At 39.0% G+C, this 65,311-nt stretch overlaps 2 protein-coding genes and 1 pseudogene across 4 annotated transcripts in view; 2 read left to right on the forward strand and 1 right to left on the reverse strand.

Moving 5' to 3' along the window:
* The first annotated feature begins 12,206 nt into the window (after window positions 1-12,206).
* Window positions 12,207-53,723, forward strand: cdk18 (cyclin dependent kinase 18). Of its 2 annotated transcripts, XM_044121406.1 has the most exons (17): window positions 12,207-12,548; window positions 15,239-15,484; window positions 33,217-33,352; window positions 39,303-39,439; window positions 41,060-41,191; window positions 41,463-41,519; window positions 42,571-42,685; window positions 45,692-45,786; window positions 45,869-45,931; window positions 47,353-47,476; window positions 47,850-47,970; window positions 49,428-49,525; window positions 50,532-50,637; window positions 51,607-51,649; window positions 51,740-51,830; window positions 51,933-52,010; window positions 52,808-53,723. In XM_044121406.1, the coding sequence occupies exons 2-17, from the start codon at window positions 15,353-15,355 to the stop codon at window positions 52,840-52,842; spliced, it is 1,563 nt and encodes a 520-aa protein (XP_043977341.1). In that variant the 5' UTR covers window positions 12,207-12,548; window positions 15,239-15,352; the 3' UTR covers window positions 52,843-53,723. The 2 variants fall into 2 exon arrangements, with proteins under 2 accessions (XP_043977341.1, XP_043977342.1); XM_044121407.1 differs by lacking the exon at window positions 15,239-15,484.
* Window positions 17,615-17,769, reverse strand: LOC122834776 (annotated as a pseudogene).
* A 6,312-nt stretch (window positions 53,724-60,035) lies between the features above and the next one.
* mfsd4aa (major facilitator superfamily domain containing 4Aa) overlaps window positions 60,036-65,311 on the forward strand; it is a 12,497-nt gene continuing 7,221 nt past the window's right edge. The window contains exons 1-4 of one of the 2 annotated variants that reach the window (XM_044121408.1): window positions 60,036-60,195; window positions 60,371-60,455; window positions 60,609-60,909; window positions 63,579-63,777. In XM_044121408.1, the coding sequence (XP_043977343.1) occupies window positions 60,677-60,909; window positions 63,579-63,777 (432 nt within the window). In that variant the 5' untranslated portion in view covers window positions 60,036-60,195; window positions 60,371-60,455; window positions 60,609-60,676. The remainder of the gene's footprint in view (window positions 60,196-60,370; window positions 60,456-60,608; window positions 60,910-63,578; window positions 63,778-65,311) is intronic. The other variant, XM_044121409.1, reaches the window with a different exon arrangement.

Genomic DNA, 65,311 nt, shown 5'->3' on the forward strand with positions numbered 1-65,311 from the left:
GGAGAACAGCTGGCTGAAATTAGCCTTCATAAATCAGATTAACCTTGAATTTACACCGTGGATAGTCAATATTCAATATCCAACTTGAAGCTAACTTCACCGTGGTTTCAACGCATGCGCCATCTGAGCTCCAAATTATGCCCCGCCTCCTCCGTGACAACTCTGACACAAATACAAGTCTCATCTTCATTCATTCATTCATTCATTCATTCATTCTTTTTAATGTGAACATCCAGTTTCTTTCAGTAGAAAACTTATAAAACTTTATCAAAAACTCCAGTTGTTTTTCTGGTATTTTTGGTTTTTGTTTGTTTTTCATTCATTGAGTAAAGAATCCAGAAACTTTACTCAAGTAAGAGTAATGATACTTCAAAATAAAATGACTCAAGCACAGCATAGTACAAATACTCCTGAAAGTAAATTTTTTTTTTCAAACAAAAAGTTGCTCAAGTAAATACAACTGAGTAAATGTAACTAGTTACTGGTTCCTAATTATCAGTCTTACTGAAACGTTTTCCTCGTATAGCAAGTTGGGCTTTCCAAGTCCTCTGAGAGACACTAAAGAGATTAATAGGAATGCTGTAGAAAGCAGGATTTTATTTTAATTAGTGCAGTCTCAAGTTAAAAATATTTTAATTAATTTCAGTTTAAAAAGGTGTTATAGCCCCCTGCAGACAACAGCAGTTGTCCTTCAGCCCTCTGTGTGTCCATTCATCTGTTTCCTGCCTGGTGTTTTGATCTCCTGCCCTGAGCTCAGCAGCGACCTGTTCCTGAAAGGCCCAAGCCCTGAGTAACCCACCAGCTGTCAGGACGATCTTTTTCCACCAGTGAATGGTGGTAATTAGCATCAGCTAACCACATTAATGTCAAATCTCCCTGATGAGAAGGAGCCCTGAAGAAACCAGGCAGCCTGTTAGCGTTGTCAGGCAGCACATGGCCACTTCCAGCCTCTTGTGAGAATCTGCTGATGATGATTAGCTTACTTTGGCGTAGCTGAACTCAGCTGAGCCTGTAATTACTGGCCAGAAACTGATTGTGTTTAAGGACTTGCTCACAAGTAGCCAGGTTTTTATAAAAACAAATATCTCCACCACATCGCTTAAAAGAAAAAATCATATTATGCACACTGGATCGGTACAGAAAAGTTTTCTACTAGCTAGAATTTCCTGTCACATCAAACTTGCGTTTCAAAGTATTTTTCCACTAGTTGTGGAAATTGAACAACTTCTTAAATCAATGGTTTGAGTGTGTTGCTATTTCAACAAAATAAAATCTACCTCACAAAAACATCAAGCTTCCGTGCCTCAGATTACAAATGACTTCTTTAGAGTAAGTTTGTTTGTCCTGTTTTGTGTGTGTGTGTGTTTCTTTTTTTTAGACCTCCTACACGGTACCACTCCTGGTCCAAATACACATCCAAACAGATTTCTCTACAGAAGTTGCTGTCAATGCTCCACAAAAGATAATTACTATTCATGTTTTTTTCCTAAGCTTTCTTCCTCTTGTTATGATCTCTCCAACCCTTCCTTCTTTATAGGGTTTGGGTGTTTGTATAAGTATACAAAATTGTTATAAAACAAAGAATAAAAAAACACAACTTACAACTCAAATAGTGCTCAAATTATTCATCATATATGTAAAGATTTGTCAGCTGCCCTGTGCCTTTTATAATGCCATGGACTCATTGCATGCAAAAAGTGAATATTAACTGTTTTTAAGTGCTTCTTTATTTTATTTTTTTTACAATTTTTGAAAGACTCATATAATTTTATCCTCCATTAACCAGATATGTTTTTGTTGTCAGTGTACACTTCCAAGTGATGAAAACACACAGCTGGATGGTCTTGTTAAATAAGTGCAGGCTGTAGTAGCAGGAAGAGCTTTTTGGCTTTTTTGTACAGTCACTTAAGTCTTTAAGCCGTCTTGTAATTCCTCCCAAGGCAGCTTTTAACCGCTAAAACTTTTCTGAGACTCCCAAAATGAAACCGGGCCTGGTCAGACACATGTAGGAGTTTCTGTAATGAGCCTGGCAGTCTGAGGGTTCCTGCTAACACGACTTGTCAAACCCTTCACCAACACACGGAGCCGTTCAGCCTCAGACTGCGGCGTTCTGGTGTCTGATGGGTGTGTTGCAACGATAATTACATGTGCTTCTTGTACTTTCTGACAGCCCCAGGAGAACATTTCTATAATAAACTCAGTTTGGCTGCAGCTCTAATTAAGGAAGGGTTTCTGACTAGGATGTGTTTCTGCTGCCTGATTGGCCTTCCTCACCTCCATGTTAGACCAGAACCTACTAGCTTGACTTGTTGCATGTTGGCTCACCAGCAAGATGTCTCTGGTTTCTTTTCTCTTTTTTTACCCAATGGAGATGACTCACAAGTATTAGTTTGAAGTCCTCAAATGTGTTTTTTATATTTTCACTCCTTCATAGACTCGAGCTTTTTAGCTTCATGCTGTTTTTCTTTTTTCCATTTCTCTTTTTAAAGGGTATGTTTCAAGAACTCATTAGATGGCAATAAAACTGAGTGAGTTCAGGGTACAGAGAGAAACACATTTGATTCCTCCAACTCTCCAGAGCTTGCTTTTATCGATCCATCCGTCTGTTTTTGGCTGATCTGTCTGACTGGAGCTCACCAAGGCCAGCAGCACTGTAAGCTCACAACTGCAAGTGGTTCTAATATATAAAATACAATATATAATACATCACTTCATGTATCAAAACACAAGAGTACAGCAGTAAATATAAGCAATAATAAAAACAATCATACCAAGTCATTTGGGGTATATCTACAGCTTTACATCAACAGGAGTTTTCATGTGTGAAGTCACGTTAACGGGGCTAGACTCACTTTAGATTGACGGATAAACTCTTTTGGTACCAAAACAAGGCAGGATGTCCTCCACAGTACTAACATCTTCTATTGCATCAAGCTAAATGTGCTCCTGTACTTCATCTGAAACGTCAAAATCAGCTCTCATTGAAGTAGTCGCATGATGTACAAAGTTCTTCAGAAAGTACCTACTAAGATTTTCAAATGCCTAAAAACTCCTGAATGGAAATTCCAGAGTGGATGTCCATGGGGGACGGTGTCTGCAGAAGGGTCTGTTACTGTTTACATCAATGCTTAGGGGTGTGATGTATACTCAAGCATCATGATCTCCAGAGGTTCCATAAAATAGAACCAGCCTTCCTTATCAGCTTGTTGAGCCTTTACAAGTCTGGATGTCATCTGAATCTACAACCTCGTTCCGGTTCGGTCTCTCCAGCTGCCTCTTCACCTGAGCTTTAGAGATAAACAGACAGACAGAGAGAGACAAAGAGAAAGAGGGAGACTGTGGGCTCTGTTCTGTTGGGCTGCCATCACTAGAGGGAGATGCTAACCTTATTCATGAACCAAACCTATTAAAGAATGTGTGAAGTTCACTTCTTCATGTCCAGACGTCCATCTATGCTCCACCTTCTGCCTGATCTTCATTTCAGACTTCTCTTACATTGCTCTGCTGCAGTTTTCTCTCCTGCTTCTTTCCGTTCATCTCAGTTTGAATCATCAAATCTGACTTGAATGTCATTTCTTGTTTCTTTCTTGTTCTACTTCACATTTATCCACTGCTTTGTGCTCCACTATCACAACTTATCCCAGTAAAAATACACTGATGTTTGTGGTCGTAATGTGAAAACCCATACCAGTACAATATGATCTGATATGCTGCAGCCAGAATGTCGATACAATAGATACAATGTCGATACAATATTGAGACAATACCAGTAAAACACTAAGAACGCCGATATGATACAGATACAATACCAATACTTGTTACTATTTAAGATTGATATATCATCATCAATCTTCTAACTTTTAGGGGTGTTTGTTGTTTTTAATTTGAATGATTTCATTCAAACCTAGAACAGACTTTGGACAGTTCATAGGTGCCTACAAAATACTTCAAAAAAATTAGCATCATAAACAGAAACAATGGATAAACAAAACAAATTAGTGGGAATATTTTCTCCCCAATAAGATGTAATAAACTGTAATTTGAGAAAAATTGAAATTAAATCTTTTTGAAGCAGAGTAACTACTAAAGAAATAGAATAAAATTGCTGGCAGGAATCTGAAACTAAAGTATCATCCTGGTATTGATAGGATACAGATACTGACTTGGTATTGATATTATTAACATTTTGGACCTACTGATTAAAACATGTAGTGCTAGTTATCACATTACACAAGGAATAAGCACTAGCAGCACAAAGTCCATTCATTCACTCACTCCTGTCTAAAATCTAAAAACTGACCCAAGAAAAGCCTAAACTAAGGATTTTAATTTTTCTTTTAAAAATGCAGATACGTCACTTTACAGAAAGATTACGTTTCTTTGTGCTACGTTCGTCTCTTACCTTTCACCCTTCCAAACACAGGTAAGCAGAGATGCAAAGGAGAGCTACAGAAAGTAATCTGCTGGTGCAGCTGTGGAGAAAGAGCAGAGGTCTCTGCAGGGCTTAGAGACAGGAGGAGGTGTGCTCACCTCCCTACTGAGAGCAGCCCCTCATCTCCCACCGCCCTGCTCAGGCCGCAGGGGAAACTCCCCCATCTGTTTCCCCACTCAGGAAAATCTCATCTGGTTACATAAAACTGTCTCTGCCATCTCTCTAGAATTTTGAGCCATTATGTAATGCTGGGTATTTTCAGAAGAACACAGTATTTAATGTGTTGGAAAGGTTAATATGGGTTTGCTAATGACTGAAAGGTGATTAACAAAGCAAGATGAAATGCAGACATATGGTTATGTGACTGCATGGGTTTATCATAGGCCTGATTTTATTTTTTTTAATGTACAGAGGACACTGACCTACAGGATCGTGACAGGTTTTGATTTTTGGAAAAATAATCATTTGCAGCAGCTTATTTAAACCAGAAAATTCCCAAGGTAAGCCATTTTGGAAGCAGGGCAGATTAACAGAAAACCAATTAATAATTTCATTGGCTTTCCCAGGCCAAACGTGGGATAATATCTCATGTCTTTGCTGCTTTTTGTGTTTATCATTTGTCATGCTTTTCATGTGATCAAAGCAGTATTGCTGCTAACGTAACAAATAAATTATGATACTTTCTGCTGTTGTTTCTGTCTATAACAGTAAAATAATTTTGGTAATTCATCCAGCTGCTCCGAGCGCTGTTTTGGCGCAACAGCACCCTACCGAGTAAAAGAAGAAGGATAGAGAGACAGAGAGAGAGAGAGAGAACGTGAGCCACTTGTGAACCTCAACCATCATCCCCCTGCATCTTCTTTTTCTCTTGCTTCACACATTTTTATTTAAACATGTTGTTATAATTAATAACAATGATTTCTCATAGGCCTGATTTTTTTGGCAGGATTCCTCAGTTTCAAGGACCAGTTCCAGGGTGAAAAATGTAATGTCCTAATAGTCAGGTTTTATTCTTATACTGGACAGTGACATCAATCCTTTACAATATTGTGTTAGTTCCAATTGTTACTTCCTGACCTAATTAGATACATCTATGATAAATTGCATGAAATTCTCAGTATGAAATAATCAATGGGTTTTCTAAGTAGATACTCCATGGATGTGGATCATTGTCAATTCAAATTGCCTGGAAATTGACCTGAATAATATCTAAACCACCGAGTCACAGCAGATCTTTTGTTGCATGTTTTTGTCCTCTTAAACTGCACTAAGAAAAGTTACATCTGGGTCCCTCTTTTCTACCTCCACAGGGTCAAGCATCCAACATCCCGATGTGAGTGAATTATATGTATGGGTTGGTATGGGATAAAGTGATGTTGTTATTGGGTAAATGACACAACGTCTGTGTGAAGGCTTTTGTTGCTTCTTTTGCAGACATGTTCAAACATCCAATAATGTCTTGGTGATCTCAATGTGTGTAGCCTCACAATTTGCTAGTCTCCTAAGAGTTGTTTTCCTATGGCATCGTGGCTACAAGTGAATCTAGGTCTGTACTCAGAATAAGCACTAAAAGAGTAGCTGACTGTATTACACACAAAAACAGCCACAGGTCATTGGCAAAAAGGATTTGTAAGCTACAGGAGAGTCAAACACAATTTTTCTTATTTTCCTTCTCATTTTACAAGTCTGTGTAAATAATTTGTCTTCCTAAGTTTGGTAAGTAAAATTTTTAATTGGTTCAACTTTTTGTTTATGTTCAGAAACAGCTCCGATTGTGTTTTCACCTCCATGTCTGTGTGAATACTTGCTAGAATGAATAGAACAGAATAAAGGAGGGAGACAGCCCCTTGTTTGCTCATCAAATATGAAACAGCTTGTGTGCTGCCAGCAGCTCCCCATGATGGATTTTAATTTTCTGTACTGCTGTGTGCTTGCACTAAACAACCCTGCGTGCATGCGTGGGCGTGTGTGTGCACGTGTGCGTGTCCACAGATAAGAGAGAGGGAAGAAACTTGCTCTGTACTGAAAGTCTGGGGCATTCTAATCACTCTGAGGAATGTTCCACATCCTAATTGTGTGGGGACTTTCTCAGTGTGTCTGTCTTCAGTTTTGGTTTTATTATTACAATTTAATACTATGTGCTATGCCCTGTTTTTTTTTTTTATTATCATCCAAATCACAGATAAAGGTTAGCCTAGCCTGCCTGACAGTACAAATACATTTTATTTTTTTGAACTTAATAAATATATTACAATTAAAGGTCAGAATTTTGTTTTTACCTCAATGTTTCTTAATGTGTTGCTGCAATAAATAAAGAATTATTGAAAGGCTTTTTACACTTCTTCAGTGTTGGTAGTAATCTGTAGATGTCAAAGCTGCTGTATCATTCATTTCTGTTTCAATTTCACTGCAGAAAAGTGAACATTACTTTGTCATGCTGTTCTAAAGCTCAAACAATGAAGGGAAATGGATCTTGCTTTTCATACTTTCAACTTTAAGTCCATCTCAAAAACACAAAAAAGAAAAATCAGACAAAAGAATTACATCTTGAAATTTAATTGTGGGGGTTTCATGACAGAAGTTGTTCTGTGTGTGTGAAAGTGTGTGTATAGCAGCATGTATATGAGCATGATTGACAACACTAATTCCTCCTGGCTCTGTTTGGTTGTTTCTGACCAGGAATGGTGCATTGTGTAGACCGCAGGCAGGACTCGAGAGGCAGAGGAGCTCCATTTTTTTCCATAGATTATTTGTCCTAAATTATACTGCCATTACAGTTTTACCAAATATGTCAAAACATTCTTTATAAAAGTTACATGGAGCAGCCATGAAGGGGAAGAAAAATATTAGTGCTTTTTTTTTTTTTTTTTTTTTTTTTTTTTACAAAGCAGTGTGTTGTCCTGAGTGTGTATGGATACACCTCGGCCCTACTGTCATTCTGTGTGACACAGAGACAGTGAAGTAACCTGGAAACATCACTCAGCATGCTGCTGTGACCCAGTGGCTCATGCTCACAAGCACCCTGTACAAACAAGCTATTTACTTATTGTTTTGTTAAGATTCATCAGGTATTTAATTATTTAACTGGAACTGACCAATAAAGACAATTAGACCCGAAAAATAAAAAAGTTCAAATTAAACATTACATCGACCGATGTGGCATTAACATGGCACTTTGATGAATCAGTTACAGCTCAATGTTTTTCCCACTTGTTCACACCTCAAATTAAAATCTCTTTTCAGTAATAAAATCTCTGGATCATCTGCAGTTCTGCTGGAGCTTCTTTAAAACAATCTTAATGCTTTCAGTCTCTTGAGTTTTGCTATTGATATCTATCTATATTTCTCTTTCTTTACTCCAGAAGCCGATCGGCTCAAACATGCAGCCTAGAAGACAATCTGAGGAAGACAAGCTGAAAAGTTTGATGAAAGAATTGATCTGTCAGTGAAGAGTATGGGAATGGTTTTATATCGCAAATTAGCTGCAACAATCATATGAAGTATTAAAAAATGCGTTACTACAAATAGAAGCCTTTGCATCCATAAAGCTGCCTTTAATTTGCTCATCAGAAATACCTAGAAGCACTCAAATGACTAAATGAATACAAATGAAAGTGATCCAAAACAACTTGGTTTTCAATGATAGACGTTACAGTTAGGACTGAATAAGTCAACAGTAGCTCTGCCTCCATCAAACAAATAGATGCACATTTTGTCACTTTGAAGATAAATTACGAAAAAAACAAAAACGTTCCAATTAATTAATAAAAAGTTTTGGCGCCAGAATGAGGTAGGGATTTTTTTGGTCACATCAAAACTGGTCTGATGGGACCAGTAGAAACATTTTGTTGCACATCAAACGAGTCACAAGATCAACAACTGGTTGAAGTTGACGGGAAGTAGTTGGAGGATCACGGCACTGCTTGTCTTAATGAATTATTGTGTGAACAAATGTAAACACTTGTGATTTTAATGAGGTTTCTTATTTCATGAAATTTAAGGCAATCGCAAAATTATCTTTTTTCAACATTAGCAGAATATTTAAAAGGCTTTGCTTGCATTAGTAATGGAAAGGCAGCTGCGTTTTGTTGGGTAATGAGTTTGGAGGTTTGACTTTAGGTCCTACAATCGCCTTGAACTAGACCTTTTTGTCTCAACATTTCTTCTTTTCGTCCACAAAAAAACAAACCCAAACCACCAGCCTGGCAGCTCTTATCAGGTGTTTATGTTTCTAAACATGCTGTTGTTGTGGATTAAAATCTCTAGCTTGGTTTTGGGCATCAATCCAGAAACGGTCGGGTACAACTTGGAAAGCCTGAGCCTTATTGCTGCTGTTTGTTGTTGTGTTTAACTCACTGTGATACACAAAATAAGATGACAACTTATGACAAAGCTAACATGCAAGTCAAACTTTTGCGCTCTTCAGTTTAATCCTAAATGTTATATAAGAAACTCCTGCTGTTGATTGTGTCTGTCAGAGGCAGGAAATCAAACCTCAAGTGACGTTTTTATTTCCAAACAGATGCACCGATTTAATTGCTGGTGATTTAGACTGTAAAATATTTCCAATTATATATCTATCAGCCAGGCAGTGTCTGACAGTTGATCTAATTAACATTTTAATCGCTGGCTTTATTCACAAAATATTTAGCAACCTTAATTTTCAACTTTAAATGGGAGTTTCAGTCATGACTGAAGAATGAGTCACTGCAGCTCCGTTGGAATCTAGCTGCTAGGATGGTGATGAGGACCAAGTCGAATCACAGCAAGCCTCAGCCTCGGCTGGTGTTATTAAACTGGTTTAAAAACGCTCTTAGTGGTATTTCAAACTGATAACGCTCTTAGCTCAACCAGTTATCCAGATTCTATTATTAGTACTGGTGCTTTTGAACCTCAATAAATGAAACGCTAAGCAAAATTTTGACGTGTAGTGACGACATCTCGCAAAATGTAACGTTTCAATTGTTGATTTTTGTGTTTTTATGATGTAAATCACTTTGAACTGAAGTTCTTGTTGCTGTTGTTTCAGTAGTGCAGTGAGGGTGTCTTCAGTGACTGTGGTATAAAGACGCCTGTGTCTGAAAGCTCCATTTACCGGTTAATCTGTGTTTAACACGTTAAGCAAGAGACAGTGGGATAGCAGCTTCTTCAAACACAAAGTGACAGCAGAGAGAGCCAGTTCTCTTCCAACAGAACTAATGTTCTTTTGTGCTTATCCATCGCCTGTTCTCTCCGCTTCCAGAACTGCCTCAGTAGGAATACTCTCTATGGGGGAACAGAAACAAGTGGGGGTCGGTTCACTCGGTTGATGACAGATTCTGCATCTAAAGTTTCAAAAGAAAGTAAGGTGAACCAACTAGCAGAAAACACAGATTCGGACATTTCCAACCCTGCGTTCTGTCTGTTCCAGGCAATAAGCAGCTGCTTGCTTTTGTAATTATTTCACTGTTGAATTCAATTTGTGCTAATGGGATAACCTACAGCAGCCGCATTATCTAGCCAGGTGTAAACACAACACTGATGGAGTCATGCTCCATGGCTCATTAAGGGAAGGCAAACATACACTCTGCAACCTCGTGCACACTTTGAGTTCCTGTCTTTATTAGGACATTGTATTGACTTTATTTCCCCCGCAGTAACCCTTCAGTTTGAACCCTAAGGTCACGGAGTCCTATAATTGTCAACAATCAATTTTTTCGTTTTTGTCATTATTATTGTCAACTGTTATGTTAGTGCAAGACAAACGATAATTTAAGAAAAACAAGTCGGATCCTTGGGGACTGACACGAGCAAATAGGTCATAAAAAGTACAATCCGTCATCTTTACAGCTTTTACTAGATTATGATGGTTATTGGTGTCAAGCAGGAGCACACAGGTGTTTAATTCAAAAAGTGGATTTCTACTTACTCCCAAAAGAATGAAAAATAAGTAGCAAAACAAACACTTAAACAGCCAACCCAATAAAAGAGGTCAAGTCAAAACTCGTCTCAAAAAAACTAACAAAACCTCAAGCAGACATAAAACAAACTGACCTGTTGGAATGACACAAGGAAACTTAAATACTGGTTTAGCTAAACTTTGTGGACACACAAGGGGAAGACAACATGGTTGCCAAACAACCATAAAACAATGAATGAGACTCCAAATCAGAGACAGCATGAGACACTGGGTTCAAGCTCCGCCCTTAGCCCCGCCTCCTCCCAGCCAGGGAGGAGAAAACAAAACAACCAGGCGACTCAAACAAAGGAAGATATTAATACAACAAAAAACAGAATCTTAACCTTGCAGTGTTGATATGTGTGTTCATATAAACACTCTAAAGTGTGGTGGAAAAATAAATGAATAAAGGAACGATATATTGGTTAGGATTTAGGAACGATATATTGGATCAGAACAGCCCTTCCTGGGCCGTTCTGATCCATTCAGATCTGTCTCACAGCTGAGGCTGGGCTTTCTCCCATTCACTTGGATTCAATCAGACCAATCAGTGAACAGAAGGAGAAATTGTGAACGATGAAGTTGATTTTCTTTGCCGCTTTAGAGTTGTAGTCTGCCAGTAGTTTTAACAACAGCAGCAGAGGAAGTGAACGACGCCGTTCGGTCCGTGTCGGCCACATATTGAGTTAACATCAATGGCCGCTTCGTTCGGACCGGCTCTGCTATCCTCACAATGGAGGATGATTGTTTACAGCTCAGGCAGTTTGCGGTAATCTCTGTAGGCTCAAACTGGCACTACGTCATACAAACAACATAAGTAAACATTACATCTGGCGTATGTAAAATTTTAAACTTCAACAGAGTTCTCTCCTCTGTGATTCTTCAACAATCATTCCTCTATATAGCCAAGAGCCCAGACCCTCTGGACGAAGCAAAGTGTAGAACAAGGAGCTGGCTCATACTTAGTAATATATTTAGAGAAGTGATGACAAAGTAAACTAAAGTGAAACTAATTTGTGGTGTGGATATTACCCTGTGTGCCTTGCCATTAGGGTCTAAGGAAGATCTCTAATCAGAAATCTACTGGCTCCTTTAAATGTGCCAGTACATCTAAAGTCAATAATGACTGGAGTCATTACTGATAGTATTAATACTGGCAACTGCTGTATTAACACCACAGTCCAGCTGGGACAACTGGACAAACTGTCGACCAGCAGGAGGAGCTCTATGAGAATTTTTTTCACCACAGCTAACCTTAACCATTACTAGTCCAGACCTCATCCCAACCTGAACCTTCCTATGCTATGTTCAGCCCTAAACATGTAGCTCCATCACATTCATCTGGGTTTGGTCCCCAAAAGCTCAGCAGTCATGGATGGGGGTGATTATAGCAGAAAAGGTCCTAGAGAGGAAACAAGTGCTGCTCATGCACTCACCCACTCAAACACCCACACACCCCACACCCACGGATATCTGCAGTTATGTGCACCCACAGGCTTCACACACACATGCATGCTCATACACACACACACTGCACCCATTCTAAACCTGACAGAGACGTACACACCGACAGACTCTCATCTGGCTCTGCATTAAGACTTTAACAAACACTCTGTCTCACCCTCAGACATACACACATGCTTTCATAGACGTCTCCTGTTCATGTGACGGCCCTGTCAACACCGGGGGCTGGTGAGGGGGGGGGGGGGGGGGCGGTGGCTTACAGAATTGCTGCGAGCGGATTGGCCGTCACCATACCAACGGGGGCGGGGCGGAGTCGGGAGGCTGGGGAGGAGGAGCCACGGGCTGATTTTAAAGCTCTCCAGAGGAGCAGTTTCTGCTCCACTGAGCTCTCTCCTCTGTGATTCTGCACCTTCATTTAGTCTTTCCTGTTATCTGGCCGGCGAGCTGACACTCTGCGCTCCGAGAGGAGGACAAACGGACGCACGGACGGAGGGAGGGAGGACAGGGTGAACTGTCAGACAGAGTCGTTTGTTTCCCTCCTTCCTACGGCTACCTGCCCATCACTGCTACCAGCCGCCTGCATCTCGAGGATCTATCTCCGCTGTGGGTGACAGCCCGGAAGACGAGGGGAAACCTGTTCTCCTCTGCTCCTTGGGGAGCCCTCAAGTCATCCCTCCATCCTTCCGGCTGGCTGTAGATGACCTCTGCTCTCCTGTAAGTAATCAGCTTCGGCCGCAGTCGCGTCGGGTCACAGTTTGGACCAAAAAAACAGCCTGAAAGCTGAGGGTAACGGGGGTCGCCTAGCAGAGACGGCGCCGCGTGTTGCGTCTCGGCGGGACGGAGGTCGTTCTAATTAGATTCCTCATTAGCAAGGGGAAGTCATCACTGCATCGGTGATTTTAATTTTTTTTTAAAACAATTTTATTTTTACTTCAGCTTTGATCCTTCCTGTCGAGGTTAGAGTCATGTAGGAGCAGGTCTTTTTCAAAACGCATGAGGCTGGGAGTGGGTCTGTTCTTAATACTAAAAACAAGGTCACTGTTGGTTGCACAGTAAGGGCAGCCCTTACATAATGGCCAGTGAGTGCAACAGGTACTGATAAGACGATGGAGGAGGCAGCTTTCAGGAATCCATCTGCACGGAAACTGTTGCTTCTCTCTGTAGTAAATGTCAGTTTCACTCACTTTCACTCAAATCTCCTGAAGAGGTAAACCAGGAGCTCACTCTGATTCACAGAAATCCATTTGCACACACAGCACTGTTTACCCAGGAGGGCCTGTGGGTGTAATTGGGTATCTAATGTTTGTACGTGTGTGTGCACGCACAAGCCCTTGCTTCCCTTTTCCATGCTTCTGTCATGCATTGTTGAATCACGCACAGTTTAGTCTGCTGCCTGGCTGAAGTGCCATCACAAACAGTCTGAGAGCAAGAGAGAGACAGAGAGAGAGAGAGAGAGAGAGATTGAACACCTCTGGTGAGCGTGCTGCATGCTGTAATCCAACAAGAAAGTTTCAGTTATTTGTGTTTTTACCAACCAGATTTAGTTGAAAACAGCAACAACATCGATACGTCGACCCTAAATGTACAGAGAGAAGGAAATACATGTGTTGGGAATAAAACAGAACACCAGTGGTGCCTCGTTTCTCTTACATCACCCAGGTGCAACTCAGAGCTACGAGCCAGGGTTAATAACATCAGAGGCACTGACTGCCATAGGCTGTTATTTACTCTGCAACTTACAGTTCTGATTACCAAAGCAAACACTGAAAAAGGAGTGAATGTAGCAAAGGACTGCTGCAAGTAGCAGCGGAAATTTCAGTGGGTTGAGGGGAGAGGGTTGTTGACTGACAAGAAGGCAATAATAGGACGCTAAACGTGGGGTTTGGCGACTTCTTTTCCCACATTTTGTGCGTGGTTGTGAAGTGTCAGGAAGCTGATAAAACGTTTCAAATTCAGCTTACCTTTTGTAGTCCTGAATAGAATCCAGTGCAACCTATTGTCTTAGGAAGCCACCAACTTAGCAATTCAGTCGAAGCACAAATCCAGCTGGCTGAAAGTCTCAGAGGTTTGTCAGAGATCATGAGCATCATGTGAACGCTGAACACACCAGAGAGGTCAGGTCAGGTCAAGAGGTTGAGAGGTTTAACTACTTGCTCCCAGAATTATGTAATAAAAATTTCTGTGTTTTTACATCGAGGAGGTCTGAAATTGAGTAGCGATAATGTTAATCAAATGTTATGCGAAAACTTGAACATACTTTTAAAATGTCCCAAAACAAAAAGAGGAAAAGCAAGCTGAATATTTTTTTAACCAAATAAATATTCAACTCCAAGCCAAATAATTAGTTAGTAAGCTAACTATTTAGCTTTAACCTGAATATTTACTTAGATAGCTTTATATTTAGCTTCAAATGTAAAGATAGCTAATATTAAGGTACCTAGCTTTATATAGCTTCAAACTAAAAATTTTGTTAGCTAGCTTTATATCTAAATAATTAGTTAGCTACCTTTATATTAAGCTCAAAACTAAATAAAAAGCTAGCTAAATAATTAGCTGCATGCCAAATATTTAACTGATATGCAAATTCAGATGCATTTTTGAGTAGACTACCAAAATAAAAGCTTATTACCACTACAACATCAAAGCTAGTTATAATAATATAGTCCAAATATGACTCTGAATTATGAATCCCCATTTATTTCGTTTATCACAAACTAAATAAATATAATGACCACCCCATAGATACCAGCTTGTGCAGTGATTCTGGGTTCTGTATTTTAAGCTAAGTCGGTTTGACTCACTTTTCTAGTGCGATTTTCCAAACTCACCCTTTGCTGACCGCTGTCTACGATAAAACGATACATCATGTTTGTAACCAAACATTATGTTTGCCGAGCATACACTTTGAGTGCTAATTCTGTTGCTGTTTTTACCTTGCGTTACCAGCGTCTGTGTGGTGCTAAAATGCACACTCTCACAAGTTTAGCAACAAGCAGCTTGACTGAGGGTGTGAAAGCTGAACGGGCAGCACAGGCTGTGTTGACACTATATTTAGAAGTGGAATTATTTTTTTGAGTTTTTGGAGCTATAAGTAAGTTATGAAATTGACTTTGTTTTAGTAATTTTTCCTTTTTAAAATATTAAAATAAATGTCTACAAAAACATTTGTTTGCTGTTGCTTACATGTTACTTTTTAGACATTTAAAACTCGGTCTATTCTCAGGTTACAGAAGTGCAGGATGTGTGTATCTGAAGTACAGCAGAGCAGCACATAACAGGACTCAGATGACGACGTTTTTTTTTACTGTCGTTTAGATCTGGTTTTACCTTTCGTTTGCTGCAGCTGAAGCATGACAATAGTGTTTATATAAGCAGCTTATTATCGTGTGTGAATCATCTCACAGCCCCAGGCCCACTCCATCATGGTAATGTGAAGATCCACCTGATTGAGCTCAACAGTGGCCCCGGCTCTGCTACTGAAGGTGGACAAAACGACAACATTTGGTCAAAGTCCCTACATGGAAGGCTGTTGGTGTTTCACACGTCTCAACGCTGCTGTGAAGAAAGACGCTGAAAGTGGATCTGCAGTGAGATTCCTCAGATCTCCATACCACAGAGGCCAACTTCTGGTCTTCTGCTGTAGTGGCACGGTATGTGCTGACAGTGTCTGCCAAAACACATTAGAACAATAGCTTAACCTCCGTCAGATTAGATCAAACTGATCAGATCATTCTGTGATCATACATTTTCAAGCCGTCCCACAGATTGTCAAGGAAACTTAGGTCCTGACTTTGACTAGACCACTCTAACACATGATTATGAGTTGTGCAGTTGTATCTCTGACTAAAACAACTACATGAATAAGTCCCATAACACTGGGTGATCTGGATGTTTACTAAGTAGAAATACTAAATTCTTGTTTTGTTTTTTTTTAGCATGCTTTATAAAACTTACAAATTTGGTGAAATCTAGTGTATGAAATTAAAAATTGTATTATTCTGTTGAGCTTTTATTAAATTTTTTTAGAATTGTGTAATTACAGAAAAGAATATGCACATATGGTCATTTAATTCCTGAAAGCTGTGTAAACACCACCTGTGGGTTTTGCAATGAGCCAAAAGCTTTGTCTAGACCAGGGGTCTTGTCTGAGAGACTGGGAGCTTCTTCATCGGTTCAGAAAAACACGAAGGGATACTTGTTTGATACAGACAACGGAAATATTATTGGCTCAGCCTTTATAACAATAATTCATATATGTATATATGATTACATGCTGCCTGATCATATTAATGTTAGGGGCTACTGACAATAGTTATCAGTAAGCACAGCTATGGTTAATTGCTATTATGTGATCAGTCGTTCTTAGTTCAAAGTTTTAAGTTGGTGAGGAGGGGCAGGCAAAGCCTAAATCTTATTGGTCAGTTTGTTTTTGTTTATTTCACCGGTTGGCGACACTTAGTTCAGACGTTCATAGGACGAGAAGCTGGAGCAACAAGATTTGCTTAATTTCTACTCTACTTTGGATAGATTAAATTCGACTAGACTAAATGGTTTAACCCGCAGTTTTAGCACAACGCTCAGGAAGAGCGGCAGATGTCAGCAGACAGGTGACCGTCAGCTTTCAGTTCGGGAAACTTCAAAGAAGCTCATAAACTGACGACCCGCCAGAACCGAACACGGTAAAAAGCTCCGCTGGGATCCAAACCGCTCTTACAACTACGGGAGGTTCAAACTCCTGTCATTCATTTTTATCTTGCAGAAAAAGCGCCATGCCGCCAAATAAACAAAAGCAAACTGACCAAAAAGGTTTAGGTTTTGGGTGCCCTTTGACCCCCAGAGACTCACACAGATGTGCCCTACATACAAGATGTTTTGGCACAAAAGATTTTTTTTCTCTACAATTTTGTTAATAGTAAATAGGGTTAAATAATAAAAATAACAGAAATTATTCTTTTCTTTTTTACTTGAAGGAAAATCTCATGGTTCACAGAGTATGTACAGCTGAAGGCGCTGCTGCCCTCCAATAAAATCCTGCAGGCGTCTTCACATTGTTCTGAACTTTAACGTAGGAAAGAGTTTTATACATAAGGAAATTCATTTTAAACGTTTTTTTGTTTTTAATCATTTCCTCTTTTTTAATGAAGACACTAAGTTTGATTGACTTTAATGTCAATTAAACTTAATTGACTCAAGTACTGTTTCAACAAACAATGAATTGGTTTTTTAGCTGCGCAACTCCAAAGAAATTAACCAATTCCGGAGTTCTATAGGCCGTCGACAAAATCAATGAAAAGTAAATTAAGGTATATTTAAAGGACAAATTTAGAACAATCCAAGGGCTTATTTAATATTTTGAGGACATATCTTCAATTCGGCCATAAACTTAACAAAAAGAGAATGATCTTTTAAGCTACAAAATTATTTTTAAGACGCCAATACATAGATTTTAAGTGGGCGTATCACCACCGCATTTCTACTATAAAAAAATATAAATAAATAAAATAAACGACTCACTGTCGAGTGGTTGCCAGAAAACACCCAATGTAATCCTTCGTCTGTATTAGTGAGGCTCGATTCGGCAATATTCTTCATCAATTTTGCAAAACGCCAACACAAGCAGCTAGCCACAGCGACAGCAGCGATCCGAGTTCACCTCTGATCCAGAACTTAAAGTGTGCTGTCAGTTTGACTCGCCAAAATAAAAAACGGGTTGAGTCTTTAATACCATGTAAACATTGGTTTTAGACAGTACCATATAATTTATCATTTGACATTAATACCAGGGGAGAGCGCGAACTCAGTCCCCCACTATCATAAATAGTGCAGTTGAGATTCTCCTGTGTGGAGAATTCAGAGGTCAGATCACTGCAGTGCAATGGCTGATCCTCACCCTGGGGATCCACCTACAGGATGAATTACCATGGCAGATATGGTTAATTGCTATTATGTGATCAGACGTTATTAGTTCACAGAGTTTTAAGTTTGATTCCCTTTGGTAGCTCTTCTGTGTGATTCTAAATTGCCCACAAGTGACAGAATATCGATTGGTGCAGCTGTACAGCTGTACAGCTGTATGCATTCAGTACCTTGAAATTTTTCTTTAAATAAAAAAAGAAAAGAGTAATTACTGTTTTATTATCTAACCCTCTTGTCTATTAGCAAAATTTTAAAACTCAAAATTTTTTAAAACTCTAAATATAAACAAATGTTATTACTTCAATGTAAAAACATTAAATTAAATATTTTTTTGGCAGTGCTCTCTAATGACAATGGCTATTTTTAGAACTTGCTCCCGCGGGCACCGTGTTGGTGACCCCTGGTCTTGACCATACCACTGTCTGGGGGAAAAGCTCCATATTTGGACGAGACACATTGAGTCAGCTGTAGTTCTTATGTCAGAACACTTGACGGCGCTGTGATTTTAAGTTATTATTGAAATGGACAAATTGACCGTTGACCTCCACCTCCACCTCATCCTGCCACATGTGTTCAGGAAAAGTTTAGACTCTTTGTGTTGAACGTTGCTGGTGTCAGAGACTCTAATCTCCGGCGAAGTGTATAGAAGCTGCTGGATCGCAGGAAAAATGTTACGGTTTCACTGAAAACCAGATCTGTGCAGACCTAAGGCCTGCACAGACATACGTAAGACGTACGTATGCCAACAGACACAAAATGGTGAAACGCACAGCACAGACATCAGTGATGCAAAGTCCAAAACGCATAAACACACATACAAAAAAAGCAACAAGCTAGACAACATGCAACTGAAAAATGCTGCAATTCCTGGACATAACAGCAACAACAGCACGTATAAAACTCTGCAAACTTCCTCTACGAAACAAAAGTGCTCCAGACCAATAGAGGGAGTAAACCACTAAATCCTTTTGGACCAGACTTTGAGTAAAGACGATTTAATGGGATGTCCAGAAGGAAATTGGAGAAAGAAAGAAAAAGGTCAAGTTTCATTCGAAGATGTCATTTTTTTATAATATCATGCGTCTGCATAATCATATCAGTAATTTTACCTACGTTCTTTGATTGCAGTATTTTTTGTTTGCATTATTTTATTTTTTTTTTGCTTCTATCTTCTAGGACTACACCATCTTTTTCTGCTGCATTTGTTTGTCATGTTTCCATGTTCAGAGTTTGTATCATTCATGTGCTTGCAGGGCGATTCTCTGTTTGCTTGTTGGCCACCGTGAAGAAATACTCTTAACTACCTCTGTTAAAATCGAATGTTCCTCAGCCCACTGCAAAGTCAATTCTTCCAAAAACTGGCATCAAGAATGCTCAAAAAGCCTCTCCTCATGTTTCTTTCTGTGTATTTTCTTCTCACCATTTTAGTAGAACGTGTTCATAGCAGATTATTTTTACCCTCTTGAATTTATTAAACAAACAAGCTGCCTTTGCCTTTGGTTTGCAGTATTTCTGCAGCCTCCTTCAAGAAGCCATTAAGTATCAGAACAGTGTGGAACCAAACTCTATAAGGTTTTTTATCAGAGACACAGCTTGCTGATTCAAAATATGAAAAACGTGAAAACTGAAGCCCACATGACGACCGTAATGACATGGGCGGCCTCAGCGTCACACTGGGTGCACGGATGCGTGTCGTCAGCATTATACATCCTTGGCTGAATTTCTTCTAAAAATAAAATACATAAAAACAAATGTTGCAGAGGATATCCTTCACTCAGACGCTTCATGCTTCAAAGGATGCCTGCAGGTGGGCGGCAGGCGCGTTCACAACCAAGCAGCCCTGCGAATTTCTCCTCTGCAATTATTCATCATACCTCAGGCAGTAGCTTGTTTCAGAAAAAAAACAGCAAATGCTGCTGGATTTTATTATTATTATTATTATTATTATTATTATTATTATTATTAGCGAACGCTGGACAAAACCAAAACCAACAGGCAACACTAAGCACTGAGGGGCTGTTTGGCGGGCGGCTGGGCGCCCCCTGGTCCAGAACCTGCTTGCGTCCAACATGTTCACTGTGGAGCTCGGCTGTCATTTAGGTGCTTTTCATAAGTGCTTCTAAAAAGTACAAGTCGTTTTTCAAGCTCTCAGTTGTTGCTGCTTGTTGTGATGTGGTGGACGTAACTGAAACACTGAGTTCCTTTAAATCTAGACCAAGACCCACATGTTTAGAGTTGCTTTTGAACAGGGCCGTGCAGAGACCTATGGAGGGGCGGGGGCTCAAATTTAAAAAAGGGGCACATTGAACAAAAGCTCAGTACAACAACATAGCAACAACCCATATTAATCAATAATCTAATTGGATCCTACTATATTATTGCCATCATGCAGGGAAATGCAAAGCAAATCTAGTCTATATTTTCCCCAACAGGTATAAAGTTTCTGTTTCTGCTGCTGACAATAAGGTCTGAGTTGATCTGAGACTGTAGCTGTTAACAGACCAGAGGAGAGAAGGTCAAAGGTTATGAAGTTATGAAATAAGTTAATTTGCTGCCATTTTACTAATTAAGTCCTAATAATATCTATTTAACATCTAGAACAACCTGACTGCAGAATGATTTATAGATCCAAAAGCTCAAAGGGGTTAACTCTATATAATAGTTTGATGTTAGCACCTCTAAGACCTAGAATTATAAGATTGGAATATCAAGATAAAGAAAACTCAGTAGCTGCTGGTAGGGGCCATTCAGGGGCCTCCTGACATTCAGGGGCCTCCAGACACTCAGGGGCCCCTAGAAATTGTAACACAGACCATAGATCTAAACCTGTAGCATCATTTATAGAGAATGACAATGTTATTATATTTTATTTAATGCATTCAGCTGAGAAAAATAAATAGTACATTTAGGATTTAATTAGGACGTTTACTTGGTAGAAGTTTAAAGAATCATCTTGATAGTTTGATTGTTGTTACCATGGCTACAATATGGTGTAATCTTTGTCTTTGAATTAGGTTTGTTCACAAATACATCACAGCAAATAACCAATAATCAGTGATTGATTTTAAACTCTGCCAATAAACCTGGTCTCCCTCTCACAGATTCACCTTATTAATATTTAAACATGTTTGTGATGCTGAGGTTCTTAATAGGACGGGTCTGGGAAAGGGGGGGTTCTGTCTAAGGCCCCATATTACCTGCATGAGCAGCTGCTGCGATGCACATCTCTGGAATCTACCTGGAATCCACCTGGAATCCACCTGGAATCCCCCGGTGGCCCCTGTCAGTCCGCTGATGCTTTGGAGACATTTTGATTCATTTCATTGTGGCATGTTTGGCTTTTTTCTGCGATTCTATTTATAGCTGCAATATTTTTTCTGATGTTTATTTTGTGAATTCGGCCCCGAGATTCGGCCCAGAGCATTTGGGCCGAATCTTCCTTTAACACTTGAGGTTCTGCAATAACTTCTACAGCCGCGAACCTCCAGTCCAGATCCCGTCAGCAGCGGCTTTAAACCACCTGGTAGAAACGTTAAGGAGAAGCAGAGCAAACAGTCAGCCGGTGGTACCGGGGATACCGGGGCTTTGCGCTGCGTTGCGACTTGCGGTGGACCGACTCAGACTGCCTGTAGTGAACCAGGCTTTTAGCAGAATGATGAAGTTAAAGTCAGAAGTTTTCTCTGCAGTGAAGCATTTCTGTGTTTTCTGTGCGAGGCGGGTTTTGTCCCGCTATTGGAAGGAGATTATAAAAATATAAAAATATATATTATATATTATAAAAATATAAATAGAAACAGTTTTTCTAACGTCAACATCAGACCTACGTTTTTATTCACAAACCAGTGTATGAAAAAAAATATTCTTGCCCATAATTTGATAGAGGACACAGATCCGCCCCCCTCCTCCTCACCATGGACCCTGTGTGTGAACAACATGGAGGCTCTGAGAGTCTTTATTAGACTGAAGGCAACCAGACTAGTTTATTTTTAGCTAACTCATATTTAGCTAAATATTATTGCTGAGGGGCACAAACAGGCCTTCTGACATACAGATTGAAAATAAAAATAAAAAATAAAAAATTCACTAGGGGCACCACAGATAAAAAGGGCAGGGGCTCAAGCCCCCTTCGCCCCTCCCCCCCCTTTGCACGTGCCTGCTTTTGAACCACAATAAATAAAATATTGACCAACATATTTGATGCGTTTTGATGATTTTAGTGATGGCATTCATCAAAATATAATATATAATGTAATATACTGATTTTCTCAATTGTTGACTGAATTGATTGCTTAAGAAATTACATTTCTTCCACCTCACAGAGCACCGCTCCCCCGCTCAACTCCTTCAGACTAGCCAGCATCAATTAGCACATCAGCTGAGCTCGTTATAGGGGCTACTTCTGAGTCTAATGCTGCTAAGAATGATGTTAAAGGCCTCATGGAGAAACACTGAAAGAAGCAGACGCTTCTTAAAGAGACAGACACCCAGTTTCTAGGCATCAAATTACCTTGTCAAATTTCTTTTTAGTCATATTTCATATATACAGCCTTTTTATAACAGCTGATGGTAGCATAGTTACTTTATTGAGCTGTAAAATGGCACCATGTGTCCTGAAAACATCATACTGCTGCTTTAAGTGTCGCACAGAAACACAAACGTTCATATGCCACAGAACAGGCCGGTCTTATGTTGACCTGGGTTCTGATGTCATGCACCATGATCTGTGAACAGAGTATGCCCACTGTTCACTTCAGTGATGAGTGGGGAGGGCGAGTGTTTGTGTGAAAACACAATACACAAAAAGATTTATTGTTGTAATTCTGTTTCTACAAGTAAAATAAAAAAAAAAGAAAGAAAGTAGCAGGTCACGGTTTGAGTGTCCAGCAGATGAACAGGACTGCATTGACTAGGCATTCAGCTGAAAAAAACACAGAGCTGGACTTGTTGTCTGGCGAAGCGTGACTCTGAAACCCAGCAAACAAAAGGTCATCTTTATTACCACTCATTACAACAAAAACATGGTGACATGTGACATCAGGCTTCCAGCTACATGCATTGTGTAACATGTCACAGAAATGTTAAGCAAGGGAATGCAGATCCACGTTCCTCTAATCAGTCAGGAGTCGAGTGCAAACCGAGAAATGGTTCCTCTCTGTTCAGCTTTTACTTTTCTCTGCACAGCGACCTGTCTGCTGCGATTGATTGTAGCTAAGAGAAAAATCCTTAGGGTTGGCTTCAATCACTAAGCCAATTCCACTTGTCACTGACAGGCCTCAGGCCAATCCTCGCTGTAGAAATCTGGCTCCTTTTGTTGTTAAACCCCTAAGTAACGGATATTTGCTAACATGGATGGAGGCGCCCTGTACCTTAAAATGGATTAGATTCAACTTTAAACTCCTCTTTCACTGAGAATGATTTGTAGATGCTTCTTTAATAGTGTAATTTGTTTAAGCAGCATTAGCATTAGCATTATTAGCATCCACCACAGCTGGTTTTTTGTTTGTTTTTTTGCCCAAGCATTGAGCTGCCGAGTTTAGTGGAAATGCTAGAGGACAGTGGGAGCTTTAACAACCCAAACAATAGAGTCTCATTCCCTGATTCCAAAGCAGCACACACACACACACACACACACCAGGGATTAATTGAAATTGTTAAAAATCATAAAATAAAACGTAACCATAGAAAACGCTTTTATTTTATTAAAATTTTTTTTTTGATGTTTTTAGAATATGTAATAATTTGTACAGTAGTGTTCAGAAAAAGGATATTAAATTTACACTTACACATACACAAATATATAAATACATATTTCAAGTCTTTATACATATTCAAAGGGTGAGGTGAATATGTACAAAGCTCCTGCTTTTTTCCACAGCCGGCGCTTTGTGGAAAAAACCTCCTGTTGTCCGATGCAGCAGCATTTCTAACTGCTTCGTCGTCTTCTCACAGTTGGCAAACTAAGAAGTTTTCCAACAAAATGGACAAATTCTGTGTATAAAACTTAAAAGTGACTCAAACACAAAGGACTCAATGGAGATGATGACATGCAAAAAGTCCAAATTTGACTTGAACCAAAACAAAAAGCAACAACCATAATGTTGACATTATGAATCTACAGACCGTTTATTAAACTAGCACAACCTGATTTTGACCTTCACACCAAATGGAAATAAGCATTTCGTCAAATCACTATAGATACAAATGGAGATGTGTAAAATATACAAGATTAAGTTACATGTGGAGAAACAGTAAGCATGACCACCAACCCCAGAGGCTGGGGCCAAAAACCACGGCAGTGTTTAACAGCTGCGGCATTTTTATTTTAACTTCATTTATGTGAAGACTTTTCTGTCAGTGTTAGAATGCGACAACCAGACAGCAGAATGAAACACACTGGCAAGAAATCCAACAGGTGCTTTTACAAAGATCAACAGGTCTCCCTTGTAAAAATAGATTCCTGATCTTCGTGATGAAATAAATGTTAAATAAACTAGAACTGATCACTCTACCAGCTGGTATGCAGCTGCAGTAAGCACATATACAGTAATAGTAACAAGAAAACACAGCTCTAGTGTTTGACGCTTCAGCACACAGTTAAATGGACACATCTTTGCGAGGTTCTATATTAATGCTAACCTGACCCCAAGTGCACAAATCCAGATTCCAAACTGTCATTATTTATTAAACACGGCGAAGGCAAAATGAGAAAGCTGTGCATCAAACACCTGGGACCCCCACAGCTGAGATGATTTAACCAGGATGCCTTCTGAATGTCTCCCTGTGGAGGTTTTCCAGGCATTTCTCTCCAGAATGACGACACAGTGGAGACAGAAACACCTTCTGTCCTGGGAACACACTGAGCTCACTGCCACTGGGGAGAAAGATCACCTGCTTTCCTTCCTTGAACAGCAACCTGATCTTTTATGTGCGGCGGATAATTGATGGATGGGAAAATGTGATTCTACTCTCTGTAGAATCACATTAACAACAGCAATTATACTCTCGTACATTGGCTTCTGTTGTTGCTCAGGTGGGAGGGGTTTCTCCTAACCTGGTGAAAACCAATCAATGTTCTACGCTTCACTTCGTCCACAGGGTCTGGACTCTCAGATATTCAGAAACGATCACTTCCTGGAGGCGTGGACTGTGTTGAAGTTTTCAGTTTTACTCAATGTTTGTCTGTGACACATGTAATGCACCAGTTCGACACTTTGGAAGTTACTGGAAATGACCTACGCTGTAGACAACCATCCTCCACTGTGAAGGAAGAAGAGCCGATCTGAACAAGGCGGCCGTTCATGTTCATTTAATATTTGGAAGTGTGACCAACATGTACTGAACAACTTCCTTCACTTCCTCTGCTGCCATTGCTAAAACTACAGACTGACTCCAATTATAAAACACCAGAAAATCAATTTCATCATTCACTAATTCTTCTGTTTGCTGATTGGCTTGTGTAGAAAATCTACCAGAGGAATCCCAGACGAGGCAATGAAAGGAGATGAGAATCAAACAACTGGGTAGGATGACAACGGTCAGGCTAGGTTTGTCGGCCGCTGGTTCGTTCACTGTACCATTTTAAATGGGACTGCAGATTTATTTATTTATTTTAGCAATGTCGCCTTGCAGAAACAATATTGTTCAAATCAGAAGGACCATTTTCCGTGAAGCTTGTACGATCTTCCAGGTCATGGATGGTTTCTTTCCCGGTGTTCCAGATTCTTCCTGAAGTCTCAAAACATGCCGAATATGTTCATAAGTCTCTCGATCTTACCATTATCTAGGATAGAGTGAATGGTTGTTTGTCCAGTGATGGACTGGTGACCTGCCTCCCTCTCTCCCTGATGGCTGTATTGGTCACCGGTCCTCCATGAACCTGCTGGGATTAAGTGTGTAAAGGTGATGAATAGATGTATAGGAAGTAGTCAAGGAAACCCAGCAAGGTAAACATCACTATGCAATGATTTGAACCAAATACATTTGCTTCTTCATCGCAAGTCGTCTCCAAACATAACAAAACATAAACCCTATTGCTGGCGATGACACTCATAATACTGAAAGACTTCCTTTGTGCGTATACTGTTCTAAGGACAGCTTCCATATCTGTGGATGTTATGAGCTGCAGCTTCTAGAAACTGAAGCCGAGTCAGTGACGCAAGATCAGCTCTTATCAGCATCTCTCCAGATTGGATTAAGTCTTTTGTAAACAATGAGGCTGTTGTGAGGTAAAGCTGAAATTTTATTTTATTTCTTTTTTGGTTTGTTTTTATCAGGCAGTGACTCGCAGAAGTTCCTTTTATTCGCATCTTTTCGTTTCACAGCCACAAACTTCAATTAATTTTATTTGGATTGTCTGTGATAAATCAGTAGAAAGGTGGGCGTGTGTGTGTGTGTGTGTGGGTGGGAGTTTGTGTGATTGTGAAGTGGAAAGAAAGTATGTGTCGTATGTCAGGTAGTGGTCAGGTGTTGGCTTTAAAAGGATAATCCACAAACCGGTTCTTCATCCAGACATCTTTCAGTTCAGTTCACTTCAGTTCAGTTCACTTCAGTTCAGTTCACTTCAGTTCAGTTCACTTCATGTTGGATCATTTCAGGTCATTAGCCGTCCATCTTCTCTTCTGTCTGCCATAACTCTGAAACGCAGAGAGTCATTTCTGAATCCACCTGTAGCCCTCTGGGTATTATCAAAGCAAACTGTACTTATTTGTTGTTTACTAGTTTCACTGTTTTTCTTTTGTTTTAGTTTGGATAATAAGTATTTGTAATCACAAAAAGTCAAAACAAGTGAGAGCAGCTGTGTTTCCATTACAGCCGTGTGCAAAACTTTCTCAATATTCAGCTAATGTCAAAAAAACACAATTCCTCAATTTTTTCCGTTACATAAGAAATTAAAATGAAATCAGTTTGCTCACATAATAAGTCATTAGAAAACATCCCACCCCATCGTCCTCCTACTGCTTCCTGTTGTCTTCTTCTTCTTCTTCTTCTTCTTCTTCCCTGTCAGTAGTAACATCCGGTTGTTTATGAAGTGACTTGTGTGAAAAACGTGTTTCCACTGCCGTTTTGTGAAATGCTCTCATTTCAATGCAGATGAAAAACCACCTCATACTGGCACAAAGACTTTTTGTCGAAAAACATTTTTCTTTAAGTTGGTCTGTTTCCATTAAGCAAATTTATTGTCGTTATTCCAGTTTGCACAACTTTACAGTTTGTGGAAATGCAGCTAACAGCATAATGCACCTAGAATTATGTTTATTTTCCAGCTGTTTAATTATTACTCCTCCAAAATCTAATCAATAAATAATTCACAATCCGTGGATATGATTGAACTCTCTTGATGCACAAACTCTCTTCTAAATGCCAGGCCAGTTACTGTTGATGAAAAGTTGGTTTGATTACTTTGTCAGGTGTTTTTTTTTTTTTTTTTTTTCATAAATCTAAGCTTAGTGGAACTGATTGATTCCACCAGACACCACTGCTGACATCATGATTACTTTTAGGATATAGCTGCACAAAATCAACTGAAAGCATATTTGGACCATCTCCTCTGCTCCCAGCCCGGTTCCTGAAGCGGCTCCGTCTGCCTGGACAGTCTGGATGCAGAGCTGCTTTTTATAGTGCATGTGAAACACCTTTCTCTCTCCCACACACGGCAGGATTATTTCCTCTCACTGTTTCTGCTGAATCCATTTCTCTCCACTGTGTTCACAGTCAGGAGGGCTCAGTTTTGTTAGCAATCTGAGGACTTTCTCCCTTGTTTCTTATGCGAAGACTGAAAGGCAGCTTCACACAATAAATCAGCCTCAGAAATGTTAAATGTTGAAATGTGTGGATTCAGAACCATTTAGAAACACAAAACCAAACAAGAAGGAGCTTCAAATGTGCAGGACAGCCATTATGACTGAAGTAGTAAGGATAGTTTAAAATTTAAACCGTATCTTAAAGTTTAAAGTTTAAACCGTATCTGGTTTAAACCGGTTTAGACCAGATACGGTTTAAACCGTTCTTGGTTTGGCTCAGTTTCATCAACCAGTCCTATTTCTGAACCTAAAACCTGACCGTAGTCTTTCTGTTACATCCTCTAAAACATTTTGAAGATCCGGGAAATTTTTGAAAACAGAAAAAACAGCAAAAATTGATACAAATCAGAAAGGGGACAACTTCTCTTTCACAACACTGTTTACGACCACTCCCTTCAGGTTTCCTTTATTAAGTACAGGATGAGTTGCAGGTCTCAGTGTTCACATGTGATATTCAGATCTTCCAGTCATTCACCTCGTTGCAGAAGGTCCATGCCTGTGTGAGTCATGGTTGTGAATGCATACATCTGTGCTCTCCGGCTTACATCTAGCTGTACGGCTTCTTCTGTTCTGACTGTGCCCACTGACCCGCATAAAGCCATCTGAACACGTCTGCAGTCTTTTTCATCAGCTGGCTCCGTTCTCAGTGAGCGCACACCAGAGTCGTCGGGGGGTTTAACTCAGAGGGAGCCAGCGTTTTGTGGGCCTCATCTCCCCCGAGGCAGCGAGGTACTGGATCAGGACCCTTCATGTGACCACATTAAGGTGTTCCTAGCAAGTTAATCAGGGGCGTTATAACATTCTTAAAGTCAGATGTTTTACAACCGTTGCTCAAAAAGACATGCATGTAATCAAACAATGGAAGGTTGAGAAGGTCCTGCATACAAACTGTCAATGTCCACACTTCACATCTGGAGTCTGGTCTGCATCTTGACTTAACTGGATGTATAAAGACATCAGATTTGTGCATTTGATGTAGAACAGTTTCTGCTTTCCTGAGCTCCAAGAGTCGTATAAAAGAATCTTTTTAATGCCAAGGCAGTAAAAGAAGGAGTATTTAATCTTCTGCAGCCTGTCAGCATGATGAGAGTTTCTGTAAACTCCTCTCTTAGCAAATATCCTCCACAGAGTCAGATGCAGTTTTACTACAATTTGTAGCCATATGTGGAGAGTCTGATAAACCTGCAGCTTTTAGATGTGTACATGGCAAGGTTATAACAGTTTTGGGTTTTTCATTATACTTCAGTTTTGTTTGTGACTTTTTGTTTGTCTAAATTAGTTACTTTTAGTTGGTTTTTAGAGTGTCCTTGCTAGTTTTTATTTGTTGTTATTAACTGAATATTTTTTGTGTTTAGTTTAGTTGTTATTAGTTATGGTTTGGGGGTTTCTATACTTTGGTTAATTTCTAAGTGCAGAATTCAAAAAGGTCAAAGTATTGTATTTCTTATACATTGATTAGGTAAAGACAACAGTAGATACCAGTTTCAGAAAATGGATTGTTGAACAACCAGCTGACTCTGGTGTTTCCTCCAAACGTTTGCTGTTAACATTTTGCAGACTAGTGTTATCACCACCAGGAGGAACATGGAGTTCCATGATGACTAAACTGCTTGTGTGGAAAAGAAAATCAATTTCACATCAGTTTGTAAGGACAATTAATTGATTCATAAACATGAAAACAAATGATATTATGTCTATCCTTTCTGTATATTTTAGTCAGCTTTATAAACACATGATGTTGCTCCTATAAGTGATAGTTTTTCCCCATTGATTGCTGTTTTTATTTATTTCAGTTATTTCTCAATTTCACTTTTGGTTATTTTGTTAGTTTTAGTTAACTACAGCCTTGGTCCCTGGTCCAATCTGGACTCTTCTGTTTACTTCTCAGCCTCTACTAAGGTCATAAACGGCATTATGGAGAAGCAGTTTTAGGATGACTGTTGGAAAGGGGATCCTTAAAGAGACAGAGTCCAATTTCAAGATGTCAAACTGTGAAATCTATTTGCTTTTAAGTTATTTTTGACGTCAACCTTATTTTTTTTTATAAAAACTGAAAGTAATATAGTTACCTGACTGTGTAGGTGTGTGTGTGTGTGGGCATGTGTGTGTGTGTGTGTGTGTGTGTTGTGATCCCAGTGTGATGCTCCTCAAAATAGAAACACGTCTGATAACTAATCCCACACACTAGCTGCTTTAGTTCAGATCAAATACCTTTTGGCCAGTTTCCACATTAATCTTCAGAGTACATTTCCAATGAGGAGCTCTATTGATTAGTTCCTGTGAATTAAACGCAGGGGCTGACCTTCTTTCTGCTCAGGCGGTTAATACCCCTCCTAGGGATTCATTAAAACCTGGATGAGTGGATGGGGGCGTTTGACAAACAGAGATCAAAGAGGATCTTTAAAACAAAAGGGGAGTGGGAACCATAGCAACCACAAGCACTATTAAAATAAAGTTGTGTGTGTGTGTGTGTAGGTGTGTGTGTGTTCCTGTATATATGCTTTGATAAAAAGCGTCGCAGTCTAAATTACAAAAATGAACCTGGTCTGGTTGAAGAGCGTCTCAGAAATCAAAACCAGATTTCGGAGCGTCTGAAACAATCCAGATCCTTCCACCGTATCGCACACAGAGGCCGCTTGTTGTCTGGAAGATGAATGGAGCGCCGGACCGGGCGACTCCGTCTCAACTCATTCACATAAACACTGTCAGCTGCAACAAGAAACCTTCTTGGTTATGACCGTAGCAATGAAGATGAACTGGTAGTTAAGTATGTCAAGAGATGATCCTGAGAGACAAAAGTTTGGATATCTGCCTACATAAAGTTTGTTGATGAAATCTGTTCTAATTGGGGGGGAGGAGGATTTGCTTTCTTGAGTCATTTCTTTTGGTAGCACTTTGCTATTATTAATAATATTAACATGAATGCGTGGTTCAGTTTGAGTTGGTATCATGAGGTGAGAAGCTTGTTATGATCGTCGCCTTCAGTGGCTGAAGTCCCTGTAGCTGTGTTTGTTGCAGCTTTTATGTATTCTTAGACTACACAGAAAGGAAGATCTGCTCCGACAATGATTGATGTTTATCATCATCATCATCATCATCATCATCATCATCATTGGCTTCTGGTTTTTCTGCAGCCAACCAAGAGACATTTTACTAAGGTCTAGGAGGATGGGTATGTGAACATTTGACCCAGTATGTAAAATTCAATTGAAATGAAATTAGATTTAAATCGCAAACATTTCATAACAAGCACTGATGTCATGTTCTGGTGCACAGGGGCCCCTGAGAATAGAATAGGAATAAAAGTAGAACTGTTATTGTTCTTTACTCCCAGCAAGTAAAGAATAATAACAGAAAAAAAAACGTTTTTAAAAACCAAACACCAAAATAAAAATAACAAGGTTAAAGAATATGTCAAATTTGCATGAAATATATATTATTATCATTATTTTACTGAATTAGAAATGGCAGAAGCATTTAGTACGAAAAACTTCTTTTAATCTTTGGAGATCTTCAGCTGTAGAGGCTCTTATAACGGTACACGACACGTTAAATCCCTTCCTATACTTACACTTTAAGGATCTATAACAACCACAAACAAAATGCTGGTTTAGTCAGTGGCATCGATATCTGAGTGTACAGATTTCTTCTTTAGCATTAATGTGATTTCTATCTGATACTATTTTTCTCTTCTAGGATTTCCAAACTTAGAAATAGTTGTGTGTTCTTTGGTTTGTCTCAATATTGTTGATAACATTGGTAAAAGTTGCCCCATCAAATATTAAATTCTTAATTCAGAAATATTCACGTCATGAAGTCAAATCTCATTTTGTGTGTCTGAAAAAACGAGTTTAAAGAACAAAAATGAGCATTTAATGGATACACAGTCCCCAACTGTGGTGTATTTTCATTACTAATGCCAGAATCCATAATACCACTCACAAACTCTTATACAATAACTATTTAAAATAACTACTAGAACTTCTGCCTTAAACTCAGACTGCTCCCTGGAGTACGTTTCTGACGGCAAATCGTAGATAGAAGAAATTTTGAGATTGATCTCAGCAATTTTCTAGAAAAAAAAAAGAAAATGTATGAGATTCAAGTCAAAAAATTTTGACTTTTGGAAATTTCCTGAGTTTGAAAATGTTTGCACTCTGAGTGGCTTGTCCTCTGCGTATCGGACGCCGACCTGATTGGTGGAATAACTTGTGTTTTACACAATTAATTTTACAAACAAGGTTTTGTTTGTGGTTTGAAGAATACAGTACAGCACATCAGTGCATTTCATAGCTGTTTTTAAAGTGCTTTATAATTAAATTCACATTGATGAGTTGTAAATTTTGGACATTTGAAACTCTAAAATTTCCATGTTTTTTCTAGAAAATTTCTGAAATGAATCTCAAGATTAATGAGTTTTTTTCTAGAAAACGTTTGAAGTTCAGAAATGTCCTTGTTTTTGTCTAAAAGACTTTAGAGATTTTTGACAAGAATGTCCTCTTCCTTCCATTATTTTTTTTTGTACTCAGAATGACCCTGAGATGTGTTGTACATTTTCAGTGACAGTGTCAGTGTGCATTTTAAGGCATTTTAAAGAAAATAGATTATGAAAAACACAATCTACTTTCACCAGTAAACTATTTCTGAGAAATATTGTAAAGAAAAAGGAAGTGATTTGTTTTTCTTCCCAAGTAAATTAGTTCTGAGATTAATGCAATTAATGCAAACGGAGCCAGTAACATGAGAAGCCTTCACAACCTGAGATGAATACATACATGTCTGCAACCCAGACATGAGGCTGTACTGGAGTAACAGGAGGACGTCCATGTTTGTTTTGGTCGGTGCCCCATCATTTCTGTTCAATGTGACAAAATTCAGTATGAACTGAAAGTTGTCCACACATAAAAATAAAAAAATTCAAATTTCAGCAAAAAAATTGTTTATCAAGACCTGATATGTGAACTTTAGTGGTAGCACTGGAGCAGCGAAAGTATTTCAGCATATATATATATATATATATATAGTAACATTTTCGGGTGTCTCCTTCTGCTTTTAGAGACATTTTGTCCAACATGTGCGACAGAAGCAAAGTGCTTTGCGTGACAATAATATCCTGATGTCGATAGCTACTGATTCAACCCCACACGTCTCTGAGGGGTTTATTTTTGCGATAATGAGGAGACACACACTCTCACACACTAATTTACAATCCCAAGCTGATTTGATTTGATGAACCATGGACACCCCGCGACTCCGGTCCCCGTACCGGCAGACGGAGCGGAAAAGGCGAGGAGGATGAAAAGCGAGTTGCAAACATAACAGCAGAGCAACAACCAGTCAGGCTGGCTGTGATTGTGGAGCAAACTGTGAGAGACAGGATATTGATTTGTAGCTTTCCTGCTGCTTTCTGCCTCATTAGCCAATGACACACACACACATGCACACACAACTGTGTTTGATGAAGATCTGTCGCAGCTGTCCGTGCAAGGCGCTCTGCTTGTGTGTCTAAATGACACACAAGCAGCAAAGTGAGGATGTGTCTCTTTAATCATGTGATTTGTAGACTTTTTCAACATCTGTTTATTGCAATGCTTTGAAGCATCTCGGTTTCCATTAGTAGTTTTGATCACTTTACTGAAGTTCTCCTCATTCGTTCTGTCTTCCAGAGTCTGCTTTTCTACACCATGAACAAGATGAAGAACTTTAAGAGACGGTTCTCCCTGTCAGTCCCACGTACTGAGACCATCGAGGAGAATGAGTTCACTGAACAGATCAACCAGCTCAACATAAGACACACCCAGGGTAAGAACTCCAACCCCCTCCAATCCTCCTCATTATGTCCTAATCTCTTTATTTTGCTACTATCTTAAAGATGTTCCACAGAAGAGCTGGAAAATCGCCTTCGTTCTGAAAAACTTTAAACAAAAAGTGTTTTATTTTAGAACAAAATAAAAGTTCAAAATACACCAAGTTATTCATCCTGTGTGCGATTCCTCCCCGTTTCTTCGTGATTCTGGTCCAGAACAAGAACAAGTATCACATGGGAGCCAATCACGCTTCATTTGAAATTGATCTGTGTTTACAGTAATACATGAGTGTATTATGATGACCCTGTTTAGACCTGGGATTACCTGCTTTACTTTCAGATGAACAAGCAACCCTGATACAGAGTGGCCTGTCAGCACAGCAATCATCAGCTCAGCTGCATTCATTCACTAGAACCATTTTATTTGTCTGTATCCTGAAGGCCACTGGATGCTTTTCAATCAACCATAAAGTTGCTCAACTTGAAATAACAAAAGTAAACTCACTTAATGGAGTCATGCTAATGTAGAAAATGCATTGCTCCATTCTTTTTACAAGGCCTAAATCTTGTTCTCACTGAAATGAGGCTTATTGTTGTCATAACAATGTGGAAAAGGACTTAAACAGATTTAATTTTTGTTTCCTGATTTCCTTTTTCCTGTAATAAATGAGTAGAACAATTAAAATAAAAACCTAAATCTTACAGAGTGTTTTTGGTCCTAGTTTTAGTGCAAGTATCTTAGAAAACTTGAAATAAGACAAAATTAACTTACAAATAACATTTCAGAAATTTATAGAAGCTTGTTTTCCTTAATAATGATCAAAATAAAACACTGGTCCTATTGGCAGATTATTTATTTAACATGTAACAAGATATTTTGCCCATGTTATAAGTAAAAGAATCTGCTAGTATTTTATTGTGAATATTAAGGAGTTATTGACTTAAACCAAGTGCCTATTTCATACTGAAAAGTTACTTGTAAGTTAGTTTTGCCTCATTTTCACTGAACTAATTTAGTTGCACTAGAAATTAAACCAAAAATTCTGCATCAGATTTAATGTTTTTGCTGTGGGTATTTATAAAATCGACTAAGTTCTTCACTATTAATCTCTCCAATTAGCTGTTAATTATTATTTTTCAGTGAGGCTGTGGAGTCCAATCAGGTTTCAGCTCATTAGAAGTTGAATCATTTTGCAAATCCAAAGACTCTTCTATTTGCCAGCACCATTTGCTGGGTCTGAGTCAATCAGCGACTTGTGACTATTAATAAGAGTGCAGACAGGATTACCTAACTGGGTGTTTGACTGCCAGTCATTTCCATTTTCTGGGTCAGAACCTCACAGAGCCGGTTGAGTTTCCACACTGTGACTGGTGCCACCAGGACAGCACAGCAGATCCACAGGTTTTGATTGGAAATCAGATCAATCCTGGAGTAAGTAACAGATAATACAAAAACAAATAGTGTTAATAACTAGATGGTTTAGTCTTTGCTGCTAGACAGTGTGACTGCAAAGGCATAGAAGTATGAAATTACAACACTGCATATGGTTGGCCTGTCCTTCACCTGGGGATGATTGTTATGCTGCTGCTGCTGGTTCTTGATGATTACAGGTTTTAGGTTTTCTGACTCTTCCTTGCAATTATATTTGCAATAACAAAATACTGATCTTGTAATATTACAATTTATCGCTTATTATAGAAACATAAAATAAAGAAAACACTTAAAGGACATCTTAGCCGTGTTCAGTAGAATCAAACAGTGAGAAGAAAGTATAAAATTCTTTAATCAAGTCGGTTCTACTGCCACCTGCAGAAATGCACTGCTTGCTCAGAAACAACCAGTTGTAGTGCATACATGCTCAAGATTGCCAATCTGCTAGTAGAAACAACTTAGCGTTGGCGGCCATGTTTACTATCCTGCAAACTGCATATTCTTGCCTGGTTCTGCTGAGGGGGAGGAGCTACATTAACCTGAGACTGATTGGTGAAAAACCTGTCTGGATTTTCTTTCTTTTTCCTTTTTTTAAATTTTTTTGTCAAGCATAAACTAAAAATTTGAAAGAAAATACAGCTTGGAACCTAAAATACCTAGATACAATGCTAGTTACATGCTATTGGTTGGCACTTGCAAAGCAGTCAATCTAGAAGCGACATTGATTTTACTTGCTGTTTATTGGTTGGGCTCCCAAGAGTGGAGATAAGGAGGACTGTAGATTTGATCTTATATGGTAGAGCTAAGACGGTTTCCAGTGTGCATTCTAATGCATATTAAGGTATATTTGTTGATTGAAATATCAAAAAAGGCAGATATAATCTTTAGAAGGAGACTCAAGTATTTGCAGATTATAGGTGTGACCACTAACTTCTGCAAATACTGCCGGCATGTTGTACATGGGTTAGCTTGTGTTCTTAAAGGGGCAATATGAAGTATTTCCCATGTACATAGTGCCATTTTATACCACAATCAAGTAACTATGTTACCATTAGTTGTTGTAAAAAGGCTGTATATGTCAAATATGACTTTGACTTTGAAGTTTAATGCCTTGAAATTGAGCCTCTGTCCCTTTAAAAACTTCTGCTCTTTCTGAAACTTCCCTTCAGGAAGTCGTCACAACATGGTTCAGCCTTTAACAACCAGCACTGCACTGAGAAGTAGCTTTTATAATGAGCTCGGCTGATGGGGAATTACACCAGGTGTTTGCTACTTGCAGCTGGCTAGTCTGAAGGAGCTGAATTGGGGAGCTGCAGGGGGAAGGCTGCTTTGTGAGGTGGAAGCTCAAAAGCTCGGAAACTTCAGTTTTGAGGAGAAGCCGCGTCTTGAGGCTGGGTACTAGGTCCAACCCGGCGTTTTGCACAGCTGAATGGGTTGCCATGGAGATTCAAGGATTTCTCAAACATGCATGGGGGAATCCAGGCAAGACTCCAGATATGTTTTTCAGGAGGATGTAATATTATAGCATGATATAAAGCTCAGATTTTACATAATTCTGTCCCTTTAAATGATCGTGTTGACTGTGATCAATAAAAACTATATATATATATATATATATCTGAAGTCTTTGTAGGTATTTTTCCCTCAGTCTAATCTTGCTTTTTGTTCTCTCAGTGTAAGAGCAATTTCAGCTACACAAGCTCAGACATCATGCTGTGCACCATAATGGATTGTCCTTTTCATAACCAGGTGTCCAGCAGACATCCGTCCGTCTCTCCCGACTGGGCTCACATTAGTCTCACCTTTAGCCGCCCTAATTAGCATCGAAGGATCAAAGGAGCGCTGCAGCTGTGAAATTCAAATGACCAGAAAACAGTTTGTCATTTCATCCTCTCAGCCTATTTAGACTGATAATCAACACAACACTCAGCCAGGCTGCACCAGAGCAACTCTGAGCTTCTTCTGAAATGTCTTGTTAGATTCATTCAGACATTTGTCAGAACTCAAAGCCTTCCTGGGATTCAGCTCTTCTTCTTCTTCTCTTGTTTTCTTGTACTGGACCGTGTTAGGCTTTGTAATTACAAAGACCTGAGTGTGTGTGTGTGTGTGTGTGTGTTATCAGGGTTAAGCACATCACAGGTTGAGCAGGAGCAGTGTGTGTCTCGGTGACTCGACGTTGGGAAGGTGGCTTTAGTAACACCTAATAAAGCGTCCTGCTCTTTGTTTGCCGTTGTCCCCATGGAAACAGGGATTGTGTGCTGCACACCAAGGGGGCTCCAATATGTCCACCATGGTGCTGCTGTTAATGCTGCCATTGGAAAACCCCCCCCAAAAAAACAACAATTTCCCAGTGTGAAGCATTTAAAAGCCAGCCAGGTACCAAACACTGACCGCTGTCCAAGGCACAACGTTGAACATGGAGGATCAAAGTCCTTTCTGTTCAGCACAGTAGGGGGTCACAGCATTCTTACACTGCAACTGACCAACACTGGGCTTCACTGGAATTTTCTTCACCGTGACCCGGCTGCCTCATGTCTAGTGTGTGAAATGGACAGTCAGACTTTTCTTGAAAGCCGGTTTCTGCTTATTATCTGCTTTTGTACATCAAACACAGTTCAGCTAAAGGGTAAATAGCAATATTGATTCTCCATGTCAAACTGAAGAATGGCTCTGTTTAGTTGGAAAAGGCCCACATAGTAACATAATGATGTCTTATTGGGATTTTATGGAACAGACTAACAAAAAGAAGTGATTAGCCATGAAAATGAAGGAAAATAGTAAGTTTTAAAAAAAAAAATAAAAAAAAAATTCTAATAACTATAAAGCTGCTTTGATTTTGTTACTTTTATGCACTAATCTATAACCTATATGCCCTGGATATGTACAACCAGCTGTTATTGACGGGAATGTTGGTTCAGGAGGGAAAAATACAAATGCATCCCAACATTTTGCAGATTTTTGTGAGTAAAATATATTTTGAACATCAAACCTTTTGCTTGCAATTTCCAATTGCACAGTAATTCGCGTTGCCTTTTAACAGCAAATCCAAATAGAGTCTGCTGATTCTTCATGATTAAAGTCAGGAAGAAGAACAGAAGTTCATAGAAAACCTGCTTTAAACACAAACACATTATGAAAACTGATGACGGTGATGAAAAGCCTTTCCCTTTTTTTGTTTTCTAGCATCATGTTTGCGAGCACAAATGCGTGTAAACACACCGAGCAATATTGAGGTTGGTGAATGTGATGAAAGTCCAGATACAGAGCGATTAGGTTTTGATCTAATTATCATGTCAGGCTGGATCACAGAGTTTTTCATGACATGGCTGCCGGGGTCCGACGCACAGCATCTGAAGCTGGGTTTAATGATTCACATGGACCAGAGGAGGCTAGTCTGCCCTTCAACTTCTGCAACGAGGGAAGTAAAAACTACATAAATAAGCAAGGTTCTCTACATGATGAAGGATAAGAGTGTGTGGACTAATGAGGGTAGAAACAGCCATTAGCTTGCTTAGATTTTTTTTTTCAGATTTAGTTCACATGTAGCCAGCTCTTTTTTTCATTTTATAAAGTATCTCATCCACACCTGATTGGTTTAAGAAAAGTGTCCATAAACAGACTGTTGGTTTTAACATGCTAAACCCACAGGGGGCAGTGTAGTGAAAAGCTAATACCTGTTGTATGTCAACTAAATGAAACCTTCAAAACGATCACAACTTCCTGTCAGGAAATAAATATGGCGCCAGGAGTTTTTTGTTTGTTTGTTTGTTTTTAATGTTTTATTTGCTCTACTGGCCTTTATTTGATAGTGACAGGAAAGTGGGTAATGATAGGACATGTGGCAAAGGCCACCAGGCCGGGAATCCAACCAACCTGCAATAGCCACATGGAGGATTAAAACCTCCATATGTGGGTTGTGCTTAACCACAGCATCACCATGGTGACAGGAGGTTCAGACAGGGAGGCTGAACTACTTTTAAATACTGTGTTAGAATGAAACACAAGACAATGTGGAGGGGGTGTGAGGACGCGCGTGGAGATAGAACGACAGTTTGCCTCGTGTGGGACGGACAGTTGGCGTAAAACAGCTGACCTCTGAGCGCTCCTTCTCCTTTGCAACTTAACTTGTTAGAAAAGTAAAAGTAAGAAAATGTCTGAAGAAATGTAAAAATCAGCACTTCTCTGAAAGCAGCCATGTTTCCTCCACTGCATGGCTAAACAGAAACAACGGTCACACATATGACGTCAGCGACACGTTGTTTGTTGCAGACCGTCAAGACTGGAACTTTAAATGTCCGGTTTCCAATGTCCACACGCAAAAGAAAAAAAAAAGGAGACTTTGCAAACCTCCACTTTGCCCAGAGATTTTACTATCAATTGTTTTGAGTATTAAACAGTTTCCATGTGAATGAAAGGCCAAATCGTGTAAAAATGCATTCGGTTTCCCGGGTATTCAACTCGGTGTGGATGAGCTGAATGACCCTTCAGATGCTGACCCCGTCCTGTCCTTCCAGGGCTGACTCCGGACCGGCTCGGCCCTCCGTCACACGATGCCAGCCCAGTGAGCCCTGAGGCAACCACACCAGGAGCTCACTCTCCGTCCCACCTGCACTACCACAGCCAGGCCCAGCACAGACGCTTTTCCATGGAAGTGAGTAACAAACGGGTTGATGCTGCGGAGCGAGGAGTGATAGTGACTTCTGTTCACCCTATTAAAAATAAAATAAAAACCAAACATATTTGGGTCAGAAATGAAGTTACCATTGCTGGTATTCAATGGAGGTATCTTTCTATTCTGGGAGACGTGATTTAATGTTTCATTATATTACTGCCTTAGACAGATACAAGGTTGTTCAGTGTGAAAAGGTTGATGTCTCTGAGACTGACTGACTCACCTCCACTACTTTTTAACCTTTCCGTAGCGTCGCTCTTTTCTTTCGCAGACCGTTTACAGCCCTACCTTCGCAGGTAAAAAACTCCAGTTTGAAGGAGCATGAGTCAACCTGACTTTTTTTTTTTTTCTCTCAGACAGACCAGTGAGAATACTGTACACCAGAGTGAAGCGAATACTTAGACAGATGTAATGAGGACAGAAATAACAGCATGACAACAAGTGAGCCGGTGTTCAGCTTCCTCAGACCTCTACAGCTGCTTGCTACAAACGTGAGGAGTGGATTTTTCTAATGAGGGGTTTACAACGGGTCAGCAGCTAATGCGGTGAAAAACAATTAGCTACATTTTTGGAAGAATCTCAGAGATCTTTTGCTTTTCCTTTGATCTGAAGATCATTAATGCATTTGACAATGCTGCTGTAGAACCTTGCTGACATCTGTTTTGTTAGTTTGTTGTTATTTCATCATGTTTAGGAAATAAAAACAGTATTTCATGTTGGTGAACATGAACAGAACCGTGCTGGCTCAGGGTCTGCTGGGAGCAGCGGCTGACTTTCCGTTAGAAATGTGAGGAGATCTTTGTCGCTGATCTGCTCATGTTGTCAAAAATGTCAAAAACTCAATTTTGACATTTTAGGAATTGTGAAGAGTTTTTCCATGAAGCAAATTGATTTTCGTCATTCCAATGTAGCTGCGTTGCCATTGAGTATAACTGCACAAATTGGATTTAGGAGAATGAATTCACCTGATGGAGTTGGGGCAATTTCAAAACAACTAACTTATTTTCTTTTTAGAAGAAGAAGCTTTTGCTCTTGGGTCCGATGATGTTTTTGTCTGTTGCAAGTTTGCAAAACTGCAATAGAAACACTTTTTTGGCATCACACCAGTGTTCAAGTGCCACTAATTGTGGTTTTCGGTGTACAAACTACTCTGAGGGTCAGATGGGAGGAGCCTAAATCTCATACAGTTGAAGCCAGATGTTTACACACACAGAATAAAAAGACACACACTCATATTTTTTTCTCTTACTGTTTGCAGTTAAATCAGACCAAACTTGTCCAGTTTTAGGTCAGGTAAAATGACCAAAATTTGTTATTTTTGCTAAATGCCAGAAAATTTTGAAAGAATATATCTGAAACATATTTTTGTAACTTTTTTTTTAATAGCTGCAGAGATAATTACCTTTTGAACTGTTGCCTGTTTGGGTCAAACCTTTTAGATTTCCTTCCTTCAACTGTAATTGGCTGACATTTATCCTCAGTCACAATTCTGAATCCACCAACTTTTGAACATCTGCTTGACAATCAATTCAATAATTGACAAAAACATAAAATGCCTGAACAAGACAAACAGATCCGTTTCTCTGTCGACCTCTTCAGGACGTCAGTAAGCGGATGTCTCTGCCCATGGACATCCGCCTGCCGCCAGAGTTTCTCAAAAAACTGCAGCAGGAAAGTGAAAACTCCCCCCTGTGCAGACCGATCAGCCGCATGTCCAGACGCGCCTCACTGGTCAGTAACCATCGGTTTATTTTACACACCGTGTTGTATTTTCTCGTCCTGTGTGTCGCTCCACCTGCATGACAGGTAGAGACTCAGACTGAAGGAATCATTGTTATTTTGTTCTCAACCATGTTGACAATTAAGTTAGTTTGTTTTTTTTGGACAGAGTAAACTAGTCATTTGTGGAATGTAAGATTAGTAAAAACCTTTATTTTCTGATCCAGAGGACAGAGTCAAGTGTTGTGAAAATAATCTGTCTAATGGTTTTCTCTGCCTTTAGTCTGATATAGGATTTGGGAAACTGGAAACGTATGTGAAGCTTGGCAAACTAGGTGAGGTACGTCGCAGCTGGTTACCCATACGACTCACAGGTTCTGTTGAGTTCAGTGCAACATTTACGGTTTTGTTTGTGAGCAACTAATAATTAACTCCCTGTTACAACGGCGGATCGCTGTGATAAAATCATTTGAAATTGTTTTTCACATTTAATGTGATATTTATCCTGTACTATTCAACTAAAAACAAATCTGTTTTAAAGAAGTGACATTTATTTGATGAGTCTGCTCCAGTACAGCAGACTTAAACACACCAACAGCTTCACAAACTGGGTCAAACACGTAAAAACAACGTTACTGTGTCAGTAGTTTAGCAGCCAATGGAAAATAAATAATAAAGAAACTGCCACTCACTAAAACAATAGGTTGTCTACCTTGGTTGAACATGTAAAAATAAACTGCAGCAAAACTTTCTTTTAAATGGTTCAAAACATAGAATTAAACTGAATAGATCTGGAACATTGTTGAAAAAAAACTGTAGATCTCACATGAGGCAAATGGACCCATATCTGATGTTTTTATGGTAGTCTGACCTTTTCTCAGATCTATATGTGACTTCCATATGTGGAACTGATTCAGATACACAAAATGCAATAGTTTTATTTTTTATGAACAGTAGAAACGTTCTCACTCAAACTCAACTTTGAACACTTTGACGACACGGTTGCTGTCATTCTAAGTCAGGGGTCACCAAACTCGGTCCTGGAGGGCCGATTGCATCCAGCACGTTTTATTCTCTCCCTGGTGGCACCAACAACCTTTTCAGCATGTCAATGTTCTTCTGAGGCCTTCTAACGAACCATCATCTGATTCAAGTGCGTTAAACCAAGGAGAGAACTAAAACATGCAGGAGGCCGGCCCTCCAGGACCGAGTTTGGGGACCCCTGTTCTAAGGTGTTCTCATTCAGTCAGAAATAGTCGTCACTATTTCCCTTAAAAAAAACAAAAGGTGATTCTGAGCGAAACAGAACTACAAAGACTCATGTTTCTACAGCGGCTCTTTTTCTTTTACATGGTATCGCCTGACATGCCTTCCTGTGCTTCTGTTCCCAGGGGACATACGCTACAGTTTTTAAAGGAAGGAGCAAACTAACGGAGAACCTGGTGGCCCTGAAGGAGATCCGTCTGGAGCACGACGAGGGAGCTCCCTGCACCGCTATCAGAGAAGGTACAGGGATCATTAACCCAGAGAAAAATGTCCCTGGTGAGGAGGAGCCCTTTATTGATAAACCTGAATTTTAGGATGGGGCTTTGTGGACGGGGGGGGAGGGGGGCCTCCACAAATCTTATTTTGTTTCAATTCTCAGCAAAATGAGGTTAAAATCTTTTGTCAAAATACTTTGGGTTTCAATCCTTTCTGTTCACAGACAAATAAAAAACTAACCACATGGATCATAAGAAGGCACTGTAGAGATCAGGCTCTGCTGCAGGAGTGCAGCTTATATTTTTGGATAGTTTAGTTCCTCTATTATAAAGTTATTCTGACTTTGAACACATTGCCTTACGCTGGTAGTGTCAACATTGTTGAATGATCACAGCTTTATTGCAAGAACACGATTTTGTCTCCTCACTCCTCTTCTTCCCTGCAAATGTTGGAGAACACACATCAGTGTCGGTGAAGTCTCTCAAACAATTGTTACAAGTTTTCCTGGTTTGACTGATTCACCTCTGAGTGAATCTATATGAATTATAAAGTGGAACTATTTTGACCGAATCCTCAGTTTCACTCCTAAAATTAGCACAGGTAACATAAGTTCTGGGTCTCACAGTTGGTGTAATAAAATCACTCCAAAGAGAAAAATGTTGAACACTGTATGCAGTGTGGTCTGATATTAAAGAACTGATTATGTAGAAACTCGGTTTGTGCTAAGAGGCATAGAAACAACAACACTGGAGTCATTTTTTGAGGATTTTCCACATTTATCTTCATTTGTCTTTGTTTTATGAAGCTTAAGTTATTTTGGTAGAATATTTAGAATATTTAATGCGGAGCTGCTTGAGCCACACTGGATCTTCTTCTTATGAATTTCGATGGCTTTATGGTTATCATTATCGCCACCTGGTGGTGCAGCATACGCAATAAATTGTTTTTTATGGAAATCTAAACGTTGTCACCTTCCTAAACTAATAACCAAAATTATTTTAGCATTACAAACAAACTCGTTTATGCCAAAATCATTGGCATAAATAATTTTGGGCAAAATAAATAAATAAATAGAAATTTTGTTAAAAAATAACTTGGGCTATTATTTTAGGAATGTACAATATAAAAGTACAGTGAGTGACTGTATTTTTTTCAGTTTTTTAACTTTTAGTTCAAAGAAATGTTAATGTCAGACAAAAATAACCCAAGAGAACATGTAAATCTATTTCTAAATAATTTTATTTACTTTTGGGGAAACTGTCCAATCCAACCTGACTATATGAAATGTTTTCCCCCATCTATTTCACATTATGAAATGACTATATTTGTGGTTTAGTTTCACCACCCACACCAATAGGAGTATTAGTTCTATACCGCAACAAAATGAAATGATCTCAATAAAACCTGACAGCCAACATAAAGTGGAGTGTATGATTTCAGGAGGCACAACATCATGTCTTGATCTAAAGAAATTTAAAAAATAGAAGGGAAATAAAGTCTGACATCTATGATTGGGACTCCAGTGAACTGCTGTTAGAGTCCTTATCCACAAATGAAGAAACATTGAACAGGGGTGGACCTTTAAAAGGACTGGTCAGTCTACTAAAATTACTCCAAGACAGTAACAACAACTCATCCAGGAGGTTGCAAAAAAATAGTCTGGTAAAAATCACGCTTTGCTTTGTTCAGAGTGTCTGGATCCTCAGCTATTGAGAAACTATTGCTTCCTGGAGGCGTGGCCTGTGGTGAAGTTTAAAATGATTGGATATGACTGTACCCAATCGGTGACGTTTATAATGCATTGGCCTGCAGCATGAAACAAAAATGGATGTCATCGTCAAGTCCTCCTCTTGTTCGCTGATCGTCAGACCAACACAGCATTTGAAACAAAACATCACATCGACAGTTTCTTCAGGATTGGGTAATTTCCTCTGGTTGATGAATGAATGAATGAATGAATTCTCCTTTCTAGCATAAAGCCCAGAAGGAGGAAGTCCAGTTGTCAGTTTGTGACCTTAAGCACAAGCCCACTGGGGTAATGCAGCATCAAAATGATCCAATGCAGAAAACAGAAGCTTTCCAGTGATTTAATTAAGTCTGGAATTGGATGGGTGGCCTGACCTTAAACGGGCAATTTATACTCAGAAACCTCCTAATGTGGATGGATTAGAACAATACGGCCCAGAAGCCTGGACCAAAGAGACAGAATTCCTACAGGGATGAAAAAACCCAAAACCCTCTCTTACAGTTCTCACAACGCTTGAGATGGGAGTTACAACCGATCACTTTTCAGATGGAGTCAGGTTGTCTTTCTCTCAGTAAGTGGAAATCATCACCTAAAGCTTTTGGAAATAAAAATAAATGGGATCATTTGAATATGTCAGTATGACAAACTCACCCCCCACCCCCCCAAAAAAAAAACATCTTCTCTGGGGAAAATGCTCCTTCATGGTTCTGTAGACACAAATTATTTTCGAAAGCAAAAGAGAAAATGATCTGTTTAAAATATGTGTGGGATTTTAGTAGAGAAAAGGCTCAAAACAACTATTTTTTTTCTGACTCAGTTAAATCCTACAACAGAGTATTAGGGCCACACTAATAAAAGAAAAATAAAAGAATAAAGTAATTTTATAAAAATAGTCGAAATAATGTGAAAATAAAGTCATAATATAAAAATAAAGTTGACTTTATTCTCATTTTTTTTCACTTTGTTTCTCAATATTTCAACTTTATTCTCAATATATGGTGACTTTATTCTCTGAATTTAATATTTTTTATTCTTTTAGCATGGACCTACTATTCCATCATAAAATACACATACGTTTTTCTATGTTCACATATGTAATCTTTTTATTTTTGCCCATTAAAAAGTGTGGAAACATCCACAGTGATCTGCTGTACAGCACAGATTCATTTTGCTGTATAGGTCAAATTTATCTTAACCCCTGATTGAGAATTATTTTATGATGTAATAATTCACAATGAGCTTTCTGTTGTCCTCATGTGCACCTGTTTTTGTTTTTCTTTCAGTGTCTCTGCTGAAGAACCTCAAACACGCCAACATCGTCACGCTGCATGACATCATCCACACAGACCGCTGCCTCACCCTGGTGTTCGAGTATCTGGTGAGTAGCACAGTTCATGGTTCCTAAAGGTCACTCAGCCCAAAGGAAGATCAATGCAACAGCAAGTTCTTCTGTGTTGCAGGACAGTGACCTTAAACATTACTTGGACAACTGTGGAAATCTCATGAGCATGCACAACGTCAAGGTGAGAGCCAGCTGGACATTAGTGGTAGGAGGATTTAAGAAGCTAAATGAATGTCCTGAATCTATTTTTAAAAAAAGATAAACTTTTTTTGTTGTTGTTGTTGCAAACTCCCATTCAGGAATTAATTTGTGCTTATATTGGTGAGCTTGTATTGTCGTTGAACGTCACAATTGGAGTTGTCTTTACTTGTTAAGATTTTGTGTTACTGTAGTGCAAAGTGACAGGCAGCCAGATTCACACCCAGGAAAACATCAAGTAAGAAAACAGCAAGCAGCAAGTTTACAGCGAAGAAAAAAGAAATGTACAGCGCAATTATTGGAATTAGAATAATTGGAAAGAAACGTGCAATTGAGTAAAGTCATTCAAAAACCAAAAAAATCTGCATAAAAATACAACAAGAAACAAATTAGCGAATATCAGCAGGATGTAAACTTTTACTGAGTTTGTCGGGAACAGTGCCGATTCTAGCCCACCAGCTGCTGGGGGAAGGATCTGAGCTAACACTACTTTATGCACCCAGGATGGTGACCACAACAAACTGTGTTCCTGTTCTTTCCCCCTTTAATAAACAAAGTAATTTCTTAGATTTGAATTGAGGATGTGTATCCTTTTATGTGTTGTACTTAAAGTCAGTTTTCAGGCTGCGTTTATACAATATGCTGCCTGACTGTCTGACTTTTATTCATTTGTTGCCTCTTGAATCATCATGTCTTTGTTTGGTCATTAAGCCCTGATGGATCCTAAACTTGTCTCCATTCTTTTGAAATCCTGATGCTAATTATGAAAAATAAAGTCAAAATTCCTTCAGGCTTGTATATATTTACTTTTTCTGTTGGATTTTTAGACTGATTTACATATTGCATAGTAGACGGATTTCCTGAAGACACAGTTTCACTGACAAAACAAACAAAGATAAAGATTTGCTTTGAGAGATAATCTATTTTAGTAACTCAGTGTACAAACTGAAACATAATGTATTGATTAATTGCACACAGACTGATGTTTTTAAGCCTTTTGTTTTTATTAATAATGATGCTTTTCTACTTACAGCTAATAAAAACACAACATTTGAGTTTAGAATATCACATCATATCAATAAGAACAAAAAAAGTAGAATATTGAAATGTGGGCTTATTAAAAAAGCTCAATACCTGTTTAAAGATTCCTATTTTAATTGGACAGAACACATTCATCATTCATCTTCTATTTTATTGACTGTGACTGGTCACTTTTCCCTCCACTTAATAGTTATGCACTGCTGTGTTTTGCTTTATTACATACAATAAATTACATTATAACATATTGTTGTAAAGTTATGTTGAATATGTGAGGCAGGTCAGTAAATACGGCCACTGTGTTGGAACGGCTGCATTTCCTTTTGAACCTGTGCAGCGTCTTTTCTTCACGCCTCCCTCCTGCAGATCTTCATGTTCCAGCTGCTGCGCGGTCTCTCCTACTGCCACAAGAGAAAAATCCTCCACAGAGACCTGAAGCCTCAGAACCTTCTCATCAACGACAAGGGCGAGCTGAAGCTGGCCGATTTTGGTAGGAAGCACGCCGACGTTCAACAGACCGATCAGGTCGCTTTCTGCAGTGACAGAGCAGTCTTACTTTGAGTTGTATTCTGTTTTACCGCCACGCGAGGTCTTGATAGCTGATTATTCTCGGCCTGTCTTCATGTTTCCTAGCAACCATAACCCCTCTCTCTTGATTTTCTCAGTTTTGTTTTTGGAAGTGGGTCGATAAGCCCACCAGTGTCCCTGACTATTTTTAATAGATTCAGCTAAGCACGCAGCCAATGACATGACATGTTGGACTGCCTGCGGCTCTTTCATTGGCTAAAAAAGTTGATGGGAAGCCGAGCGAAGCCACCTGTCCTGCTGAAGGTGTAGCTAAAATGGCGTCCTGTGCTGTCCAGGTCTGGCTCGGGCCAAATCCGTCCCCACAAAGACCTACTCCAACGAAGTGGTGACTCTTTGGTATCGGCCCCCCGATGTGCTCCTGGGCTCTACAGAATACTCCATGCACATCGACATGTGGTGAGAAACTGTCGCTCACCTTTCAGTGCACCCACCCACATCCCACAAGGATGGGAGTTCTAACGGATTCTTTTATTTACGGGTGTGAAGAATTTTATAAATTGATGAACAATTCTGTACATTTTGTTCCATGACATTAATCAAATATCAAAACATATCAAATGTCTGATTTGCTCTTAGTTACACATCTTGATCAAAACCGTCATAAAGGGACAGCATCATGTAAAATTGACCTTTTTTAGCTTCACATCATTTAATCATATTTTTCCTTTATCAAAATTATACCTAGAGTTTTGCCTTGATTCTTTCATGAATGTTTGAGAAATCCTTTAATCTCCATGGCAACCATTCAGCTATAGAAAACACAGCGGTTTTCAACAGCTCCTAGCACCACCTTCAAGACAAAGCTCCTCCTCTGAGCTTCAGTTTCCAATCTTCTGAACTTCCACCTCACAGATCAGCGCTCCTCCACTCAGCTCCTTCAGACTAGCCGGCAGCAATTAGCAAACACCTAATTGCTGTAACACACTCAGTAGTTCCTCAGTAGATGAGGAGCTACTCATCTGCTGATCTCAACACTGCTCTAACAAACCTTGGAAATGCTCACAACACGGCTGCATTCATGGTGAGATGAAGTCACGTGTTGGTAGAGGCCATTGTCTTCACTGGGTTATCAGAGGAAAGAAGGTGCACAACACGACAAACATTTCAGATTCTTGAAGGCCATATGAATTTTTTCTTCTTCTTTACAATTATGTGTGTTTTTGTGTTGTTCTATTGAGCAAAGTGTCAGAAAAATGTGTCAAAGTTTGTCGATGTAAAGTGAAAACGTTGGGAGAATGAATCGTTTTGTAAAACATTGTATGTCATCTTTGGTCAAGATTGGCTGATGGACCAATTCCATTGGTCGGCTAATTCTCAGTTTATTTCCTCATACTGAACAGTTGTCATTTAAACTGATTGGACAGATAAAGTGTGCCTGGATCCACGCAGCACTTTAAGTTTTTAATGCTACATGAATACACGCCCTCCCCCATCACCACTGAGCTTTTTTAATCAACGTCAGGATCTTCCAAGATCTGTGAATCATTCCTCTCTTTTTAAATATCACAGGTTGCTGTAGACACATGACTCACAATCTAATATGAAGATGCATAATTCATGGGCAATCACTTTCCCTATATACTTTTTGCACAATAACTGTTTGCTTAAAACACCCCCACAGCTTTGTGAAATGACAGATTATGAAAAACGGAGCTCCAGCAATGCAACAGTCTTTTATGGGCTTACATATCCTGCCACAGATCCACAGGGGGTCTCACCACGCCACCCACAGTACCCACTCACTCATTCAAAGTCTTGAATTCACATCAAGACCTAATATAGTGGGATTGCTTTTTTTCCTTTCTGTCCAACTTGTATTTTCATCCTCTTCCTCCTCCTCCACTTCTCCGTAGGGGTGTGGGTTGTATACTGTATGAGATGGCGACGGGTCGCCCGATGTTTCCTGGTGCCACGGTGAAGGAGGAGCTACACTTGATTTTTAGACTCATAGGTAAGATGACTAGAAATGACAGTACAGTAAAAACCTGAATGAAATGTGCAGATGAAGAGAGCTTATCCTTAATAATACAGAAAGTATTTGCTCAGCCCTGTACCAACCTCTTCATTGGCCACAGAACTATCAAATCCAGCACCTACGCATGCAGCCTTCTTTTATGAACGTAAATGAAAAGGTGGGCTGCTCTCAGCAATCTAATGAATTCTGGAAACCTACAATGAAAGGATATCACCAGTGGTGTGCCACTTCTGCCACTTCTGCTAACCGTACAGGAGCTAATTTTTCATTTAGCACTTTAGCCGTTTTGCAAACTTTGAAAACAATTAGCGCTCTTAGCTTCCTCTGAATTTATTTTTTGTTATGTATTCTAATGGTGCGTTCACACCACAAGCGTTATGTGCGTCAAAAACTTCTGCGTCCAGTGCTTCATGTTGGATGTGTGTTCACGTTGAATGCAGACTCTTGACATTTTGCTCCACACCTAGCGTTATGCACGTCTGGTTTACATTCAAAGTCTATGTGGATGCGCGTTGAGGGCTTGTCAGCTCTAGCCGTTGTTTTCCGTTGAACGCTCTTGATGCTTCAAACGCTCAAAACTCTCCAAATGGTTCAAATCTCGCCGCACTAGATGCTCATAAAGTGCCTCAACGACCTGCGATGCGCCTCAACATAAACTGTAAATGTAAATGAGACGACGCGCCTGACGCTCAAAACGCTTTTGGTGTGAACGCACCATAAATCTACTTGATTGTTTTGTCAACTTTGAGTTGAATAAAGTTCAACATCTGCGTCAGAGTTTTGGTTATTGACTGTTGAGAATTCTTTAAGTAGTTAGACGTTTATATTCATGCTCTTATTTTGAAGTGGGTGATGACTACTCATGTAGCAGTTAGTCTGCACCGTTAAGATGGACTCTTCCTCATTTGATTTTCTGGTGATCACATAATGATAAGTAAATGTAATAATAAATGAGAGGATGAATTATTTCTCTGCGATGCAGGTACTCCAACAGAAGAGACCTGGCCTGGTATTAGCAGCAATGAGGAGTTCAGGTCTTACCTCTTTCCTCAGTACAGATCTCAAGCTCTCCTCAACCACGTACCTCGGTAAACCCTCTATGTTAACTAGCTATGATCTCCATGCATGGCCAGACTCTGAGACATTTAAACACATTATTTATGTATTTATGTAATAAGTATAAAAATAGTTTTATATATTATTACATTTATGTAATATATTATGTATTCATTACATAAATAAAATACATTTATTTATGTATTTATTAAAATACATAAATAATAATGTAATTATTGTTACTTTAATAAATACTACATTTATTAATGTAGTATTATGCCAGTTTATCATCCAGTTTATTGTGTTTCAAACTTTGTTGATGTTTCACTTCGAGATGTTTTGGACTCATAATCCTATCAAGCAAAAGATTTCAGGTCATGGAAATTGCCATTTATAATCAAAGGGGCAGTATTATGCAAATTACATCATGTTATAATGTTCTGTCACCAGAATCATCCCTGGAGTGTTGTCTTGATTCTTTCATGCACAGTTGAGAAATCCTTTAATCTCCCATGGCAACCATTCATGAAAAAAATAAAAATAAAAACATTTAAAGGGTTATTAGAGGAGCCATGATGTGATGACTTCCTGAAGACGGAGTTTCAGAAAGAGCAGGAGATTTTAAAGAGACAGAGGCCCAATTTGAAGGCATTAAATATCAAAGTCCAATTTCTTTTAAGTCACATTTGCTATTTAAAGCATTTTTACAACAACTGAAGGTGACATATTTACTTGATTGAGCTATAAAATGGCACTGTGTGCCTGGAAAATACTTTATACTGCCATTTTAAATATAATCTGACATGACTGATTTATACATTTTTGTTTTAGGATGATAGGAAATCCATTGAGAATGAATTTGTTTTAGCTTTTTTATATACTTTGATGTTTAGTTCACCAAAGAGCAATCTACAAGGGAACCAATACTTCTAATGAAATGTTCATGTTTATTGAACAAGTGAAGTTTTAAGCTGTCTAACACTTTGCTTGGTCTCCATCAGGTTGGACATGGAGGGAATTGATCTGCTGTCAGCTTTCCTGCTGGTACGACCCCAAAGCCCATTTATATGAATCCTAATCTTACCTGTTAATTCACTGAGGTTCTAACAAGCTCTTTCTGCCGGCGTGTGACAGTATGACACCAGGACCAGAATCTCGTCTGAGGCGGCTCTACACCACGCCTACTTCCTGAGTCTGGGGGATGCCGTACATCATCTTGCTGACAGTAAGATACGGTTGCTCCATTACAAACACAGTATGATTTTTATTCATGGTATCAATGCAACTAAAAGCTCCACACATACTCCGTTTCCTTTCTTTGCTCCAGCTGCTTCTGTGTTCTCTCTCGGAGAGTTGCAGCTCCAGAAAGATCCAGGCCATCGTAGCTCAGTATTCCAGCCTTTAGGTAAGAAAAGAGCCAGACATTACTTTACCCAAAACCATATTACAGATAAATGAAGGCAATTGTTTTATGCCTATTTTGTGTGTATTTTGGGGTTTTCTGAGGACAGAAACTAATCTGATTTTCACCGGGTTCTAAAATGAGTTGAAACAAACATCAGCAACTCATCGTCATTTAAGAATTTGGCTGGGATTTGAGAAACTGCCAATCGAACTAGTATTTTTTACAGATAAATACTGAGAAATTGCTGACTTGTAACAAACTCCTAATATCTTGCTGAATCTTTGTTAGTAAGTTAGTTTGTCTTATTTCAACTGTACCAAGATATTTGCACTTTAAACTATGTTATAGTGGGTCAAAAGTTCTTCATAGCAAGATATGCAAGACTGATAAAGTCAGACAAAAAAACAAGCTATGCAGTGTTATCATAGGGTGTACTGTTTTTCAAACAACTTTTTTGTCTTCAGTTTATTTTTTTAATTCTCTTTTTCACTTTGGGCTGGACTAATATAGTTTTAGATAAAGATAAACAAAAACATTTCCATTGTGACCTAAATGTAGGTATTTTGAAAAGAGTATCATTATCACCACTGAGCTCTTCTTTGTGTTGGCCTGTGAAGTCACAGGAAAACACTTATTAGCATGAATTTAATACCATGTTTGTAAGTGAAATGTGACACATTTATAACTAAAATGTAAGAAAGGAATCACGTTTCAGTGAACCTACACTGTGAAACATCTGGGGGAAAAGCCATTGAAATGTATTTCTTCTTTATGAACTGTAATGTAATCCTCTTCAGGCCGAGGAAAGAATCGAAGACAAAGCATCTTCTAGGAGACGCAGAAAAGAAGAAGAAGAAGAAGAAGAAAGACATGAATGGAGAAAAGCTGCCTTTCAAATCCAGATCACCAAGGCCAACTAAAGCTTAACACATTGAGCAAGCATCCTCAGCAACCATACACACACACACACCCACACACACACACCCACACACACGCATAGCGTCACAAGGACAGCTTTTTCACTCATTTCCATGGCAGCTGAACTTGAAGGCCCATCCTCTTTCTGAAGATCAAAGTGTTCTGCACTTAAACAGACCTTATTCAATCTCCTTCCAAACACACACACATAAACACAGACACACACACTTGCAGCACATAAATCTTGAACACTTTTGCACTTTTGCAAGAAACACTGCACTTGCTGCACATACCAGAGAGTTGTTTGGTTTCCCCCCTTTGATGCCTCAGACAAAGAAGGGACTAAAGCCTGCTTGTAGTATTTACAAAAAGACTGAAGCATACCAGCAAGTTATGTTCTCTGAGTGAGATCTCCTTAGTGTCAGTCCAGTTTGGTGGCTCCTCCGCCCCTCAGCCTCCCATCCATCCTTTCCTCAACTCATCTTCCACAAGCTCTGCCTCTGCCTTTCTGCCTCCTGTCGGACCGCTGACCCTCTGCTGTCCTCCTAATCTAGCAAAGAAATGTTAGAACATTGTACAACAAATACAGTGCATCATATATTTTGTACAAATACAGAAAAAAATGCTTAACTGCCAATTTATACACATGCTAATGTTACCATGTTAGCATTTTAATACAAAGCAAACAATATGCAAGCTAACGTTTAGCCTGGTTGACACTGATCCCAGAATCAAAAATCTGATCTTTTTCTGGTCTCTGAACGTTACCATGCCTAATAAAGCTGCTAAGGTGTGTGTGTGTGTGTGTGTGTGTGGGTGTGTGTGTGTGTGTGCGGGCGTGTGTTGTTACTGTGTGAAGAGAAGACTCAGAGTTAGCTTTTTCTGCAGCAGCGAGACATTTAAACAGAAATTAGAGCTAGCACAGAACTCTGGGAAGGTACTTAAAACAAAACCAGGTTTTCTGCTGTATGTCGGGAGGAAGATTTCCTCAGCAGATAACAGGAAGGATGAAAGGAGCTATCTGTGTTCTCCTATCTGATGGGGGGGAAAACTGCTTTTCAGGGACGGGTTTATCTCATCTCTGAATGAGTTCTTTGGAAATGAGACAGAAAAAAATATTACTTTATAAGCTTCAAGATGTATTTAGTGAGCCTATGAATAAAAGTTAATCAAAGCTACGATGCTGTTGATTTGCATGTGGTTTTCCTTGGAGACACAGCTTTTGTCTGATGGGTAACAACTACCACATGTATTTCACTTAAATCATTAGTGTTTATCCAGAGAGAGAGAGAGAGAGGAGGGAAAGGCAGAGAGAACCTGTGGAAAATAAGCCAACTCAGATGGGACACAGTTTCATTGACTAGTTGCATCTAGTTCAGAGGAATCCTCAGCAGTTCAGCTCTGAAGCTGAATACACGGGCATGAGGGCAGTCCTAACGATAAACACGTAGCATTCCGTCTCACCTCTGCTGACCTTTCCACGAAATCTGACCCTTTTGTGAATAATAATCTCAACAGATAAGAACCAACTCATGCGGAGAAACTTGCCTTGTTACAGAACCCCCACTCCGGGCAGAGTGGGCTCATTTTCACATTTACAGTGTTAACAGCTGAATTTGAAGTTGCCTTAGTGAGCTGTGCATGATGTGTTGGTTTGTGAAGAGTCTATAATTGATCTAGTGTAGCCAATGTTTTGGGAAACCTTTTCTTTGTGTCTGTAAATATTTTAGTCTCCTTTTTGCACAGACCAAAAGTGTCCTCTAAAGCCTGCTCCCTTCCCTTTAGGTCGTCTGTCCTTCCATTGTTCCTAAATATGACCTGCTGACTTTCTCAGACTCCTTGCTCTGTGTCCAGTACAGTGGGAAAGGGAGTCAAGCAGTTGTTTTCTTGAAGCAATGTGCATTAAATAGGATTCACTCTCCTGATGTATTGCACAGCTACAGCCGTTCAGTTTTTAGCTGAAGATCTGTAAAAATCATTAGATAAAAAAAACATGAAGTAATGTGAAGCACACTTTTTGATGAGAACATGAGAAGTTGGTGACATTTCTGCATCTTTTTGAGTCATTATTCTATATTCACGTTGTAGATTTTAACCTACAGGTTAAATTTCTTCTGAAGGTGGGAGACTGATGTGGGTTCATGATAAATGTGCAGCTGAAGAAATGAAGAAATGAGCCGGAAAACTTTTAAAAAACAGCTTGGCTTGCCAACTGTGTCAAATTAAAGGAACAGTCTGTAGGACTCGGTGCCATCTAGGGGAAATAATTATCTTTGCCAGACAACAAAAACCTAGGCCTGTATTTTATTTATGTTTAGTTGGTAGCTCAGAAAAGCCAGGCAGAACCTTTCTGGGAAACGAGCGCTGTTCTGTAGCTTTGGTACATAAAGGAAAGCAAAAAGGCGCCGACGTCCTGTATCTAAACAACCGAACAATGATGGATACTTGCTAAACAAAACAGCCAATCTGAATTATATGCTATAGTGATGAAAAAACGTTTATTTTTAAGGTTACTGCTTCACACATCTTGCTAGCTGTTTGCTAGCTGGAATGAAGTAGCGAACAGAGAGAACGAGTATTTTAAAGTACTTTAACAATCACTTCAGTATACCTCAGACTGTGAGTTTTTATTATTGAGAATTAATTACACAATAAACAAACAAACATCGGTATACCAACCCAACAGAACACTGGCAATTGATCGAATTCCGGTTTGGTGCGGTGCGGTTTGGTTTGGTGCAGTGCAGTTTGGTGCGGTGCGCCGTGTCTGTTATCCATTTTAAACGTGGTCAATATGAGCGACCCATACTGGACCAGTGGTTCAGGACAATTGTACGACACGGTTAAGGCAGAGCTACTGCCATCACACAACACAGTGCATTGACTGGGGGACATAAACATGGCTCCTTGTATGTGCTAGACCATAAAATATCATACCGTACTACACTGACCCGTACCATAACATTTAGTGGAATCAAGGCAGAGAGTGTATCTCTGGTAGTGGAGACCCCAAAATGCTACGTTTGGAACTTTACATTACAGACGCGGTGCTAAATGTTCAGCGTGTTTCTTTACTTGTTTCTTTAGAATCTAGTATTATGGAGTCAAGATCCGACTATGAAGAAAACAAAGCTGTGAACCAAATATTATTGCTTCTCTAAAGCTTTTATTGAAGATTTGCTAAAACTAACCGACATCAGAGTCCTTACGATTACACCAGAGAGGATGTAGTCATGCAGACAAAGAGTCGTATGGCTCATTTAAATACAGCAGACATTGCAGAACATTGTCAGGATTGCAGAACATTTGTACTGTTGTCCTTATACAAAACTCATCTTGAAAATAATTCAAAAGACAACTTTAGAAAAAAAAAACATGGATGTTGTGCAAGGCATGTAGAGCAGCATGGAGGTGAATCCTTCCAAAAAGTATTCTTTTTGCAGTCAAGCTAAAGCATGCTCCAAAATATCTTTCCTTTCCCTGAGTTTTGCTGTGGTGACGTGACTAAGTGTGAAAACCTGAAAGTACTTTTGCAAGGCAGGTGGTGTCCCAAGAGAAGGAGAGGTTGATTTTTAGTTTTGTTGCTACACATCTGGGATGTCTCTTGTGAGCCTGTTCACAGCTGCATGGAGACAGAGGGAGGCAAAAAAGACAACTTTTGATAATAGCAAACAGGACAAGGAATAAAAATCTTTCATTTGATATTTGGTCAGATTTTTACAAATGTTTTGAAGATAAGGAGATTTGTAAAGCTGTAAATTGGCTTTAGCCGTTAGCTTGACCTCTCTGTGAAGGTTCCCCAGAAAGATTCTCTAAACTGAAACTGTCTGCTGCAGCGTTCATATGTCTGCTCATGAGAACGCCATACAACCACTCTTTAACCACTTTTCAGGAAATCAAATATGTGATTTCGAAACGACCATTAACACATTTTTATCAGTCAGTTGCACTCAGTATATCTGAAGAAGCCTTGAGCTGAATCTTTAAGTGACCTCAAGTAACAGTTTGTTGAGTTTTAATAGCTTGGATAAGATCATGTCATCTAAATGTGACCCAAATGACAGGAAAAAAAATTCTTTGAAGAGATTCTTTGGGAAAGACAAAACAAGGCATTAGTTTTAGGAGAACCAATGATGTGTGCACAGAAAAAAAGCATTTGGCTCCATAAATGTCCTGTTTTAATTTCTTTGTCACACTTAAATGTTTCAGATCAAACGCATTGAATTTCTTTGACAATAACCAAATCCAATTTGCAACTAATAATTAGATTCAATAAGAGAAATAATTTCTTCCAAATAACCTGTGAAGAAGTATTTAACCTCTGACAAAATATTTTTCTTACTTGTTGAATAAAAATAAAACAAAAGTCCCTCACACATCAACCAATACTAGTAGAAAAAGGAGCAAATTCTCACAAAAAAGTGACATTTTGAGATTTAAAAAATATATAAAATAAATAATAATAATAATAATAATAATAATAATAATAATAATTTGCAAGAAAACCCCCCTGAAAATTAGAGATTAATCTCAGAAACTTTTCAGAAGAAAATGGACATTTCTGAGCTTCAAAATTCTAAGATTTTCTACTTTTGGAAATGTTTTGAATTTCAAAAGTTGAAAAAGTTTCAAATTTCAGAGTGTTTTCTAGCAACTTTTCAACTTTCCAAGCTAATCAATCAAAACAATTCAATGGAAATGTATTCATTCCTCCTTTCTTTTTTTAGATCTGCTATGGCGCTAACATGCTCTTGTACGTTCAGAATGATTGGAAAGATGCATTTTTATTTACACTGGTCATGATACTAAAATTTGTTTGAACGTGTAAACATTTAAGTGACTAAAAATCGAAAACAGAACTTATTGACAAAGGAGAAAACCACTTTATCTTCCAGTCGTTTTAAGGAAAACACTAAAGTCTCAGCATCCAGTCAAATTATTAACGCCACGATTCACACCACTCTGTATCAAACTCACTTTTCTACCTCTACACTTCAATAAAGAGAGAGTGGTTTGGTAGTCTGTCCAGCTGTCGGTGAGTGAGATGGAAGACGAGTTCTGGTGAAGCTGCTGGAGCTTCAGGAGGATGTACAGTCTGGGACGCTCCACGTTCAAACTCCCCCCCCCCCCTTCCTTCAATGACAGAAACGTGTTACTGTGTGTTTAGTTGTGTTAAATGAAGCTATTTTAAATACTGCCGTTGAAAAAGAGATCATAATATATTATGATGTACATGTATTTTGACAAATGTTTTAATCTATTTCAGTAAGTATTATGCTGTAAAAGATACAGAAAAGCAAACAATAGAGTTCTGTATTGAAAATAAAGTAAGTAAAAACATACTGATGTCTAAATGTTTTATAAAAGATGAGTTTTAGCTTTTGTATGAGATGTGATATTTTGTGTGAATTGTCTATTCTGTTATAACGAGAAAATGAATGTACTGTGACTGCCAGAAGGCCTAAAATTGACTGAATAAATAATTATTAAATAAATAAACTATTGATATCATGAAAAAATACTCTTCTTGTGTATTTCTTCTTCCTTGTACTTTTTATAAGTTGAATGTGTGATTATATGATGCTAGCCTGCTGCTTTTTATGTCGTAATCACTGTACATGTGAAAGGATGCAGTATCACAAATGAACAGAAGATGCTACTGTTGGACAACTATATCTGAGCACTGAAAATCTATTAACTCTTGGCAAATGCACAGTTTTTAGGGGGGATGTTTTTAAAGTTGTTATGGAGAATAAAAATTGATCAACCTGCATCTCAAAATGTGAGCTGAAAAGTACTGGGACAAAAGCTACTCGACAGTAGAAAATCGTAAAACATTACTACATTGACTCTAAGTGTCACAATACATCTTTTCGTCCTAAAGGTATAAATTGTGTGGAAAAATAATCCCACAACAATACTAATTACAGCACAAGCACTAATAACTGGGACAAAAGCTATAATGGAATCTTTCGATAAATCTTGAAAATGTACTAATCATCATTTTCAGTCAGACTACACAGTCCCTTGGATGAGTAAACATTAGAGGGAAATGGTTGAATCATAAGCTAAACTAATTATTGATATGTTTGCACAGATGCCAATGCAACCTGCTAGACAACTTTATCAACCAACTTGAATAATGAACTGACCTTAATGTACTGATCAATTGGAATTTATGACAGAACTGATTTTATATTTATATATATATATATATATATATATACATATATATATATATATATATATATATATATATATATATATATATATATATATATATATACAAAGTACTTTAAGACGTGCCGTGAATTGGCACTACAGAAATAAACTGAATTGAATAAAACTAGATTATTTAACACTGTGCGACAGACTGGTGACCTGTCCAGGGTGACCCGCCTCTCGCCCGGAACGCAGCTGGAGATAAGAACCAGCAACCCTCCTGACCCCATTAGGGAGTACAGGAAATGGATGGATGGATGGATGGATGGATGGACATATTATTTAGCTTGATAATGCTATCCTTCATCTCTTTCACACAGTACAAACACACAAAATTTTGGAATGAAAACTGAAGCTGTTGGTGTTTCACATAACCTTCACAGACCTGTGGAACGTGTGATCTTACTCTGTGTGGCTCCAGTGAAATTTCTTAGGAAATGAATGTGTGAAAGCTCACGGTAGTAACGTGAAAGTTTTGATTTTGGAAAATGTATTGGAGGTAATTTTAATTCAATTTTAATTTAATTTTAAATGGCATCCTAGAACTGCTACCCGATAGCGTTGCAATCAATTTAATCATGGAGACGCCCATAAGCATTGTTTGCAAACATCATTTAGGCAAACGCCACCTTTAATGTGTTCAGTTTATATTTACATGTGCTACATTTAACATTGATTTTAGACACACTCTTACTTGTCTTTCTTATAAAATAAAAACATTTCCGCCACTGTTGCTATGCGGAGCGGCCATTTTGAAACGCGAAGTCCATTTCAATATGCGCTGTTACAAGTAGTAACTGTGGTTAAAACTTGTCAGAGGTACTCCCAGTTTCTCAGTGGGAAACTTCGGAGACCGTTCTAATTGATAGAAAAGAATTTCCCAGTTCCGAGTGCAACTGGAACGCAGCATCAGTGTTTCGCTGCTAACGAGCCAATCATTTGATCCAGCTGTGTTGAACCACTAACATGCACGAGGACTGACTGTGGACACCCATGACCTAGTTACCCACCTCTAACACCAAGAATGTGGTGTTCACCTTCAGCGGTAAGGGCAACAAAACACATTGGCGGTATGATTGAACATTCCAAATCAAAATGTATGGGGGGGAGTCAGTGAATCTAAAAGCATAACGAATTTCTGACAGCTATTTGACCATATTATGCTAGTCCCCCACCTCTCTTTTGTATATTCGTTTTAACGTCACTTTTTGATCACACAGGTCGACCCTTTTCCCTCCACGTGAGCGGGAAGTCACTTCCTCGTGTTTGTCATCACTATCAGCTGGACAAGCCACCGGCAAAGTGGTAACGAGCAGACCCAAATGTTGAAAAGGGGGCTTTACCTCCACGCAGAATTAGCCAATCAGCATCACATCCGTCGATCGGATAAAGTGAAGCTCAACTTTTTCCCCTCCCAACACTTTTTAAGTTGTGTTTACTTTGTGTGTCCGCTCCCAGTCCTGCCAGCAGAAGGAAACCAACCGCAGGCGGCCAAGAGGAGTTCAGTCTGCTCTCAAGGCGCCACCATGAGGCTGCTGGACGAGCGGATCTGGTTGCTATTCAGGTGTCACTTGCTGCAAACTCTCACCTACTGGAGCGTGTTCTTCAGCTTCGGTCTGTGCATCGCTTTCCTGGGGCCCACCATCCTGGACCTGCGGTGCCAGACCCAGTCCACCTTGCAGCAGATCACCTGGGTCTTCTTCTGGCAGCAGTTCTTTCTGCTCGTGGGCAGCAGTGTGGGCGGGCTGTTCAAGAAAACGTGAGAGAAATATGTTCTTAAAGTTTCAGTGAGGGAGCTTGTAAGTTTGACTTTGCTATATTTGTCATTGTTTTCTCGTTATTACGTTGACAGCTTATATTAAAGTAATTGTTTTTATTTATTTATTTTTTACATATAGTTAAATTAAAAATATCAGTTAATTAAAAAAGTTGACTATCTTTAATCTATGATATCATCGTATGCAGACAAAACCTTTTTCTTAAAGTGTGCCATAGCATTCTGAAGACATTAAGGGCATGTCCAGAATGACTTCATGGCATTCTGGCAAAAGCAAACTACATACAACTACTACTAATAAAACTAAGAAATTAAATGTTTAAATTGCATAGATTATTCAAAAAGAGAATTGGAGTATGTTTCATATTAAACGTGTCAGTGGCTCCAGTAAATTCTAACAGGGATGGGCAGACCAGGCCAGTTAAAAAAAAAATAATAATATATATATATATATATATATATGATAAATTTATTTATTTATTTGTATTTGATTGAATAAAATGACTCAATGCCTTTCTATGTCCTGAACATGATACTTTGAGGAGGTCGGTGACATGGCCAACATTTTTCAAGATGGCTCACCTTGATGCCCCCCCCCACCCACCCACCCACCCTACTGGTTGCCTCTAAGATAAATTAAGGAAGTCTTAAGGCTTAGTGGGTAAAAAAAAACCACCTTTAGTTTAGAGGTTTTGTCAAAATTCATGCGCCCCGTCTGTCTGACAGTTCTTCTCATTTGACTGGTAAATGTCCAGCATTCAAATAACACCTGCTTGTCTCAGTGCAATGTCTGAAATGTGATGACACACACACACACACACGCACACACACACACACACACATGAATTAAAATGGATGTTGGTTGAGGAAATCCCTGTCTGAAAAATAAAACAAACAAATCAGAAATAGATAAACAGTAAATAATGTTTCTGTTTCTGAGTGACAGATGGTTTTTAAAGGGAGGGACAGCAGGACCGGTCAGGAAATGACTTACCAATGCAGTTCAAATTCAATTCAGAAATACTTCAGCAAAATTTACTCAAAGGGAAACTAAATGATGACAAGTTGATCTGCCTGTTCTCTCTGCTCATGTTGGGTAACTTGGAGATTCTAAACTTCAAATATATCCATTGAACAGTTTCACTATCCACACCCTGTAACCATCAGCTTCAACGTAACAAGACTTTAAGTGACATAAACATAAAATTTTCTAGCAGGTTTTTGCAAATTAAAATCTGAAAATCGTGGTTTGTTTATGGATGGGTCTGTCAGCTTAACAAATTTTGCTGGTCAGCAAATTGTCCCAGAAGTTATTTGGCAGAAATGATAATATTGCTGTATTGAACATTTTCAAGTAATTTAACGGTAATGTGAGTTCGCCCTCTGACAACGTTAAGCCAACTTAAAATGTTCACATCAGCAGGACAGGAAGCTGCGTTGGTAGATGTTAGCAGTTTTATATTTAGCAGATCAACACTGCTGTTCCTCTGTAGGGTTTCCTTGTTTGAACCTGTAGGTTCTATAACCATTAAACATTTCTGCTTGTATGAATTAGTTTTATATTGTAGTTTTAAGGACGTCATTGCATCAGTCTCTAGTGGCTGTTAATGTGATGATGTTCCAGGTTTGATGTGAAGCTCACTGATGTTGAATATAATTGATCAGGAACAGCCTAAAGAGGAAAGGGGAACGTTGGCAAGGATGGCTGAGTACACAAGGTAAAGATTAAATAGAGGCAGCAGTGAGGCTGCAGGGCTGTGATAAGCTGACTGGGTAAATACAAGTTAGTGGAACATCAAGGTGACTTTACTGGAACTGTACAAGGCTGTCCTGTTTAAACTGTCAGCACAGCTTGCTTTATCCCAGTAAGTCTGTAAAAACTAAAGAAACTCCTGCATGAAAAGTTATGGATGTTATAGTGCAGTTTGCACAGTTCATCCAGAAAGTCTTCACATTTTGCTGTTCCAAGTTGTTTTAAATCAATCTCTTTCCTCAAAATGTGATACACAGATACGCCATGATGACAATGTGAAGACATTTTTGTGAGTTTTTGAGTTTGTGTGCATTCACAGCCTTGTAGAAATATTCAGATATCCAGCTCAATGTTTTTTGCCATTTGTGGATCTGCCTCCAACTGGGTCCCAGTTACTGGGTGTGACATCATTCCCAGTTTTGACGTCTGACTTCACCGGTAAATGATCGCAGGGTGTTCTGCTACTTGGCAAATAAATTGATGAAAGGTCTGCAAAAGAAGAAATATGAGGGGAAGTGTGTTGATCCTACAACATACAGTTATATGAATCTGATTGGAAGAGCATAAAAACTGAATGCTACCTTTCCACTCGATCCATTTTATTCCAATCCAGTCATTTAATCACATTCAGGTTGGATGTGATCACAGCTTTAACACATTTGGTAGTAAAAAGTTCTGTAAAGAACCCAAGTCTCTGATTTGGGCAGCAGTTCCCCCTACAGAGGAAACACAGGAGACGTAGTTGATGGCAGCCGCTGAGTTGGTGGCTTCAGGTAGGAAATGAACCCAGTTAGACAGAGAAACCTGACCAGTATTACTATCCATGGCTTGAAAAGCAGAACTCAAAGTTAACCAGCAGAGTGCTTGCTGACATGTTGGCCTGTGTGTGCTCCTCCAGCCTGCTGTCCTCCCTGTCGGCCCTCTTCGCCTCGGCGCTCATCATCTCCCTGGTGTTTGCCGTCATACCGCTGTGTCACCATGTGATCCTGCTGTCCGTCGCCATGGGAGTGGCGGGAGCCGCCATGGGGGTCATAGACACCATCGGGAACCTGCAGCTGGTGAGGCTCTACCAGAAGGACTCTGCCGTCTTCCTGCAGGTCAGTCAGACTTGTTGGGCCCCATCTGCCGAGTCATGAAATCACACTGTATGCAGCTACTATGTATTTATTATGGCAGAAATAAATGTTAATACATTTTATATAATAATTATTATTTGTAATGCTACATCCAGCCTAATTTTTAAAACATAAGACAACAGTACCTTGCTAAATATTCATATCCCTTGAACCTTAACGTTTTGTCATGTTTCCATCCCAAACTTTAATGGATCCCTTTCAGGTTTTATGTGACAGACCAACACAAAGTAGGTCATTGATTTGTTCTCACTGTGGTCTGTTCATATTCAGCCTCTCTGATTGAAAATGTTCTACAGTCTAATATTTATATAAAACAGCACAAGCTCAGTCCCACCTCAGTGTCGGCGTCTATCAACATCCATTTTTACGCTTCACCCCCTGATTGTTAATTGAATGTAGGTTTGCACTTTGACTAGGCCTTTCCCAACTAATGGTACTCAACTAGTCAAGGGTCAGGACTGACCAGTCAGCCTTTACTGAAGAACTGGAACCAAAGTCCAGAAAATGTCAGAATCACTCATCAGAACAATCGGTAGCATTTCCATCATTAATAGACGTGTTTGGTGTTTTCATGCATTACATACAAAGGAACAACTCAATGTTAAAAAAAAAACAAAAAAACTTAGGTGGCTTTACCTGACGAGAACCGTTTTTGTCCACAAATAGTTTTTTTTAAACAAAAAATGTAATAAAATAAAATTCCAATTCAAGGACAAGCTTCTGATTTTCTATCAGTAGGTAACACTGACCTCAGATACGAGGAAGAGATTAATGGAAGAACTAATCATGTTTTTCTGCAGATAAAAGTGAGAAAGTTGAGTTATTTCATTGACTCTGATAATAATTTGAGGTCATGGTCAATCTCTAATCTCTTTCTGTGTTTTTAATTAAGTGGAGCCATGCCATATTCCTCCCACCAGATACTGTTGACCAGTAGGAGGAACATTCACAGCCTGAGCTGTAATGAAAGCTTTTTTAAATTCTAGTTCTGCAGCAGCACTGAGGGAGGCGAAACTCTGGAAAGGTCAGGTTCAGCTGCTAGAGAGGGAAAGTTCTTGACTTGCAGGTTTGTGACTTTTCAAACTGTAATCATAAAGTAGTGCCAGGTAATTAATTTTAGAGAGGGAACAAATGAAACTGTAACAGCTTGTGCTTTGCAGTGGAGATAATTAAAATGTGTGAAAGTAGAACTCTGGATCACAGTTGTGACTGCCTGGATTCATCGTTAGAGACTTTAGTGATGAACGCAAACCTGAATGAAATGAAGTCTTAGTTTGATTTTATTGAATGGGATTATAATTATTCAGTTAAATCATGTGAAGGTACAATCAGAAAAATTTTAACAGATATCCAAAAATACTTTTGCATGTTTTTAAAGTGTTTTTTCAGCTTCAAATAGATGCTTCATTTTCTATGACCAAAATTACATGAATGAAAATAATCTATTTTTCTCATCAAAAATGTTTGGAAGCTCATTTTTGCCATGGAAGAAAAA

The sequence above is a fragment of the Gambusia affinis genome, linkage group LG07, assembly GCF_019740435.1.
Source record: "Gambusia affinis linkage group LG07, SWU_Gaff_1.0, whole genome shotgun sequence".
Lineage (NCBI taxonomy): Eukaryota > Metazoa > Chordata > Actinopteri > Cyprinodontiformes > Poeciliidae > Gambusia > Gambusia affinis.

Bases quoted from the DNA above. Each gene is read 5' to 3' on its own strand.
- cdk18 (XM_044121406.1), top strand. From the start codon at position 15,353: ATGGAAGGCTGTTGGTGTTTCACACGTCTCAACGCTGCTGTGAAGAAA. The intron at 39,440-41,059 runs GTGAGTAACAAA...CGACCTCTTCAG, and splicing joins ACAGACGCTTTTCCATGGAA to GACGTCAGTAAGCGGATGTC. The intron at 47,477-47,849 runs GTAGGAAGCACG...TGTGCTGTCCAG, and splicing joins GCTGAAGCTGGCCGATTTTG to GTCTGGCTCGGGCCAAATCC.